Source organism: Aegilops tauschii, chromosome 3 (assembly GCF_002575655.3).
Source record: "Aegilops tauschii subsp. strangulata cultivar AL8/78 chromosome 3, Aet v6.0, whole genome shotgun sequence".
In the NCBI taxonomy this organism is placed as follows: Eukaryota; Viridiplantae; Streptophyta; class Magnoliopsida; order Poales; family Poaceae; genus Aegilops; species Aegilops tauschii.
This window is the reverse complement of record NC_053037.3, coordinates 314,539,281-314,611,369: the sequence shown is the minus strand read 5'-3', so window position 1 is coordinate 314,611,369 and position 72,089 is coordinate 314,539,281.

The following is a 72,089-nucleotide window of genomic DNA, read 5'->3' as shown; positions in this document are numbered from 1 at the left end:
TAAATACTGCGGTTCATCATAGTTAATTGCGGCCTAATCCTGTAATTACTAAACATATTGTACTGGCAATTTTATTTATGGATTCGTTGTTGAACCATTGTGCTGAGAATTTGAATTGCACGTTTCGTATTTCAAAATTTCCAATTAGAGTAATAAATTACACGCAAAAATAAAAATAGAATAGACGGTCATGGACCTTTGCAAACGCTTCTAGCAGTAAAAGCGGTTGCGATGGATAGCCCAATGCCACACAGTTTTCTACATCAAATCGTGTGTGATGTAGTTAATGAAAGCAAATAGTTAACCAAGGCAGAGCATGTGTGATAGTTACACCTTTCACACATGAGCGTATACATAAAACCGTGTGGGTTGTACATCCGAACGGAAACGTTTTCCCTGGATTGACTGTGTGGGATGTACATAAGAACGGAAACGTATTCCTTGGATGCACTGTGTGTGATATACATACGAATGGAAATGTTTTTTTGCGATTCACCGTGTGGGATGTACATACCTATGGAAATGATTTTCTCGGATTACCGTGTGGGATGTACATACCTACGGAAATGATTTGCTCGGATTACCGTGTGGGATGTACATCCCTACGGAAATGATTGTGTTTCGATGCCTCGCCCGATCGCACACGGCCCCAGGCTGGGTCCCAGGAGGGCCTATCCCCGACGATTTCTGGGTCGTGTGGGAAGGACACCCTATCACACACACTCACTTGGCAACGGTTCCAAATGCCGTCGCGGAAAGGGGTAAAAAACCGTTTGTTTAGGACCGACGCGCACCAGTGCTTAAGTCTGTCCGAATCATGTTAACAATTGCCACATTTTATGAAAACTGGCAACTGGATGTCAAAATTGCATTCCTTAATGGATTTCTTAAAAAGGAGTTGTATATGATACAACAAGAAGGTTTTGTCAACCCTAAAGGTGCTAACAAAGTGTGCAAGCTCCAGCGATCCAACTATGGACTGGTGCAAGCATCTCGGAGTTGGAATATACGCTTTGATGAGTTGATCAAAGCATATAGTTTTATACAGACTTGTGGCAAAGCCTGTATTTACAAGAAAGTGAGTGGGAGCACTACAGCATTTCTGATAAGTATATGTGAATGACATATTGTTGATCGGAAATAATGTAGAATTTTCTGGAAAGCATAAAGGAGTGTTTGAAAGTTGTTTTTTTTAAAGAAAGACCTCAGTGAAGCTGCTTACATATTGAGCATCAAGATCTATAGAGATAGATCAAGATGCTTGATAAGTTTTTTCAATGAGTACATACCTTGACAAGATTTTGAAGTAGTTCAAAATGGAACAGTCAAAGAAGGAGTTCTTGCCTGTGTTGCAAGGTGTGAAGTTGAGTAAAGACTCAAAACCCGACCACGGAAAAAAATAGAAAGAGAATGAAAGTCATTCCCTATGCCTCAGCCATAGGTTCTATAAAGTATGTTATGTTGTGTACCAAACCTATTGTGAACCTCACTATGAGTTTTGCAAAGGAGTACAATAGTGATCTAGGAGTAGATCACTGGACAACGGTCAAAATTATCCTTAGAGGACTAAGGAAATATTTCTCGGTTATGGAGGTGACAAAGAGTTCGTCGTAAGAGTTACGCTGATGCAAGATTTTACACCAATCCAGATGACTCCGTGTCTCAATCTAGATACATATTGAAAGTGGGAGCAATTAGCTAGAGTATCTCCATGCAGAGCATTGTAGACATAGAAAATTTGCAAAATACACATGGCTCTGAATGTGACAGACCCATTGACTAAGCTTCTCTCACAAAACATGATCACACCTTAGTACTCTTTGGGTGTTAATCACATAGCGATGTGAACTAGATTATTGACTCTAGTAAAACCCTTTAGGTATTAATCACATGGCGATGTGAACTAATCACATGGTGATGTGAACTATTGGTGTTAAATCACATGGCGATGTGAACTAGATTATTGACTCTAGTGCAAGTGGGAGACTGAAGGAAATATGCCTAGAGGCAATAATAAAGTTGTTATTTATATTTCCTTATATCATGATAAATGTTTATTATTCATGCTAGAATTTTATTAACCGGAAACTTAGTACATGTGTGAATACATAGACAAAACAGTGTGTCCCTAGTATGCCTCTACTTGACTAGCTCGTTAATCAAAGATGGTTATGTTTCCTGACCATAGACATGTGTTGTCATTTGATGAATGGGATCACATCATTAGAGAATGATGTGATGGACAAGACCCATCCGTTAGCTTAGCATTATGTCGTTGAGTTTTATTGCTATTGCTTTCTTCATGACTTATACATGTTCCTCTGCGTATGAGATTATGCAACTCCAAATACCGGAGGAACACCTTGTGTGCTATCAAACGTCACAACGTAACTGGGTGATTATAAAGATGCTCTACAGGTGTCTCCGAAGGTGTTTCTTGGGTTGGCATAGATCGAGATTAGGATTTGTCACTCCGTGTATCAAAGAGGTATCTCTGGGCCCTCTCGGTAATGCACATCACTATAAGCCTTGCAAGCAATGTGACTAATGAGTTAGTTGCAGGATGATGCATTACGGAACGAGTAAACAGACTTGCCGGTAACAAGATTGAACTAGGTATGATGATACCGACGATCGAATCTCGGGCAGTAACATACCGATGAAAAAGGGAACAACGTATGTTGTTATGTGGTTTGACCAATAAAGATCTTCGTAGAATATGTAGGAGCCAATATGAGCATCCAGGTTCCACTATTGGTTATTGACCGGAGATGTGTCTCGGTCATGTCTACATAGTTCTCGAACCCGTAGGGTCCGCACGCTTAACGTCCGATGACGATTCACTGGTGCGTGTCGGTCCTAAACAAACGGTTTAAAACCCCTTTCCGCGACGGCATTTGGAACCGTCGCCAAGTGAGTGTGTGCGATAGGGTGTCCTTCCCACACGACCCAGAAATCGTCGGGGATAGGCCCTCCTGGGACCCAAGCTGGGGCCGTGTGCGATCAGGCAAGGCATCGAAACCCAATCATTTCCGTAGGTATGTACATCCCACACGGTGGATCCCAGATATCATTTCCGTAGGTATGTACATCCCACACGGTGAATCCCAGAAAAACATTTCCGTTAGTATGTATATCACACACAGTCAATCCAAGGAATACGTTTCTGTTCTTATGTACATCCCACACAGTCAATCCAGGGAAAACGTTTCCGTTCGTATGTACATCCCACACGGTTTTATGTATACGCTCATGTGTGAAAGGTGTAACTATCACACACGCTCTGCCTTGGTTAACTGTTTGCTTTCATTAACTACATCACACATGATTTGATGTAGAAAAATGTGTGGCATTGGGCTATCCATCATAAGCGCTTTACTGCTAGAACCGTTTGCAAAGGTCCATGGCCGTCTATTCTATTTTTATTTTTGCGTGTAATTTATTATTCTAATTGGAAATTTTGAATACGAAGCGTGCAATTCAAATTCTCAGCACAATGGTTCAACAACGAATCCATAAATAAAATTGCCAGTACAATATGTTTAGTAATTACAGGATTAGGCAGCAATTAACTATGATGAACCGCAATATTTAAAGGCGGTAAAGGTGAAGAGACAAGTGTAAATAATTTTGACTGCCGACGGTGTTAAAGAAGCGAAATGCCCATAATGTGCCTTCCTGCATGCCATAGGCACGAACCACTTTCGTCCAACCCCTTGTGACGATCGCCCTCCCATCCTTCACCGCCTTCAGGAAGACTTCTAGAGCATTATCATGGTAGCATGAATTATATACTTTAACCTAAGTTGCCTCCACTCCGGTCATCTAGTTTGCAAGGTAATCATCAGTAAATAGCTTCGGAAACCACTGAAAAGAGAAAAATATCAGATACTGAGGTCTAATAGAGTAACTTGTTGTGGGCAGGAGGAAAAGGCAACACATTACTTACCATCCTAAAGTTCACTATTGTCTTCGACAAAGTGTAAATAAAGAGCTTAATTCCAATCACCCGTTTCTTTCTCCTAACAATCTTTCTTAGTTTCCTCACTTGACGCTTGTTCATGAATATCTCATTGCCCCATACGCAAAAGGGATCGAAGCGTGGACCAGTACCCCTCATATATGTACCTACAAGCAACCAGTAAATATTAGAAGCTAAACTGAGATTGCACAAATCATGTAAAATACAACTACCTATGTTCCGAAGTACGAGTATTTTTTTAGATTTCAATATGAACTACATACGGATGTATATTGAATTATAGATATAGTTTAGATTAGAATCTAGATTCACTCATTTTTCTCCTTATGTAGTCTATATTGGAATCTCTAAAAATACTTATATTTAGGAATAGATGGTGTATAAGATATGGGATGCAGCTAACCTCGACGACAAACAACAGCATCGCCCATTGTAGCCTTGTGTAAGTACATGGAAAGACAATGTTAACTACAACAGGGTTAACATCCACCAAAAATAGCAAATGGTAATAAAACGACAGCATCTCTAGTGATATCTTCATTTCGAAAGAGTAGCACGGTAGCAAAGGCACGGATTAAAAAATGGATACAATTGTTAATTGCAACAGGCTTAACAACATCCTAATTCATGTTTTGTAAGTTTGTAGCCACTGAAATACAACTCTTTAAAAATGGATACAACTGTTAATTGCAACAGGCTTAATGCCCATTGAAACCGGTACTGATAAAAATGCAATTGGCAGAGTTAAACATCACAGGGCAGGTGCTACCAGAGCAGATAATGGCCCAGTTGTCTATAAAAAGGTAGGGAAAATAGCTCAAACGTGTTAGGCATGTTTACTACAACATGCTTAATACATCGACAGTACAAAATATAGCCATTAATTGCAACTGGTATTGGTAAGATTGAACTGGTGGGTACATACTTGGTAAGTCCTGAGAGGTAGTTGCTGGGGCACTTCATCTTGGCCAGAGCCCGCCCAAAGTCAGTGGCGGCGGAGGCGAGCTGTTCCTCCGGGTCGAAGCGTGGATCAGTGCCACTAACATGTGTACCTACAGGCAACCAGTAAATGGTAGAAGTTAAACTGCAATTGCACAAATGATGTGAAATACTGTAAGACATGGGATGCAACTAACCTTGATGGCAAACAACAGCATCGGTCGTTATGACCATGCGTAAGTACATGGACAAGCATGTTAAGTACAACAGGGTTAGCATCCACCAAAAAAAGCAAATGGGGCAGCATCTCTAGTATATCTTCATTGCGGAGAGTAGCATGGTAGCAAATGGACAGATTAAAAAATGGATACAACTATTAATTGCAACAGGCTTAACAACATCCAAAGTCATGTTTTATAAGTTTGTAGCCATTGAAATGCAAATGTTTAAAAATGGATTCAACTGTTAATTGCAACAGGCTTAATAGACATTGAAACCGATACTGATAAAAATGCAATTGGCATAGTTAAACATCACAAGGCAGGTGCTGCTAGAGCAGAGAATGGCCCAGATGTCTATAAAAAGGTAGGGAAAGTAGCAAAAACGTGTTAGGCATGTTTACTAGAAAATGCTTAATACATCGACCGTACAGAACATAGCCATTAATTGCAACTGGTATTGGTAAGATTGAACTGGTGAGTACATACTTGGTAAGTCCTGAGAGGTAGTTGCTGGGGCACTTCATCTTGGCCAGAGCTCGCCCAAAGTCAGCGACGGTGGAGGCTAGCTGTTCTTCTGGGTCGAAGCGTGGATCAGTGCCACTGACATGTGTACCTATAGGCAACCAGTAAATGGGTAGAAGTTAAACTGCAATTGCACAAATTATGTGAAATACTATAAGACATGGGATGCGGCTCACCTCGACGGCAAACAAAAGCATCGGTCGTTATGACCCTGTGTAAGTACATGGACAGGCATGTTAAGTGCAACAGGGTTAGCATCCACTAAAACTAGCAAATGGGCAGCATCTCTAGTGATAACCTGAGTCATGTATTGTAAGTTTGTTGCTGGTTTTGGTGTAATTGAGCTGGACACGGTAATATTTGAACATCACATAGTGTGTAGTACTGAAATAAACAAGGCACGAACATGCTTAATACATCAACCATACAAATCATAGCCATTGCAAGTGGTATTGGTAAGATTTAGCTGGTCAGATCTTACCTGTTAAGTCCTGGGGGGTAGTCGTTGGGGGACTTCATCTGGGCCAGAGGCTGCACCATGTCGGCGGCGGCGGCGGAGGCGAGGTGTTCCTCCGGGTCAACACGCACAGCGGCCATCGCACCATGGACCGCCATCAGCTCCTGGCGGGGGGATTTGGAGGCATGAGGATGTTTCGCAGGCGCCATTTAAGCAATCAGGCCAGGGACGTGATAGAGATCGGTGGGTTACCTGACTGGATCTGAGCAGAACGTAGATGTGGTTGCGGCGGCGGCGGCTTGAGATGCCGGTAGGGGGAGGCGCGAGGGAGGGGGGATACTGAGGGGAAGGGGATGTGGTTGGAGGAATAAATTCTGAAATCGCGTGCCTAATGAAGATTTTGGTGCGAAATTTGAAACTTGGGCGGTGGAAACACACAACGCAGACGAAGTGCGTAAAATACTCGTGTGCGAAAAAAAAACAAAGTTGGCAGATCCCGTCTCCAAAAAATGTACACGTGTACTTGATTTTTTTTGGTCAATGGTACGCCTGGTTTATTAGGAAATATCACACAGTAACTGACTTATGGGTCATTAACGCAAAAAACGCAGACGGGTACGACATGGAAACCGTGTGTTTTGTGATCTTCTAATGATTAACAAAAAAAAACACACACGGGCACACATGCTAATCAACGCTCAAATCTCTCAAAGGATGCTCTTACCGACATTGTACGTTAATACTACAAACTTAAAGTACTACTGATAATTTGCTCTAATACTACAAACTTAAACTACTTCTCACATGCTGCCATCAGGGCATGCTGGCTAGACACCGGCGTTCTCCTTCCCGACCTTGTAGGCGGCAGCCCACCGTGCTTCGATCTCCGCCAAGCTCTCCTCACCATGGCGTGCGGCCTCTTTTTTCTTCCGGCGGCGGGACCCTCTTTTCTTGACTGCTTTCTGCCTTTTCCGCTCCTTCTGTGCGGCTTTGGCCGCCTCTAGATCCACCACCCATTCGGCCATGGCAGCCTCAAAGTTCGCCCATGTAACTGTCTGGCCGCCGGCGGCGATGAACTCGGCGCGGCGAGATGCCATCGCTTCCTTACCATGTGCGCGGTCGCGGGCGGCGAGGAACGCGGCGCGGCGGGATGCCATCGCTTCCTTACCAGTTACTATGCGCCACAGTGCCATGGACGACACCCGGAGAGAGCTCTGGGACGGAGGGGCCGGTAGCCGTACAGTGCGGTGGTATTCAAGAGCTCAACCACAAACGACAACAGAAATTTGGCTTCCCTTACAATTTTGCTCATTCATTATCGCACACGGTTCATCTCCGTCGCTTTCAGAAACAGTGTGCGCTGAGCCTATTGTGTGTTGCGTTATGATTGGCCGGAACCCCAGCCATGCGGATCGCGCGTGTGCACCGTTGGAAGCGCCGAGATCGAACGACAATCCACGTCCCTCACATCACACACGTGCACCTGCAGCTGGATTGGATTTATATGCGCTAAATGCCTAGAAAATGCACATAATCCCCTAAATATGGTAAATGAGCCCGGAAAAATGGCAAATTTGAACACGGTGATTTGCAGGGTGTATGTTCGTCGTAGAAAAAAACTCCAGGGCAAAGAACGAAGAAAATTTGGATTCCCCTTCAATCTTGAGGATTTCCCTTTCGAAAGCATGGAACTTCCTCGGTGATGGTTCAATTTATGAAGGGCGTGCATGACACCATAAGCCAAACCTTCTCAAATTTTTACCAAGGCATGGTGAGGTCATACCATGGCACCATGCCAGGCGTCATGTTTTTTAAGCATTTATTTCATTTTTTATAGTTAAAAACCCAACAAACAGACATTTGTGGTTGACTATTGCCACACATTTCATCGAAATATCTGTCCATTCCTTGTAAAAGGCATGAGAATTTACTAAATGGCACAAGCATGGTTTTCTAGGCCGTTCTTGTGGACCCTTTCATGCATCGATTGTTTGAACTTGAATTATGCGCATTAATGCCTAGGAAATGCACATAATCCCCTAAATATGGCAAATGAACCCGGAAAAGTGCCAAATTTGAACACGGTGATTTGTAGGTTGTATGTTCATCATAGAAAAAACTCGTGGACAAACGACAAAGGAAATTTGGACCCCCTTCAATCTTGGTGATTTCCCCCTTGAAACCATGAAACTTCCTCGGTGATGGTTCGATTTATGAAAGGCGCGCATCACGACATAAGGAAAACATTCTCCAATTTTTACCAGGGCATGGTGAGGCCATACCATGGCACCAAGCCAGGCGTCATGTTTTCCAACCAGGTGTTTCATTTTTTGTATAGTTGTTAACCGAGTAAACGACGCGTTTATGGTTGACTATTGCCACACATTTCCTTGAAATATCTGCCCATTCCTTGTAAAAGGCATGAGAATGTGCTAAATAACACGAGCATGGTTTTCCAGACCGTTCTTGTGCACCTTTTCATGCACCAATTGTTTGAATTTGAATTATGTCCATTAATGCCTAGAAAATGCACATAATCCCCTAAATATTGTAAATGAGCCCGGGAAAATGTCAAATTTGAACACGTTGCATTTGAGGCGGTATGTTGATCGTTGAAAAAAAACTGAATGACCAACTAGGACGGAAATTACGATTCCCCTTCAATCCTGGGGATTTTCCCTCTCGAAAGCATGGAACTTCCTCGGTGATGGTTCGATTTATGAAGGGCGTGCATGACGACATAAGCCAAACCTTCTCAAATTTTTACCAAGGCATGGTGAGGTCATACCATGGCACCATTCCAGGCGTCATGTTTTTAGGCATTTATTTGATTTTTCTGTAGTTGAAAACCCAACAAACAAACATTTGGGGTTGACTATTGCCACACATTTCATCGAAATATCTATCCATGCAAAAGGAAAAGAAAACCCTCACCCACTTCGTCCCCACTCACTCACCGCGGACTCCTCCACAACTCTGCACCCTAAGCTCGACGGCTGTTGGCGGCGGCCGTAGGTCGCGCTCCAAACGGCACCGGATTTCGCCTCCACCGCTTTCTGCCACCTATCTGCACCGACATTCTAGACTCTGGTCGACTGGGGTTTTCTGCGGGATTGGGCCGGGGAGTTTTCTCATGGAGAAGGTAATCAACTTAATTAGCAAAATATTCACTCATCTCTTATCGCAGTCCGTCCATCGCTGTTAATCAACCGGCGGGAATCTCCATGGAATCATTTTTGTTCTAGCTGATTCGTGGGTGTTCATTCATGTGTGCACAGTGCGAGCACAAATCGGGCAACTGTGGTCGTGGCCAGTCGGAAACGAAGTTCTATCTCACCATTCCGGATGACTTCAGGGAGCGCTCGGTATGTTCAATCTCAACCTACCACGGTCGGCATGGCCTAAATTTGTGAACATATACCATCTGTTGCTACATTATCTATATATTTGCATCAAATCTTTGTTACATTATCTATTTTTAATTCTATATGTTTGTACTTTGCTTGCATCTATATATGGATATGTTCTATCAGTTACTCCCATATTTGCATCTTGCTCGGTTATTTCAATATATCTAATTTACGATCTTAATTTTCATTTCAAGCAGTACATCCCTTGCTTTGCAAGAATAGGAGTAGAAGGAAATCTTGGGCTTTACTTTGTTGATGACTCCCAGGATGTCATATTGACAACGCAACATGGGTTTACAATGACGGTTAGCATAAAACTTGATAAAGATGGTCACTCCTATTTTAATGCGGACCTTTGGAGAAAAATGTCTAAGTGTTATGAACTGAAAGCGGGCAATAAAATTCTAGTGCGTGCACCATAGCCTGGTCTAATTAACATGGATGTTTACTTCCCCAACATCATCAGCCGATCAAAGTCTGATCGAGGTTAGTGTCCTTTCAACTTTCTCCATGCTGTCATATTACTATTTAAGCAACCAATTGATCACTATTTAAGCAACCAATTGTGATATCATATTCTGACTCCGTTCCTAGGCAGTAACAAATTCTGTTTACCAATTTATGCGCACTATATATTCTTCTGTCATGTTCTGAATAAATAATACCTTTCCACCTTTTAAGCAGGATATGTTGGATGCATAGTGAATGATCTGTATGTTCCTAAGCGTACCAAATTTCACTGCAAGGACTTGAAGCATGTCATAAACTTTGTTGATAATCTGACAGAGATAGCACATCGTATGAACGCTGGATTTTGGATGGGATTCATTAGACCTATGGTGCATACACTGAACAAGACCAATTGTGTGCACAAAGTGCTGGTAAAAAGTCTTATTTTAATGTTGATGCTCATAAACTATATATATCTTCAACGATATGTTACAATTGTTTTTTATTCTACATGTCAACAGAAATTGCCCCCTGTAGCCATTCCTGGATCGGTTTCCCGGCGTGGTCGAATTACACTTGTGCCTGCTAATAACGCCAAAGTGATTGCAAGGTACTGCATTTCCTGCAAAAATGGAACCATTCAAATTAACAAGTTCTCGCTTCTCGTGGCAATGCATCCATATTGGAAAATTGGAGACATTGTTCTACTCCTGCTCTACCAAGGCACAGGAGAGCTCTTCCTTTTCATTGACGAGATGCCAAGTCGCCATGATCAAGCTGCTTCCAGTGGATAGTTGTGGTTGTTGGCCCTCAGCCTCTTAAAATGTGCTAGCTGTTACTATATATGTTAAGTATGTAGATATGGACCATATGGTTGTTGGCCCTTAGCCTCCTAAAATGTGATAGTTGTTACTATGTTAAGTATGTAGATATGGACCATATGGTTGTCAAAACCGTGTTACGAAGATCCTCCTTCTGTCGAATAGTGTAACCACTATATATATGTTACTCAAATGCTATTACCCAAGTTCATAAATTTTCATGGAAAGTATTAGTATCGTACACAGTTCATTGAGTTTAAGCGTGTGCCCGATGTCCAGAAGGCATTTGCATATTAACTGTCCATATTGCAAATTCACACACATGTTCACATAAGGAAACGTATGTGTAACATACTAATCATCGCACACGAGTACTCATAGACGCATCGTGTGCGATACTCCTAGCCACCGCAAGCAACTAGATTACATTTTTCAAAGTTTTTTGTACACACAGAATCACACACGAAGTAACTGTATTGACCGTCTGTGTTGTAATTTCTCATCGCAAACAGTTCATCCGAGTCGGCTGTTTGCCACGTATCACACACATCTTGTTTACACGACTCGTTTGTGTTCTTTTGGCTCATCGCAAACAGTTCATCCATGTGAACTGCATGCTGCATATCACACACATCTTGTTAAGTTGAACCGTTTCTGTTGGGTTCCCTAATCGAAAATAGTTCGTCCGAGTTAACCTTATGATGTATATCGCACACACATTGATATGGCTGCTCGTTTCTGTTGTTCTACCTCATCGCAAACAGTTCGAATGGATTAACTGTGTGTCCTACATCGCACACACATTGTTATGGCTGCCCATTTCTGTTGTTCTGCCTCATCGCAGACAGTTTGAATGGATTAACCATATGCCCTTCATCGCACACACAACTAAAACCTGAACCGTGTTTTATGCATACATCCTCGCAAATGTTTTGCACCTTTTTTGACGGGTTTTTTACACCACCGTTTGTGATTATTGCATCGCACACAGTTTCGGCAAAGGGTCTCTGGTCGTAGTGTCGCGTTAGCAGTCTCCTGCAGTAGTGATTGGTATTATGAGTTGTGTGATTTGATGTACCGAAGTTTATTCGGAGTCCCGGATGAGATCACGGACATGACGAGGAGTCTCGAAATAGTCGAGACGTAAAGATCGATATATTGGAAGGCTATATTCGGACATCGGAAAGGTTCCGAGTGATTCGGGTATTTTTCGGAGTACCAGGGAGTTACGAGAATTCACCGGGAGAAGTAATGGGCCTTATTGGGCTTTAGTAGAGAGAGGGGAGAAGGGCCAAGAGGTGGCGCGCGCCTTCCCCTGCCCAAACCGAATTGGACAAGGGGTGGGGGTGCGGCCCCCCTTTCCTTCTCCCTCTCCCTCTCTTTCCTTCTCTCCTACTTCGAATAGGAAAGAGGAGCGGAATCCTGCTTGGACTGGGGAGTCCTAGTAGGATTCCCCACACCTGGTGCGCGCCCCTAAGGCCGGCCACCTCTTCCCTCCCCTCCTTTATATACGTGGCCAGGGGCACCCCATAGACACACAAGTTGATCTTTTAGCGTGTGCGGTGCCCCCCTCCACAGTTACACACCTCGGTCATATCGTCGTAGTGCTTAGGCGAAGCCCTACCCCGGTAACTTCATCATCACCATCACCATGCCGTCGTGCTGACGAAACTCTCTCTCGACCACAGCTGGATCTAGAGTTCGTGGGACGTCACCGAGCTGAACGTGTGCAGATCGCGGATGTGTCGTATCTTTGGTGCTAGGATCGGTTGGATCATGAAGACGTACGACTACATCAACCGCGTTGTCATAACGCTTCCGCTTACGGTCTACGAGGGTACATGGACAACACTCTCCCCTCTCGTTGCTATGCATCACCTAGATGGATCTTGCGTGTGCGTTCCCCAACAGAAAGAGGCGTAGGCCGCCTGCCTGGGATCCTCCTAAACTACTCCTGGTCGTCGGCGGCGGCCTGCATGTAGTAGTAGGCACCCACGGTGTAGTAGGAGTCATCGTTGACGGTGGCGTCTGGCTCCTGGGCTCCAGCATCTGGTTGCGACAACCGAGAAGAAAGGAAAGGGGAAAAGGGGGGAGCAAAGCAACCGTGAGTACTCATCCAAAGTACTCGCAAGAAAGGATCTACACTACATATGCATGGGTATCTGTGTAAAGGGGCAATATCGGTGGACTGAACTGCAGAATGCCAGAATAAGAGGGGGATAGCTAGTCCTGTCGAAGACTATGCTTCTGGCAGCCTCCATCTTGCAGCATGTAGAAGAGAGTAGATGGTAAGTTCACCAAGTATCATCGCATAGCATAATCCTACCCGGCGATCCTCCCCTCGTCACCCTGTGTGAGAGTGATCACCGGGTTATATCTGGCACTTGGAAGGGTGTGTTTTATTAAGTATCCGGTTCTAGTTTTCATAAGGTCAAGGTACAATTCTGGGTCGCCCTTTTACCAAGGATCAGGCTATTCGAATAGATAAACTTCCCTGCAGGGGTGCACCACATTACCCAACACGCTCGATCCCTCTGGCCGGACACACTTTCCTGGGTCATGCCCGGCCTCGGAAGATCAACACGTCGCAGCCCTACCTAGGCACAACAGAGAGGTCAGCATGTCGGTCTAAATCCTAAGCGCGTAGGGGTCAGGTCCGATCGCCCATTGCACACCTTCACATTGCATGGGCGGCCAGAAGCAGACCTAGCCCCCTTAATACAAGCGCAGGCTTACGGTCCAATTCGGCGCGCCCCGCCCAGTCGCAGACGTCAAGAAGGCTTCAGCTGATACCACGACGTCGAGTGCCCATAACTGTTCCAACGTAGTTGGTTAGTGTGTATAGGCCAGTGGCCAGACTCAGATCAAATACCAAGATCTCGTTAAGCATGTTATTTTGAAGTAACCGCGGATGCCGACCAGGGCCAGGCCCACCTCTCACCTAGGTGGTCTCAACCTGCCCTGTTGCTCCGCCAGAAAGTAATAGTCGGGGGCCGTCGGGATTCCAGGCCCACCTCTACCGGGATGGAGCCACCTGTCCTTTCAACCCCCACATCGGAATCACTTGCGGGTACTCTATGAGCCAACCCGACTTTAGTCACCACATGTATCATATAATATGTTAGGTATATACCCGTGATCACCTCCCGAGTGATCACGGCCCAGTAGTATAGCATGGCAGACGGACAAGAATGCAGGGCCACTGATGGAATACTAGCATCCTATCCTAAGCATTTAGGATTGCAGGTAAGGGTAACAACTGTAGCAACAATGACAGGCTATGCAGCAGGATAGGATTAACCGAAAGCAGTAACATGCTACACTACTCTAATGCAAGCAGTAGAGAGAAGGAATAGGCGATATCTGGTGATCAAAGGGGGGGCTTGCCTGGTTGCTCTGGCAAGGAGGGGTCGTCAACACCGTAGTCGTACTTAGTAGCAGTGGTGTCGGTCTCGGTGTCTAACGAGAGAAGAGGGGAACAAACAATAAATATAATGCAAACATATGCATGACGATGCATGACATGACAAGTAATGGCGCTAGGTGTGCCCTAACGCGGTAGTAGGTGATCCCGACGAAGGGGGGAACACCCGAGAAAGTGTATCCCCAGTGTTTCGCGTTTTCGGACAGACGGACCGGAGGGGGAAAGTTGCATGTTCGCTATGCTAGGGACATGTGGCGGACGAACGGACTACGTATTTGGATTCGTCTCGTCGTTCTGAGCAACTTTCATGTACAAAGTTTTTTCATCCGAGTTACAGATTATTTTATATTAATTTTTCAAAGTTTTAATAACATTATGGAATTTTCTGATTTAAATTAATTCGAATTTAAACAGTGGATATTCTTTCATACCTAGCAGCAGCTAGCTACTGAGTATGACAAGTGGGGTCCAGAGCCTGAGTCAGCATGCACAACCAGCAAGTCAAAGGTCAACGTTGACCAGTCAAACAGGAGGGTGGGACCCAGCTGTCATAGGATGTTTTATTAACAGCAGTTTTAATTAGCTAGTTTATCAAAAGGGGCCCACTAGTCAGTGGGATATTAGGTGGAGGGTTAGGTTAGTGCCTAATTAACTGGGCCGGGCCCACCCACTGGTTTTAACCAGCGAGCGCCGACGGTGGTGTACAGAGGCGACGGGGGCTCGCCGGACTCGCGGCTCCGGCTACCATTTGGTCAGCCGAGAGCGGCTATGGGGAGAGGGCGACGTCGCGAGTCGAGGAGAGGGGTCAGTGGCTGCGGGGTGGCCGGAGGCGGGCCTGGCCGGGCAAACGGGATGCGACCTTCGCGCTCGGGGCCGGCTTGGCTGAGTGGGGCGGCCGGCAGCAGCAGGCGTAGCAACTATAGGTGGCGCTAGCGGCGGCAAGCCACGGCGCAGGGCAGCAACAGTTGCGGTAGCAGGCGGGCAAGTCGGGCGCGCGGGCGGTTGCGCGAGGCTAGGCAGCAGCGCAGTAGAGCAAGCAGCGGCAGCGGACGGCGCGGCCGACCAAGCTAGCAGGCGCGGGCGGCTGAGCAGGGCATGGCCCCGGCGAGAAGCAGCCCTGGCGGGCGCGAGCGGAGGGGCGAGGGCACACACAAGCGGGCACAGGGTGGTCACGGCGCGGGGGTGGGGCGGATGCGAGTTGCGCTGGCGCTGGCCGTGACGGACGACGACTATGGCTATGGGTGGGAGACGCGCTCCAGCGATAGATCAAGACCGGGGCAAGAGGGAAACAGGGGAGGAGCTCATGACGATTCTGTAGAGGGGGGCAGCGGGCTCGGGGAAGACTCGTAGGCGGCGGATCGAGCGGAGAGGCGGCGACGACCGTGGCGGTGGAGATGGTGATCTTGTCGTCGTCTTGAGGCCTCCCGCTGCGAGGGGAGTAGTTGGCGAGGACGAGGGCGACACCGTAGAGATCCTGGACATGCTTGCACGGCAAGTAGAGGCCGGAGACAACAACAACGATGAGACGGCGGTGACCATGCTCTCGGATGCGAACCAATCTGAGAGGGAGAGGGGCGAGAGAGAGGGGGAGTAACGTGTTAGGGTTTCGGTGGGGTGTGGGGGTGCTCTTAAGGGGACCGGGGAGGTCGGGGATGGCCGACACGGCGTGGCCGCCGCGCCATGGACGACGCAGGGGCGTCCACGGTGCCTCCTGTGAACAGGAGGATGAGGAGGGAGGGGGAGTTGGGCTGGGCTGCAGTGTTGCGTGGCTGGGCCAAGTGCACAGTGCAGCCTGGCCTTTTCTTTTTTACTTTTCACTTTGTTTTCTTTTATTCTTTTCAAAACTTTTCTATTTATTTCTAACTTCAAATTATTTTAGTTAAAATAAAATACAAAACTAGTTTCTAAATTAGTATAATTAAATATACCTCCGCCACAAAAATTTTGGTACTCAAATAATTTAGTTTGATATTTTAGAAATTATAAAAGGCATTTATATAATCGCTTAAGCCACTGTTTTAATCATTTTTGTGCACTTAAACACTTTATAAAATTTTGGTTTCTCCACCATAATTACCTATGCATTATTTCGCACAATCCGAACGTTTTAGTTTTAATATTTGAAAACTTTTATTGTTTGCTTGATTTTGTATTTGAATTTGAATCGGTTTCAAACAAACGCGAGATTAGCAACAATAACCGAGGTGACGTGGCATCATTAGCGGAGGTTCACTGTAGCTTAATTACCCGGGCATCACAATTCTCCTCCACTACAAGAAATCTCGTCCCGAGATTTAGGAGGTAGAGAAAGGGGGAAAGATTTGGTTACGAAATTCTAATGGATCTTCTCGGTCTTGGTTGCTCTTCTCGAAGAGGTCGATCCACTACGTTGATGTCTTCATTTCTCTGCTCCAGGTCATCATGATGAAGCCGACATCCTTTTCTTCAAGATCTCCATCGTACTTACGGAAAAGATAAGGGAGGGAGACTCGGGAAGGACAGGGCTCATCACATGCTAGGTACCTGAGGGCTATCTCAGTGAACGAGGCATAGAGGCATCTCTCGAGATGAAATTCAAGAGAGTCATCGAGAGCAAGGTAAGAAGGTGCAATAAGAAATTTCAAGCGGATAGGCAATCGCTTGTTACCTGAAACAGAGTGTGAAAGGGGTTCGGAGCAATGAATAAAAATGTTGCATCCGATACCGGAATGAAATATGGCAGGGAAATTAGCTCGTGATTACATACGAAGCAAAGCATAAGGGATAACTTTGGCAACAGGGGGTGTATAAGAGAGTCAGGTTTCGATCCTATGGAACTGTGGGTTATGGGCCCACCATGTGGGTTAAAAGTAGAAGAGCGGTGACATCATGCACGATCATGATAGCAAGGCATGTCGGAGAATAGACTGTCAGTTATGTCGGCAACAACATTGGTACCAAGGGCGAGGGTCGAAGAGAACGGTTTTCCTGCTCGTTGAAACGAGGCGTCCATCGGTGGTTACCGAAATGTCATCAACATTAGTAACAGGGTCTTGCCAACAGAATTGTACACCGAGGTGTTTACATAAGCAGGAGAATATTACTGCTTAGATCATATAGATCACAAGAAAGGTTGAACCAAACAATGGAAAGGAAAATATGATTATCAGATTAAACAGAACAATGGAAGGGAAAATGTGTTTAAACACATATTTCAGGGGTATATCCTTTCCAAGGACAAGCAGAGCATGATATCAGTGAGGGGATATAAAGTAGAAAACCCTTTAGTTAAGGGGAGAGAAATTTCATGACATTACCCATACAACGGTGTTTGGATAATTGAGCAAGAAACATTTAACATTGGGATTTAAATGTTTTTGTTGAAAATCGGAGTACCACAGACATGCTTCAATATAGCATTGACATGGTCGTCAAGCAAAGATCACACTTTGGATACACGAAGGATCCATCAGGAACAACTTGTAGAATAATTCTTACAATATCCTCATGGAAGAATGGATAATCTTGCTAAAAAAGAAACTGTAACAATAGATCCTCCGACCAGGTGTGCTAGGCATGACATCACCTTATTATAACTCTAGGGAATATGTTCCAACCATCATATCTGACTGAGATTTAGATCTGATTGGTGTTAGGACACCTCAGACTCAGGATTCCTGAGAAGAAAAAGGGTGCGACACAAATTGACGAGATGGCATCGAAGATTCTCGGGGAATGAACTATGGAAGCGAGTTCTGAAACAAGAGTTCATCATTAAACCAAGGAGAGGATGAGAAGGTGACTGATGAACTTAGTGACAATTCATTGAGATTTCCAAGATCTCCACAATTAGGTGAATAAGGAGATAGCATTTGTCGGATCAAATTATATAATGAGGTATACTCAAGGAAAACATACTCAATTAAACATTGGTTGAAAGGTGCACCCGAAATATGGGCTTAGGTAGCATGAACAATGTTAGAATGGTGATTCGACAACCAATGGTTTAAGAATGAAATGTCGACCATTAACTTCAAAGCAATAGGGTTGCTAGAAGTTTTGGATTCGCACATCATAGTTCAATTGTCGGTTTTCCGGTTAGAAACAACACGAGGACCAAGGAATGAATGGAGATGTCAAGTATCACTTGTATCAAGAATTCTTAAGAGGTGGTGAAATTCTCATGACATTCTTGGCATAAAGATTGTAATACTCCAAGGTAAAGAACAAATGCTGGATAGCAAGGAACTCAAGGTATACACAAAACACGAACAAGTTTGTATTGAACGGAAGGCAATAAAGTGGTCGATGATAATACAAATCATCGAGGGCAAGGATGGTACTTCTCATCATGAATTCAATTGTTATCCTGGAAGATCTCATAATGTTGATGATGATCACGTCACATTTGTCGAGAAATTTCATGAAGATGTAATCGATCGGCGATGACATCCAGTCAAAGGAATGATGAAGCGAAAGGTTATGGGAACAATGGGTACGACACAAACTCGGAATCAAGTTTGTTGTTCAAGGAGAAATGATGTGACGAGGAAGACCAACGTAAGATTAGCTCACCATCGAAATTTGTGCTCCGGGAAGAAGAACCAGGTAGCACAGTTAAATTTAACACGATAATGATGTAGCCGATAAGGCTAGGAATGACATGATGGAATATTAAACTTCTCAACAATAAAGTACTAAGAGTATTGAATCACAGTGTTGATTCGATTCACTAATCGGTGTTCTCGGTTGACGACAACCCAGAACCCGTGGAGTGACTATGACGGGGAAAGGTACTACTTCATCAAAAATTCATAAGATGTAGTGCAATGGGTTGATATCCTCGAGATACCAGGGGGTAATACTCGAAGGTGGATCAAAATAGAAACTGAATTGGAGCGTTGACTTGCGATAGAAGATACTTTAATCTTGTCAAAATAGACGAGGCAATGGAATGGTTTCCTCTCAGATATATTGAATAACGTTAGCATGGTCGGAACCATAACTGCAAGGGATCCAATTTACGACATCGGAAGAATTATTCAAATGATTAAATATTCTTGCAAGAAGCTTTCATGATAAGTTCCACATCGTGTCCGTGGGCATGAACACAAAGGTTCAAGGTCGACACCCACTTTTGCAATGCATAACCTTTCATTCACTTCTTGTTTTCGAAGAAGTTGTAGTGTTGAAATTTTATTTGCCAAAACACTATAAGAGTATGACTCGAGAAAAACTTTCAGGTTCACACAGATTAAGGAAGGTATAGGTTCAACCCATCGGGGCATCTTAGAAACATATACCTCAAGCTTCGAGAGTAATTATCACTAGCTCGAAAGCAGAGCATGGTTGAGAAAGTAGATGATACAATTTCGCAAAGGCATTATGTATCCTAGGAAAGGCTCACAAGGTTATTGAATATGAAGGACGTCGGATAAAATCCAACAAAGGATCTGGTGGTCCACAAAGGATCTGATGTGAGTATCCGCACACAACCAGAGGAAGAAACAATTCAAAGACATTGGATTATAGAAACAACTGACTAACTCAGAGCTTAATTGCAAATGAATTATGTTCAAGGGATCAGAAGCAAACACTCTAATAAAGGATGCATAAGTTGAGTAGGCTTAGGGGTACAATCGAGGGCAATTTGATTGGTCGAGATCCAGCTCATGTTTAATATGATGTCTGAGCTGGAAGGATGAATTCTAGGATCTAATTAAGGATTGCGAGCATTCGCAACATATTGAATCAAGGGACTCGAAATGATAATGACAAGGGATGCTAATGAATATTGCTAGTCATATGGAACGCAACCATAATGCAAGCAGACAAGTATTTGCAGAGTAATAGCGGGCAGAGATTTATCAAAAGATCAGATAGTATTTCAATGTGTCTTGTGAATCATATGAACAACGGGGGAAGAGCGGATACTCAGTAAGTGCGAGGAATTATCCGTAAAGGATATTCATGTGACAAGAACTGCAAGGCAGTAGGCACAAAGTATTACCGGATCAATAGAGATAATTTCGGGGTATCTTGTAATAACAAGATCAACTCGGAACAAAAGTAAGAACAACGGGTGTATGTATTTATCCATAGGGATATTTTGGTGGTAGGGAATTGCAAAAGCAACGGGCACAAAGTCTCGAGAGAACTTCAGAGAGTATCTTCGGAATCTTCTGGTGCAGCAAGCGATCATCTGGAGTGAGGGGATCTCCGGGAGAAAGTATTTTCGAGAACCTAAAATTAGTTTTGTTTTTAGCAAAATCATTTAACCCGAATAGAAGAGAGATCAAAGTCCTAGAGTATAGACGAGGAATAAAATATCCTAATACCACCCAATGGCGATGTGGGCCCATAAGCCACACAGCCATGTTAGTAAAAGTTTTCAATGACTAGACTCGACTTCCGCATGGGTGTTTTGAAGGGGGATTCCTACAGGCAGTCGGCTCTGATACCAACTTGTGACGCCCCCGATTCAATCATACACTAATCATGCACGCAAACGTGTATGATCAAGATCAGGGACTCACGGAAAGATATCACAACACAACTCTAAAAACATAAATAAGTCATAGAAGCATCATAATACAAGCCAGGGGCCTCGAGGGCTCGAATACAAGTGCTCGATCATAGACGAGTCAGCGGAAGCAACAATATCTGAGTACAGACATAGAGTTAAACAAGGTGCCATAAGATGGCTAGCACAAACTGGGATACAGATCGAAAGAGGTGCAGGCCTCCTGCCTGGGATCCTCCTAAACTACTCCTGGTCGTTGGCGGCGGCCTGCACATAGTAGTAGGCACCCACGGTGTAGTAGGAGACGTCGTCGATGGTGGCATCTAGCTCCTGGGCTCCAGCATCTGGTTGCGACAACCGAGAAGAAAGGAAAGGGGAAAAAGGGGGAGCAAAGCAACCGTGAGTACTCATCCAAAGTACTCTCAAGCAAGGATCTACACTACATATGCATGGGTATCTGTGTAAAGGGGCAATATCGGTGGACTGAACTACAGAATGCCAGAATAAGAGGGGGGGGTAGCTAGTCCTGTCAAAGACTACGCTTCTGGCAGCCTCCATCTTGCAGCATGTAGAAGAGAGTAGATGGTATTCACCAAGTATCATCACATAGCATAATCCTACCCGGCGATCCTCCCCTCGTCGCCTTGTGTGAGAGCGATCAATGGGTTATATCTGGCACTTGGAAGGGTGTGTTTTATTAAGTATCCGGTTCTAGTTGTCATAAGGTCAAGGTACAACTCCGGGTCGTCCTTTTACCGAGGATCATGGCTATTCGAATAGATAAACTTCCCTGCAGGGGTGCACCACATTACCCAACACGCTCGATCCCTCTGGCCGGACACACTTTCCAGGGTCATGCTCGGCCTCAGAAGAACACGTCGCAGCCCTACCTAGGCACAAAAGAGAGGTCAGCACGCCGGTCTAAATACTAAGCACGCAGGGGTCTGGGCCCATCGCCCATTGCACACCTGCACGTTGCGTGGGCGGCCGGAAGAAGACCTAGCCCCCTTAATACAAGCGCAAGCTGACGGTCCAATCCGGTGCGCGTCGCTCAGTCGTTGACGTCAAAAAGGCTTTCGCTGATACCACGACGTCGAGTGCCCATAACTGTTCCCATGTAGTTGGTTAGTGCGTATAGGCCAGTGGCCAGACTCAGATCAAGTACCAAGATCTCGTTAAGCGTGTTATTTTGAAGTAACCGCGGACGCCGACCAGGGCTAGGCCCACCTCTCACCTAGGTGGTCTCGACCTACCCTGTCGCTCCGCCACAAAGTAAAAGTCGGGGCCGTCGAGAACCCAGGCCCACCTCTACCGGGATGGAGCCACCTGTCCTTTCAGCCCCCACATCGGAATCACCTGCGGGTACTCTACGAGCCAACCCGACTTTAGTCACCACATGTATCATATAATATGTATGTAAGTGTATACCCGTGATCACCTCCCGAGTGATCACGGCCCGGTAGTATAGCATGGCAGACGGACAAGAATATAGGGCCACTAATGGAATACTAGCATCCTATACTAAGCATTTAGGATTGCAGGTAAGGGTAACAACTGTAGCAACAATGACAGGCTATGTAGCAGAATAGGATTAACCGAAAGCAGTAACATGCTACACTACTCTAATGCAAGCAGTAGAGAGAAGGAATAGGCGATATCTGGTGATCAAAGGGGGGGCTTGCCTGGTTGCTCTGGCAAGGAGGGGTCGTCAACACCGTAGTCGTACTGGGTAGCAGCGGCGTCGGTCTCGGTGTCTAACGAGAGAAGAGGGGGAAGAAACAATAAATATAATGCAAACATATGCATGACGATGCATGACATGACAAGTAACAACGCTAGGTGTGCCCTAACGCGGTAGTAGGCGATACCAGCGAAGGGGGCAAACATCCGGGAAAGTGTATCCCCGGTGTTTCGCGTTTTCGGACAGACAGACCAGAGGGGGAAAGTTGCATGTTCGCTATGCTAGGGACGTGTGGCGGACGAACGCATTGCGTATTCGGATTCGTCTCGTCGTTCTGAGCAACTTTCATGTACAAAGTTTATTCATCCGAGTTACTGATTATTTTATATTAATTTTTCAAAGTTTTAATAACGATATGGAATTTTCTGATTTAAATTAATTCGAATTTAAACAGTGGATATTCTTTTATACCTAGCAGCAGCTAGCTACTGAGTATAACAGGTGGGGTCCAGAGCCTGAGTCAGCATGCACAGTCAGCAAGTCAAATGTCAATGTTGACCAGTCAAACAAGAGGGTGGGACCCAGGTGTCATAGGACATTTTATTAACAGCAGTTTTAATTAGCTAGTTTATCAAAAGGAGCCCACTAGTGAGTGGGATATTAGGTGGGAGGGTTAGGTTAGTGCCTAATTAATTGGGCCGGGCCCACCCGCTAGTTTTAACCAGCGAGCGCCGACGGTGGTTTACAGAGGCGACGGGGGCGAGAGGGAAACAGGGACGAGCTCAGGGCGATTCTGTAGAGGGGGCAGCGGGCTCGGGGAAGACTCGTAGGCGGCGGATCGAGCGGAGAGGCGGCGACGACCGTGGCGGTGGAGATGGTGATCTTGTCGTCGTCTTGAGGTCTCCCACTACGAGGGGAGTAGTTGGCAAGGACGAGGGCGACACCATAGAGCTCCTGGGCATGCTTGCACGGTGATGGGAGGCCGGAGACCACAACAACGACGAGACGGCGGGAACCATGCTCTCGGACGCGAACCAATCTGAGAGGAAGAGGGGAGAGGAACGTGCTAGGCTTTCGGTGGGGTGTGGGGTGCTCTTAAGGGGGCCGGGGAGGTCGGGGATGGCCTACACGGCACGGCCTCCGCACCATGGACGACGCAGGGGCGTCCACGGTGCCTCCTGTGAACAGGAGGATGAGGAGGGACGGGGAGTTGGGCTGGGCTGCAGTGTTGCGCGGCTGGGCCAAGTGCACAGTGCAGCCTGGCCTTTTCTTTTTACTTTTCATTTTGTTTTCTTTTATTATTTTCAAAATTTTCTATTTATTTTTAACTTCAAATTATTTTAGTTAAAATAAAATACAAAACTAGTTTCTAAATTAGTATAATTAAATATACCTCCGCCACAAATTTTTTGGTACTCAAATAATTTAGTTTGATATTTTAGAAATTATAAAAGGCATTTATATAATCGCTTAAGCCACTGTTTTAATCATTTTTGAGCACTTAAACACTTTATAAAAATTTGGTTTCTCCACCATAATTACCTATGCATTATTTGGCACAATCGGAACATTTTAGTTTTAATATTTGAAAACTTTTATTGTTTGCTTGATTTTGTATTTGAATTTGAATCGGTTTCAAACAAACGCGAGATTAGCAACAATAACTGAGGTGATGTGGCATCATTAGCAGAGGTTCACTGTAGCTTAATTACCCGGGCGTCACACTCGGGCAACTAACATACCGATGACAAAGGGAATTACGTATGTTGTCATTGCGGTACGACCGATAAAGTTCTTCATAGAATATGTAGGAACCAATATGAGCATCTAGGTTCCACTGTTGGTTATTCACCGGAGAGGTGTCTTGGTCATGTCTACATAGTTCTCGAACCCGTAGGGTCCGCACGCTTAACGTTCGATGACGATTTTGTATTATATGAGTTATGGGATTTGGTGACCGAATGTTGTTCGGAGTCCCGGATGACGAGGAGTCTCGAAATGGTTGAGAGGTAAAGATTCATATATAGGACGATAGTATTTGGACACCGGAAGTGTTCCGGGGGTGCCGGGTATGTATCGGGTCACCAGAAGGGGTTCGGGGCTACCCCCGGCAAACTATATGGGCCTATTGGGCCAGGAGGGGAAATGCAGCAGCCAACATGGGCTGCTGCGCCCCCCTTGCTGGCCGAATAGGAAGGGGAAAGGAAAAGAGGAAGAGAGAAGGAAGGTGAGGCAATTCGGCCTCCCCCTTCCTTCCTTCCCTCCTCTCTCCCCTTTCCTTCCCTCTCCGGAAAAGATGGTAAGGGGAGCGAATTGGACAAGGCCCCCGAGTAGGATTCCTCGTACTTGGGGCGCTCCATGGCTGTCCCCCTCCCCCTCCCACCTATATATATGTGGGGAGGGGGCGCCTAGAACACACAACAAACATTGTTATCCGTGTGTGGCGCCCCCTCCACAGTTTACGCCTCTGATCATAATCACGTAGTGCTTAGGCGAAGCCCTGCGCGGATCACTTCACCATCACCGTCACCACGTCGTCGTGCTAACGGAACTCTCCCTCGACACTTTGCTGGATCAAGAGTTCGAGGGACGTCATCGAGCTGAATGTGTGCAGAACTCAGAGGTGTCGTACGTTTGGTGCTTGATCGGTCGGAACAAAAAGTTCGACTACATCAACCGCGTTATCAAACGCTTCCGCTTTCGGTCTATGAGGGTACGTGGACACACTCTCCCCCTATCGTTGCTATGCATCTCGTAGATAGATCTTGCATGATCGTAGGAAATTTTATGAAATTGTATGCTACGTTCCCCAACAGTGGCATCCGAGCCAGGTCTATGCATAGATGATATGCATGAGTAAAACACAAAGAGTTGTGGGCGATCATAGTCATACTGCTTACCACCAACGTCTTATTTTGATTCGACGGTATTGTTGGATGAAGCGTCCCGTACCAACCTTACATGACCACGTTCATGAGACCGGTTCCACCGACAGACATGCAACTTGTTTTGCATAAAGGTGGTTGGCGGGTGTCTGTTTCTCCAACTTTAGTTGAATCGAATTTGACAATGGCCGAACCTTGTTGAAGGTTAAAACAGCAAACTTGACGAAACATCATTGTGGTTTTGATGTGTAGGTAAGAACAGTTCTTAATAGGAGCCCGTAGCAGCCACGTAAAACTTGCAACAACAAAGTAGAGGACATATAACTTGGTTTTGCAGGGCATGTTGTGATGTGATATGGTCAAGACATGATGTGATATACATTATTGTATGAGATGATCATGTTTTGTAAAAGTTATCGACAACTGGCAGGAGCCTTATGGTTGTCGCTTTATTGTATGAAATGCAATCACCATGTAATTGCTTTAATTTATCACTATGCGTTAGCGATAGTTGTAGAAGCAATAGTTGGCGAGACGACACTGACGCTACGATGGAGATCAAGGTGTCAAGCCGGTGATGATGGAAATTATGATGGTGCTTTGGAGATGGAGATCAAAGGCACAAGATGATGATGGCCATATCATGTCACATATTTTGATTGCATGTGATGTTTATCTTTTATGCATCTTATTTTTCTCAGTACGACAGTAGCATTATAAGATGATCCCTTACTAAAATTTCAAGGTATAAGTGTTCTCCCTGAGTATGCACCGTTGCGACAGTTCGTCGTGCTGAGACACCATGTGATGATTGGGTGTGATAGGCTCTACGTTCACATACAGTGGGTGCAAGACAGTATTGCACATGCGGAATACTCGGGTTAAACTTGACGAGCCTAGCATGTACAGATATGGCCTCGGAACACTAGAGACCGAAAGGTCGAACGTGAATCATATAGCAGATATGATCAACATAGAGATTTTCACCATTGAAGACTACTTCATCTCACGTGATGATCGGACATGGTGTAGTTGATTTGGATCATGTAATCATTTAGATGACTCAGGGGATGTCTATCTAAGTGGGAGTTCTTAAGTAATATGATTAATTGAACTTAATTTATCATGAACTTAGTCCTGATAGTATTTGCATATCTATGTTGTAGATGAATGGTGTGGCTTGAAGCTACGTCGGTATTTCCCCAAAGAGGAAGGGATGATGCAGCACAGCAGCGGTAGGTATTTCCCTCAGTGATGAGACCATGGTTATCGAACCAGTAGGAGAACCAAGCAATACAGCGTAAACATCACCTGCAGACAAATAACAAATACACGCAACTCGTCGTGTAAAAGGGGTTGTCAATCCCTTTCGGGTAGCGGCGCCTAGAGATAGGCAAACAGACGTGAGAGAGTAGTAAATATTTATAGATCGAACGCCAAATAAAATAAAGTGCAGCATGCTATTTTTGTATTTTTGGTTTAATGGATCTGAAAAGAAAAGCAAAGGAAAATAGATCGCAAAGGCAAATAATATGAGAAAGAGACCCGGGGGACGTAGGTTTCACTAGTGGCTTGTCTCGAGAAAATAGCAAACGGTGGGTGAACAAATTACTATTGGGCAATTGATAGAACTTCAAATTATCATGACGATATCCAAGCAATGATCATTACATAGGCATCACGTCCAAGATTAGTAGACCGACTCTTGCCTGCATCTACTACTATTACTCCACACATCGACCGCTATCCAGCACGCATCTAGTGTATTAAGTTCATCGAGAAACGGGGTAATGCAATAAGAATGATGACATGATGTAGACAAGGTCTATTTATGTAGAAATAGACCCCATCATTTTATCCTTAGTAGCAACGATACATACGTGTCGGTTCCCCTTCTGTCACCGGGATCAAGCACCGTAAGATCGAACCCACTACAAAGCACCTCTTCCCATTGCAAGATAAATAGATCAAGTTGGCCAAACAAAACCCAAATATCAGAGAAAAAATACGAGGCTATAAGCAATCATGCATATATGAGATCAAAGAAACTCAAATAACTTTCATGGATACAAAAAGATAGATCTGATCATAAACTCAAAGTTCATCCGATCCCAACAAACACACCGCAAAAAGAGTTACATCATATGGATCTCCAAGAGACCATTGTATTGAGAATCAAACGAGAGAGAGGAAGCCAACTAGCTACTAACTACGGACTCGAAGGTCTACAAAGAACTACTCACGCATCATCGGAGAGGCACCAATGGAACTGGTGAACCCCTCCGTGATGGTGTCTAGATTGGATCTGGTGGTTTTGGACTCTGCGGTGGCTGGAATTGATTTTTGTCGACTCCCCTAGGGTTTCTGGAATATTGGGGTATTTATAGATCAAAGAGGCGGTTCAGGGGGCACCCGAGGTGGGCACAACCCACCTGGGCGCGCCTGGCCCCCTAGGCGCGCCCTGGTGGGTTGTGCTCCCCTCGGAGCACCCCCCCCAGGTGCTTCTCCGGCCCATTTGATGTCTTCTGGTCCAAAAAAATCTCCAAAAAGTTCCGTTGCATTTGGACTCCGTTTGGTATTGATTTCCTGCGATGTAAAAAACATATAGAAAATAGCAACTAGTACTTGGCACTATGTTAATAGGTTAGTACCAAAAATGATATAAAATGACTATAAAATGATTATAAATCATCCAAGATTGATAATCTCACAACATGGAACAATACAAAATTATAGATACGTTTGAGACGTATCAATCAATAGCTCGCATATAGCTTCCCTGTTTTATTTTCGATATGTTCCTAGAGAAAAATAAGTTGAAAGATGATAGTAGCAATGATGCGGACTTGGTCCGTGATCTGAGGATTATCCTCATTGCTGCAGAGAAGAATTATGTCCTTGATGCACCACTAGGTGACGAACCTGTGGCATGAGCAGATGCAGACGTTATGAATGTTTTACAAGCTCGGTATGATGACTACTTGATAGTTTAGTGCACCATGCATTATGGCTTAGAACCAGGACTCAAAAAATGTTTTGAATGCCATGGAGCATATGGGATGTTCCAGGAAGCTAAAAATGATATTTCAGACTCATACCCATGTTAAGAGTTATGAGACCTTTGACAAGTACTTTGCCTACAAGATGGAGGAGAATAGCTCACCTAGTGAGCATGTGCTCAGAATGTCTGGGTACTACAATCGCTTCAATCAAGTGGGAGTTAATCTTCCAGATAAGATAGTGATTGACAGAGTTCTCTAGTCACTATCACGAAGCTACTAGAACGTCGTGGTGAACTATAATATGCAAGGGATGCCGAAAAAGATTCCCGAGCTCTTCGCGATGCTGAAATCGGTGAAGGTAGAAATCAAGAAAGAGAATCAAGTGTTGATGGTGGACAAGACCACTAGTTTCAAGTAAAAGGGCAAGGGAAAGAAAGGGAACTTCAAGATGAATGGCAAGCAAGTTGCCACTCCCATGAAGAAGCCCAAAGCTAGACCCAAGCCTGAAACTAAGTGCTTCTACTGCAAAGGAAATGGCCACTGGAAGCGGAACTACCCCAAATACTTGGCACATAAGAAGGATGGCAAAGTGAACAAAGATATATTTGATATACATATTATTGATGAGTACTTTACTAGTGTTCATAGTAACCCTAGGGTATTTGATACCGGTTCAGTTGCTAAGAGTAGTAACTCGAAACAGGAGTTGCAAAATAAATAGAGACTAGTTAAGGACGAGGTGACGATGTGTGTTGGAATTAATCCCAAGGTTGATACGATCACCATCGCACACTCCCTCTACCTTCAGGATTAGAATTGAACCTAAATAAATGTTATTTGGTGTTTGCATTGAGCATTAATATGATTAGATCATGTTTATTGCAATACGGTTATTCATTTAAGTCAGAGAATAAATGTTGTTCTGTTTATATGAATAAAACCTTCTATGGTCATACACCCAATGTGAATGGTTCATTGAATCTCGACCGTGGTGATACACATATTCATAATATTGATGCCAAAAGATGCAAAGTTGATAATGATAGTGCAACATATTTGTGGCACTACCGTTTAGGTCATATTGGTGTAAAGCGCATGAAGAAACTCCATGCCGATGGACTTTTGGAATCACTTGATTATGAATCATTTGATGCTCGCGAACCATGCCTCATGGGCAAGATGACTAAAACTCCATTCTCCGAAACAATGGAGCGAGCCACTGACTTATTGGAAATAATACATACCGATGTATGCGGTCCGATGAGTGTTGAGGCTCGTGACGGGTATCGTTATTTTCTGACCTTCACAGATGATTTGAGAATATATGGGTATATCTACTTAATGAAACACAAGTTTGAAACATTTGAAAAGTTCAAAGAATTTCAGAGTGAAGTGGAGAATCAACGTAACAAGAAAATAAAGTTTCTACGATCTGAACGTGGAGGCAAATATTTGAGTTACGAGTTTGGCCTTCATTTAAAACAATGTGGAATAGTTTTGCAACTCATGCCACCTGGAACACCACAGCGTAATGGTGTGTCTGAACGTCATAGCCGTACTTTATTAGATATGGTGCGATGTATGATATCTCTTACCGATTTACCACTATCGTTTTGGGGTTATGCATTAGAGACAGTTGCATTCACGTTAAATAGGGCACCATCTAAATCCGTTGAGATGACACCGTATGAACTATGGTTCCGCAAGAAACCTAAGCTATCGTTTCTTAATGTTTGGGGTTGCGAAGCTTATGTGAAAAACCTTCAGCGTGATAAGCTCGAACCCAAATCGGAGAAGTGCGTCTTCATAGGATACCCAAAAGAAACTGTTGGGTACACCTTGTATCACCGATCCGAAGGCAAGATCTTTGTTGCTAAGAATGGATCCTTTCTAGAGAAGGAGTTTTTGTCAAAAGAAGTGAGTGGGAGGAAAGTAGAACTTGATGAGGTAATTGTACCTTGTCTCGAATTGGAAAGTAGCTCATCACAGAAAACCGTTCCCGTGATGCCTACACCAACTAGAGAGGAAGCTAATGATAATGATCATGAAACTTCAAATCGAGTTACTACCAAACCTCGTAGGTCAACCAGAGCACGTTTCGCACCAGAGTGGTACGGTAATCCTGTCCTGGAAGTCATGTTACTAGACCATGACGAACCTATGAACTATGAGGAGGCGATGATGAGCCCAGATTCCCATAAATGGCTTGAGGACATGAAATCTGAGATATGATCCATATATAAGAACAAAGTGTGGACTTTGGTGGACTTGCCCGATGATCGGAAAGCCATTAAGAATAAATTGATCTTCAAGAGGAAGACGGACGCTGATAGTAGTGTTACTATCTACAAAGCTCGACTTGTCGAAAAAGGTTTTTGACAAGTTCAAGGTGTTGACTACGATGAGATTTTCTCACTCGTAGCGATGCTTAAGTCTGTCCGAATCATGTTAGCAATTGCCGCATTTTATGAAATCTGGCAAATGGATGTCAAAACTGAATTCCTTAATGGATTTATTAAAGAAGAGTTGTATATGATGCAACCAGAAGTTTTTGTCAATCCTAAAGGTGCTAACAAAGTGTGCAAGCTCCGGCGATCCATCTATGGACTGGTGCAAGCATCTCGGAGTTTGAATATATGCTTTGATGAGTTGATCAAAGCATATAGTTTTATACAGACTTATGGTGAAGCCTGTATTTACAAGAAAGTGAGTGGGAGCACTACAACCTTTCTGATAAGTATATGTGAATGACATATTCTTGATCGGAAATGATGTACAATTTTTTGGAAAGCATAAAGGAGTGTTCGAAAGGAGATTTTCAAAGAAAGACCTCGATGAAGCTGCTTACATATTGGGCATCAAGATCTATACAGATAGATCAAGACGCTTGATAAGATTTTTCAATAAGTACATACCTTGACAAGATTTTGAAGTAGTTCAAAATGGAACAGTTAAAGAAGGAGTTCTTGCCTGTATTGCAAGGTGTAAAGTTGAGTAAGACTCAAAACCCGACCACGGCAGAAAACAGAAAGAGAATGAAACCCGACCATGGCAATCCTCTCACTCGGGGGCTTAGTTGCAGTCCCGTACTCGCCTAAGTTTCAAAAAATCCCACTGAGTGAGAAGCAACCCTCTCACTCGGGGACTTGGCCACAAGTACAACGTGCGCTCCATCCTGATCCGCAAGGACGATGAGGTGCAGGTCGACTATGACCTTCTCCTCGGAGTTGTGCCACAAGTACAATGTGCGCTCCATCCTGACCCGCAAGGACGACGAGGTACAGGTCAACTTCGACCTTCTCCTCAGAGTTGCGCCACAAGTACAATGTGCACTCCATCCTGATCCGCAAGGACGACGAGGTGCAGGTCGACTGCGACCTTCTCCTCAGAGTTCGCCACAAATACAAACAGGAACAAAAGCCTGTTCCGTGTGAAGACTCAAGTTCCGCTCATAAATAAAGACAAGCATATTCAAGTTCAGATAAATCCCGCGAGGGTCCAGACCGCGGATTAAAGTACTCGGGCTTCAGGCCCGAAAGAGTTTTACGGTTACAAAACCACTCGGCATACTGAGCCAAATTTAAACGGATCATAAAAGAGTTTGTTCACTCCGCAGGAGGAGGGCTAGTAGGCTCGACGAACTTGTCCAGGTCGATTCCATCAGCAATCCGAGTTGCAGCAGCAATGAAAGTATCCACGAAGGACTGGAAGTCAAGCCTCTTGGTGTTGGCAACCTTGATTGCCGCTAGCTTCTCTTCTGTGGCTTCCTTGCAGTGAACGCGAACCAGAGACAGAGCCACGTCAGCACCACACTGAGCAGAGGACTTCTTCTATTCCTACACTCGACCGGGGATCTCATTGAGTCGAGTCATCAAAGACTCGAGATCATTCTGGAATGTCGCCCTTGGCCAGAGCGCTGAGTCGATCCGCGACACCGCAACCTTCAGTCGAGCGAGGTAGTCGACGACGCTAGCAAGACGAGATTCCAGTCGGAGCACATTCATGGCAGCTTCATCCTTGACAGGGGAGTTGATGGGGTCCAAGCTCATTTCAATTTGACAAGTTTCTGCCTCGAAGTTTTGACAGAATTCTGTGCTCACAGAGAAGCAATGAGTCGACGGTTTTACGACTAAGTCGACGAAAGCAGATCAATTAGACGAAGACAAATACCTTCTAGCATGAGGAATAACTTCTTGGCGAGTACTCCCAGATAATTCTCCAGCTCGTCTCTCTTGCGAGAGATGTCTTCCACCTTGTCAGTCAGGGCGCCCTTGTCCTTCTTCAGTCGAGTCACCTCTTTGTTGGCTTCGTCAAGGGCAGCCTTCAATTTGGTGTTCTCTTCCTCCAGCTTTCCGACTGAGGCCAGCTTCTGGTCGGCGAGTGCCATTTTGTCTTCTGCCGTTTTTCGTGCAGCCGCAAGATCAGAGTCCTTATTCTCCAAAGCTTGCCTCATTGTTTCTACAAAGAATAACATTCGAGTTAGAAAAAGGAAGGGAAATATAGCAGGAGAATCATTCGACAAGTTTTTCATACCAGCAGCATCATCCTTAGCCTTCTGCAGATTCGTCTTGGCCAACTCCAGATCAAGATTGAGCTGGATCTGCTTCTGCTCCAAGTTCACAACATTTCTGTCGACAGAAGATAGTCAGTCGACTGACAAAAATATTGGTTGCTTTTGAGCAATAAAATAACAAGTTCAAAGAGTTCTAAGACTACTACCGAATCAAACATTCAACAGTAGTCTCGGGGACTGCACCCAGCGGGTGCACGCAGCGTGCCCCCACTGGTTCAGTGAATTTTCAATTGACTTGGTCCGACTAGTCGGTAAAAAAATATGACTTGTTCTCAGACCATAGCCGACTGCTCGCAGTCGACTACGGTCTCGGGGACCACACCCAGTGGGTGCACTCAGCGTGCCCCCATTGGTTCAGTGACCACTCGACATGATCTACTCAGACCGAGTGGAAAAGTTCTGTTCAAAGACCCCCGCCGAATCAAACATTCGACAGTGATCTCGGGGACTACACCCAGTGGGTGCACTCAGCGTGCCCCACTGGTTCAAAGATTCAATCGACATAACCTAGTCGACTCAAGTGGAAAAACTATTTAGCGAAAATTGAAACACCCAGTGAGTGTACAGATGCAAAATGCAGACTGGCAAGTAGAAGCACAATAAAGGTTTTGCAGGTAGCATATCCTAACAGAACAAGCGACAAGCTAGAAGGTCAGTCGGAAATCAGCTAACCTTGACATTGGCCTGGAGTGCTGAGCTGGCATCACAAGCATCTTGACTAGCCTCGCAAACCACTTTCATCTGCTCCATCATGATGCCTGCTTGGCGTATAGCTTCCTTGGCAGCACTCACTTGGTCCTCTGGGACATGATGGGTGGTGAAAAGTGAAGACGGTGGATCAGCTGGAGCCTGTGCAGTTGACGCTGAAGGCTGTGCACTTGACAATGGAACGGGAAAAGTAACAGAAGCCCGGTTGGCGTCTCGGGACTGCTGAACCACTGGCTCCGTCACTGGCGTCGACTGAGGCGTCTTGCTAGTTGATGTTTTCCTGCTCAAAGTCCTGCTCCTCCTTCCCGTGGGCCTCAGTGGTACATCCTCGTCGTCGTCTGGAAGTTCAATAACATTGGGCGGAGCTGCAAAAGAATCAATCGCAAGAGTTCAGTCGACCATCAAAATGGCTGATAAAGTAAAGACAACATGGCAAGAGTTATACCCGCGTTGGAGGTGACTGCGTCTTCCATCTCCTCCTCATCATCATCTTTATAAACAGAAGTCCCCGAGGTAGCGGCACTGCAAATTTAAAATCCACTCGGTCAGACCTTCTGAGGTGAGTCGACCAAATATCAAGTCATGCTAAACTAAGAAGTCGAATTCAAAGATTACCCAGAAGCAATGGGGACAACCACTTTGATCTTGGGCAAGGCCTTCCGAGGTTTTGACGGCTTGATTTTGGGCTGCTTCGAAGCCTTCTCAGTCGGCACAAGAGAAGACGTCCGAGTGCGCTTTGAAGTTTGTCCAGTCTGTGCAGTCGCTTTACCATGGATACTTGTTGGGTCATGGGTATGCTTGGATCGCCTTTCGGTACGAGGAGGGGAGTCGACTTCCTCACCACCGCTTGAGTCGTCACTCTCATCGTCTTCCCCTCCATCAGAATGCTCGTCGCCACTGTCACCCCCGCTCGCCTCTTCCTCTGGCTCCTGCTCCCCGTTGGGCATTGAATACATCTCGGTATAAATCTGCAAGACACAGAGTCGACCAGGTATCACTCGGTTTCAAAAGTAAATTACACGTCAGAACAAAAAGACACTCAGAAAGAAACAGTCAGACCTTGTCTGGTTTGTTGACGTGGTCGAATGGAGGGACCCTCCTAGACCCGCTGGGGCTGTCCTTGTTGTCGGTGATGCCGTGCAACCACTGCGCCACCGTCTCCTCATTGACTTCTTCCGGATAGATCCGGGTGCTGTCTTCAATACCCGAGTACATCCACATTGGATGATTGCGGGTTTGGAGTGTCTGGATACGTCGAACGAGGAATACCTCTAGCAACTCCATGCCAGACACCCCATCGCGGACAAGTTGGACTACTCGATCAACCAGCATATTCACCTCTGCTTTTTCAGCTGGAGTCACTTTCAAGGGGGAGCATTTCTCAACTCGATCCATGGAAAAGGGGGGAAGGCCAGTCGACTGTCTAGGAGACGACTAGTCCTTGCAGTAGAACCAGGTCGACTGCCAACCCCTGACTGACTCGGGAAGAATCATAGCTGGGAAAGTGCTCTTACCCCTCATCTGGATTCCTAAACATCCACACATTTGGATCACATGTGTCCTCTCATCACTCGGATTAGCCTTTTTTACAGACTGAGAACGACAAGTGAAAATGTGCTTGAAGAGACCGCAGTGCGGTCGACACCCCAAAAAGTTCTCGCACATAGACACGAATGCAGCAAGGTATGTGATGGTGTTGGGAGAAAAGTGATGAAGTTGGGCTCCAAAGAAATTCAGAAAACCCCGGAAAAAGGATGTGGAAGCAAAGAGAATCCGCGGTCGATGTGAGTGGCGAGAAGGACACACTCACCCTTTTGCGGCCACGACTCAGTCTCATCCTCTGGAAGCTGCCAGGAGCCGTGGTGAATCAATCCCCCCTCCGCCAGATCCTCCAAGTCCTCCTGCTGGATCACTGACCGAATCCAGTCGCCCTGGATCCAGCCGGGCGGCAGGCCAGATCTCAACGACGACCCGCCCCGGCTCGTCTTCTTGCCCTTTGCCTTCGCCGTCGCCTTCTTCGCACGGTCCAGGGCCGCCGTCTTGTCCTTCGCCATCGCTGCGCGGTACGCTCAGGCTGGGCGGCGGCATCGAGGGAGGAGGCGGGCGCAGTGGAGAAGCAGAGGAGGATGAAATGGGGCGCACAGTGCATGGGTACCGGCCCAGGCGCCTTATATGGGCTTGTATGCCGGGTGACCGACTTGTGGGCCCGAGAAATCCTGTCAAATCTAGCAACAATCGCGCACGCGGTACATGGTGAAAAAGGTGGCGCGGGGATCGAGGCATCCCAGCCTAATCCACTCCGATTGCCGCGACCCTCTCCGCCCCGCACGCTTCCCCAAATTTCGAATCCCGCGAGATCCGAGAGCGCCAGAGCAGTCAATCATGCTGAAGATTTTATACCATATTAAACACTCGAAGCTTATCAACAAAAGTTCACTCGACAACTCCTGAATGGCTCAAGGCGACTGAAAATGAAGTCGAAATCCTTGCATGGTTCGCCAATCCAAGTAAAGTGCTTCCAAAGCATGAAAGTTGGGTCGGAACCACCTTCAATTCCATCTCCACTCGGACCCAGAACCATTCGGGGGCTAATGACGATGACGCATACCTAGGGTAGGGCAATAGACCTGATCTAAGCACCCTACCCAAGGACATTGCCCTACAGTCAAGGACATTCAAAGGACAGCAGATTCTATCGACTGAAATCACCACAGGACACAACCCACTCGACTGAGAGTTCACCCGGATAACCTAATTCCATTCGACCAGGATATATTCATTCGACCATACCAGGAACCACTCGGAGAACAGAAGATCTAAGGTCACTCTGAATGACAATGGTCGGGCATCACTCCGTAGTCTTAATGATCATTTATATGACTTTAATGCTGGCGTTATCAGTAATGTTCCCTCTTTATGTACATTGAACCCCTTGTAACGTGGGCTGGCTGGGGTCCTGGCAAACTCTATATAAGCCACCCCCTCCACTGGCACAAGGGTTCGCAACCCCTGTAACTTCACGCATAATCCAATCGACCGAGCCTCCGGGCACCGAGACGTAGGGCTGTTACTTCCTCCGCGAAGGGCCTGAACTCGTAAATCTTGCGTGCACAACTTCATCGTAGCGAGGATCTTGCCTCTCCATACATACCCCCTATTCTACTGTCAGACTTAGAACCACGACAGGATCTGCCAACTTTCTTTTTTCTCGCACACGAGTATTTTACGCGCTTCGTCTGTGTTGTGTGTTACCCCCGCCCAAGTTTCAAATTTCGCACCGAAATTTTCATTATGCGCGCGATTTCAGAATTTATTCCTACAACCACATCTCCTTCCCCTCAGTATCCCCCCTCCCTCGCACCTCCCCCTACTGGCATCTCAAACCGCCGCCGCCGCAACCACCGCTTCAACCACATCTACATTCTGCTCAGATCCAGTCTGGTAACCCACCGATCTCTATCACGTCCCCAGCCTGATTGCTTAAATGGCACCCGCGAAACATCCTCATGCCTCCAAATCCCCCCCCCCCCGCCAGGAGCTGATGGCAGTCCATGGCGCGATGGCCGCTGTGTGTGTTGACCCGGAGGAACACCTCTCCTCCGTCGCCGCCGCCGCCGACATGGTGCAGGCTCTGGCCCAGATGAAGTCCCCCAACGACTACCCCCTAGGACTTAACAGGTAAGATCTGACCAGCTAAATCTTACCAATACCACTTGCAATGGCTATGATTTGTACGGTTGATGTATTAAGCATGTTCATGCCTTGTTTATTTCAGTACTACACACTGTGTGATGTTCAAATATTTCTGTGTCCAGCTCAATCTCACCAATACCAGCAACAAACTTACAATACATGACTCAGGATATCACTAGAGATGCTGCCCATTTGCTAGTTTTAGTGGATGCTAACCCTGTTGCACTTAACATGCCTGTCCATGTACTTACGCAGGGCCATAACGGCCGATGCTTTTGTTTGCCGTCGAGGTGAGATGCATCCCATGTCTTATAGTATTTCACATAATTTGTGCAATTGCAGTTTAACTTCTACCCATTTACTGGTTGCTTGTAGGTACACATGTCAGTGGCACTGATCCACGCGTCGACCCGGAGGAACAGCTCGCCTCCGTCGTCGCTGACTTTGGGCGAGCTCTGGCCAAGATGAAGTGCCCCAGCAACTACCTCCCAGGACTTACCAAGTATGTACTCACCAGTTCAATCTTACCAATACCAGTTGCAATTAATGGATATGTTCTGTACGGTCGATGTATTAAGCATGTTCTAGTAAACATGCCTAACACGTTTTTGCTACTTTCCCTACCTTTTTCTAGACATCTAGGCCATTCTCTGCTCTGGCAGCACCTGCCTTGTGATGTTTAACTATGCCAATTGCATTTTTATCAGTACCGATTTCAATGTCTATTAAGCCTGTTGCAATTAATAGTTGAATCCATTTTTAAACAGCTGCATTTCAATGGCTACAAACTTACAAAACATGACTTAGGATGTTGTTAACCTGTTGCAATTAACAGTTGTATCCATTTTTTAATCTGTCCATTTGCTACCATGCTACTCTCCGCAATGAAGATATACTAGAGATGCTGCCCCATTTACTTTTTTGGTGGATGCTAACCCTGTTGTACTTAACATGCTTGTACATGTACTTACGCAGGGTCATAACGGCCGATGCTGTTGTTTGCCGTCAAGGTTAGCTGCATCCCCTGTCTTACAGTATGTCACATCATTTGTGCAATTGCAGTTTAACTTCTACCATTTACTGGTTATCTGTAGGTACACATGTCAGTGGCACTGATCCATGCTTCGACCCGGAGGAACAGCTCGCCTCCGCCGCCGCTGACTTTGGGCGGGCTCTGGACAAGATGAAGTGCCCCAGCAACTACCTCTCAGGACTTACCAAGTATGTACCCACCAGTTCAATCTTACCAATACCAATTTCAATTAATGGCTATGTTTTGTATCGTCAATGTATTAAGCATGTTGTAGTAAACATGCCTAACACATTTGAGCTATTTTCCCTACCTTTTTATAGACAACTGGGCCATTATCTTCTCTGGCAGCACCTGCCGTGTGATGTTTAACTCTGCCAATTGCATTTTTATCAGTACCGGTTTCAATGGCCATTAAGCCTGTTGCAATTAACAGTTGTATCCATTTTTAAAGAGTTGTATTTCAATGGCTACAAACTTACAAAACATGAATTAGGATGTTGTTAAGCTTGTTGCAATTAATAGTTGTATCCATTTTTTAATCCGTCCCTTTGCTACCGTGCTACTCTTTCGAAATGAAGATATCACTACAGATGCTGCCGTTTTATTACCATTTGCTATTTTTGGTGGATGTTAACCCTGTTGTAGTTAACATTGGGTTTCCATGTACTTACACAGGGCTACAATGGGCGATGCTGTTGTTTGCCATCGAGGTTAGCTGCATCCCATGTCTTATACACCATCTATTCCTAAATATAAGTATTTTTAGAGATTCCAATATAGACTAGATAAGGAGCAAAATGAGTGAATCTAGATTCCAATCTAAAATATATCTATAATTCTATATACATCCGTATGTAGTTCATATTGAAATCTCAAAAAAAAATACTTGTACTTAGGAACATAGGTAGTTGTATTTTACATCATTTGTGCAATCTTGGTTTAGCTTCTAACATTTACTGGTTGCTTGTAGGTACATATATGAGGGGTACTGGTCCACGCTTCGATCCCTTTTGCGTATGGGGCAATGAGATATTCATGAACAAGCGTCAAGTGAGGAAACTAAGAAAGTTGGTTAGGTGAAAGAAATGGGTGGTTGGAATTAAGCTCTTTATTTACACTTTGTCGAAGACAACAATGAACTTTAGGATGGTAAGTAATGTGTTGCCTTTTCCCCTGCCAACAACAAGTTACTCTATTAGACCTCAGTATCTGATATTTTTCTCTTTTCAGTGGTTTCCGAAGCTATTTACTGATGATTACCTTGCAAACTACATGACCGGAGTGGAGGCAACTAAGGTAAAAGTATATAATTCATGCTACCATGATAAGGCTCTAGAAGTCTTCCTGAAGGCGGTGAAGGATGGGCGGGCGATCATCACAAGGGGTTGGACAAAAGTGGTTCGTGCCTATGGCATGCAGGAAGGCACATTATGGGCATTCCGCTTCTTCAACACCGTCGGCGGTCAAAATGATTTACACTTGTCTCTTCACCTTTACCACCTTTAAATACTGCGGTTCATCATAGTTAATTGCTGCCTAATCCTGTAATTACTAAACATATTGTACTAGCAATTTTATTTATGGATTCGTTGTTGAACCATTGTGCTGAGAATTTGAATTGCACATTTCGTATTTCAAAATTTCCAATTAGAGTAATAAATTACACGCAAAAATAAAAATAGAATAGACGGTCATGGACTTTGCAAACGCTTCTAGCAGTAAAAGTGGTTGCGATGGATAGCCCAATGCCACACAGTTTTCTACATCAAATCGTGTGTGATGTAGTTAATGAAAGCAAATAGTTAACCAAGGCAGAGCATGTGTGATAGTTACACCTTTCACACATGAGCGTATACATAAAACCGTGTGGGTTGTACATCCGAACGGAAACGTTTTCCCTGGATTGACTGTGTGGGATGTACATAAGAACGAGAACGTATTCCTTGGATTGACTGTGTGTGATATACATACGAATGGAAATGTTTTTTTGCGATTCACCGTGTGGGATGTACATACCTATGGAAATGATTTTCTCGGATTACCGTGTGGGATGTACATACCTACGGAAATGATTTGCTCGGATTACCGTGTGGGATGTACATCCCTACGGAAATGATTGTGTTTCGATGCCTCGCCCGATCGCACACGACCCCAGGCTAGGTCCCAGGAGGGCCTATCCCCGACGATTTCTGGGTCGTGTGGGAACGACACCCTATCACACACACTCACTTGGCAACGGTTCCAAATGCCGTCGCGGAAAGGGGTAAAAAACCGTTTGTTTAGGACCGACGCGCACCAGTGCTTAAGTCTGTCCGAATCATGTTAACAATTGCCACATTTTATGAAATCTGGCAACTGGATGTCAAAATTGCATTCCTTAATGGATTTCTTAAAAAGGAGTTGTATATGATACAATAAGAAGGTTTTGTCAACCCTAAAGGTGCTAACAAAGTGTGCAAGCTCCAGCGATCCAACTATGGACTGGTGCAAGCATCTCGGAGTTGGAATATACGCTTTGATGAGTTGATCAAAGCATATAGTTTTATACAGACTTGCAGCGAAGCCTGTATTTACAAGAAAGTGAGTGGGAGCACTACAGCATTTCTGATAAGTATATGTGAATGACATATTGTTGATCGGAAATAATGTAGAATTTTTTGGAAAGCATAAAGGAGTGTTTGAAAGATGTTTTTTTAAGAAAGACCTCAGTGAAGCTGCTTACATATTGAGCATCAAGATCTATAGAGATAGATCAAGATGCTTGATAAGTTTTTTCAATGAGTACATACCTTGACAAGATTTTGAAGTAGTTCAAAATGGAACAGTCAAAGAAGGAGTTCTTGCCTGTGTTGCAAGGTGTGAAGTTGAATAAAGACTCAAAACCCGACCACGGAAAAAAATAGAAAGAGAATGAAAGTCATTCCCTATGCCTCAGCCATAGGTTCTATAAAGTATGTTATGCTGTGTACCAAACCTATTGGGAACCTCACCATGAGTTTTGCAAAGGAGTACAATAGTGATCTAGGAGTAGATCACTGGACAGCGGTCAAAATTATCCTTAGAGGACTAAGGAAATATTTCTCGGTTATGGAGGTGACAAAGAGTTCGTCGTAAGAGTTACGCTGATGCAAGATTTTACACCAATCCAGATGACTCTGTGTCTCAATCTGGATACATATTGAAAGTGGGAGCAATTAGCTAGAGTATCTCCATGCAGAGCATTGTAGACATAGAAAATTTGCAAAATACACATGGCTCTGAATGTGACAGACCCATTGACTAAGCTTCTCTCACAAAACATGATCACACCTTAGTACTCTTTGGGTGTTAATCACATAGCGATGTGAACTAGATTATTGACTCTAGTAAAACCCTTTAGGTATTAATCACATGGCGATGTGAACTAATCACATGGTGATGTGAACTATTGGTGTTAAATCACATGGCGATGTGAACTAGATTATTGACTCTAGTGCAAGTGGGAGACTGAAGGAAATATGCCCTAGAGGCAATAATAAAGTTGTTATTTATATTTCCTTATATCATGATAAATGTTTATTATTCATGCTAGAATTGTATTAACCGGAAACTTAGTACATGTGTGAATACATAGACAAAACAGTGTGTCCCTAGTATGCCTCTACTTGACTAGCTCGTTAATCAAAGATGGTTATGTTTCCTGACCATAGACATGTGTTGTCATTTGATGAATGGGATCACATCATTAGAGAATGATGTGATGGACAAGACCCATCCCTTAGCTTAGCATTATGTCGTTGAGTTTTATTGCTATTGCTTTCTTCATGACTTATACATGTTCCTCTGCGTATGAGATTATGCAACTCCAAATACCGGAGGAACACCTTGTGTGCTATCAAATGTCACAACGTAACTGGGTGATTATAAAGATGCTCTACAGGTGTCTCCGAAGGTGTTTCTTGGGTTGGCATAGATCGAGATTAGGATTTGTCACTCCGTGTATCAGAGAGGTATCTCTGGGCCCTCTCGGTAATGCACATCACTACAAGCCTTGCAAGCAATGTGACTAATGAGTTAGTTGCAGGATGATGCATTACGGAATGAGTAAACAGACTTGCCGGTAACAAGATTGAACTAGGTATGATGATACCGACGATCGAATCTCGGGCAAGTAACATACCGATGACAAAGGGAACAACGTATGTTGTTATGCGGTTTGACCAATAAAGATCTTCGTAGAATATGTAGGAGCCAATATGAGCATCCAGGTTCCACTATTGGTTATTGACCGGAGATGTGTCTCGGTCATGTCTACATAGTTCTTGAACCCGTAGGGTCCGCACGCTTAACGTTCGATGACGATTCACTGGTGCGTGTCGGTCCTAAACAAACGGTTTAAAACCCCTTTCCGCGACGGCATTTGGAACCGTCGCCAAGTGAGTGTGTACAATAGGGTGTCCTTCCCACACGACCCAGAAATCGTCGGGGATAGACCCTCCTGGGACCCAGGCTGGGGTTGTGTGCGATCAGGCAAGGCATCGAAACCCAATCATTTCCGTAGGTATGTACATCCCACACGGTGGATCCCAGATATCATTTCCGTAGGTATGTACATCCCACACGGTGAATCCCAGAAAAACATTTCCGTTAGTATGTATATCACACACAGTCAATCCAAGGAATACATTTCTGTTCTTATGTACATCCCACATAGTCAATCCAGGGAAAACGTTTCCGTTCGTATGTACATCCCACACGGTTTTATGTATACGCTCGTGTGTGAAAGGTGTAACTATCACACACGCTCTGCCTTGGTTAACTGTTTGCTTTCATTAACTACATCACACATGATTTGATGTTGAAAAATGTGTGGCATTGGGCTATCCATCGCAAGCGCTTTTACTGCTAGAACCGTTTGCAAAGGTCCATGGCCGTCTGTTCTATTTTTATTTTTGCGTGTAATTTATTATTCTAATTGGAAATTTTGAAATACGAAGCGTGCAATTCAAATTCTCAGCACAATGGTTCAACAACGAATCCATAAATAAAATTGCCAGTACAATATGTTTAGTAATTACAGGATTAGGCAGCAATTAACTATGATGAACCGCAATATTTAAAGGCGGTAAAGGTGAAGAGACAAGTGTAAATAATTTTGACTGCCGACGGTGTTGAAGAAGCGGAATGCCCATAATGTGCCTTCCTGCATGCCATAGGCACGAACCACTTTCGTCCAACCCCTTGTGACGATCGCCCTCCCATCCTTCACCGCCTTCAGGAAGACTTCTAGAGCATTATCATGGTAGCATGAATTATATACTTTAACCTTAGTTGCCTCCACTCCGGTCATCTAGTTTGCAAGGTAATCATCAGTAAATAGCTTCGGAAACCACTGAAAAGAGAAAAATATCAGATACTAAGGTCTAATAGAGTAACTTGTTGTGGGCAGGAGGAAAAGGCAACACATTACTTACCATCCTAAAGTTCACTATTGTCTTCGACAAAGTGTAAATAAAGAGCTTAATTCCAATCACCTGTTTCTTTCGCCTAACAATCTTTCTTAGTTTCCTCACTTGACGCTTGTTCATGAATATCTCATTGCCCCATACGCAAAAGGGATCAAAGCGTGGACCAGTACCCCTCATATATGTACCTACAAGCAACCAGTAAATATTAGAAGCTAAACTGAGATTGCACAAATCATGTAAAATACAACTACCTATGTTCCGAAGTACAAGTATTTTTTTAGATTTCAATATGAATTACATACGGATGTATATAGAATTATAGATATAGTTTAGATTAGAATCTAGATTCACTCATTTTTCTCCTTATGTAGTCTATATTGGAATCTCTAAAAATACTTATATTTAGGAATAGATGGTGTATAAGATATGGGACGCAGCTAACCTCGACGACAAACAACAGCATCGCCCATTGTAGCCCTGTGTAAGTACATGGAAAGCCAATGTTAACTACAACAGGGTTAACATCCACCAAAAATAGCAAATGGTAATAAAACGGCAGCATCTCTAGTGATATCTTCATTTCGAAAGAGTAGCACGGTAGCAAAGGCACGGATTAAAAAATGGATACAACTGTTAATTGCAACAGGCTTAACAACATCCTAATTCATGTTTTGTAAGTTTGTAGCCACTGAAATACAACTCTTTAAAAATGGATACAACTGTTAATTGCAACAGGCTTAATGCCCATTGAAACCGGTACTGACAAAAATGCAATTGGCAGAGTTAAAAATCAAAGGGCAGGTGCTGCCAAAGCAGATAATGGCCCAGTTGTCTATAAAAAGGTAGGGAAAATAGCTCAAACGTGTTAGGCATGTTTACTACAACATGCTTAATACATCGACAGTACAAAACATAGCCATTAATTGCAACTGGTATTGGTAAGATTGAACTGGTGGGTACATACTTGGTAAGTCCTGAGAGGTAGTTGCTGGGGCACTTCATCTTGGCCAGAGCCCGCCCAAAGTCAGCGGCGGCGGAGGCGAGCTGTTCCTCCGGGTCGAAGCGTGGATCAGTGCCACTAATATGTGTACCTACAGGCAACCAGTAAATGGTAGAAGTTAAACTGCAATTGCACAAATGATGTGAAATACTGTAAGACATGGGATGTAGCTAACCTTGATGGCAAACAACAGCATCGGTCGTTATGACCCTGCGTAAGTACATGGACAAGCATGTTAAGTACGACAGGGTTAACATCCACCAAAAAAAGCAAATGGGGTAGCATCTCTAGTATATCTTCATTGCGGAGAGTAGCATGGTAGCAAATGGACAGATTAAAAAATGGATACAACTATTAATTGCAACAGGTTTAACAACATCCAAAGTCAAGTTTTATAAGTTTGTAGCCATTGAAATGCAAATGTTTAAAAATGGATTCAACTGTTAATTGCAACAGGCTTAATAGACATTGAAACCGATACTGATAAAAATGCAATTGGCATAGTTAAACATCACAAGGCAGGTGCTGCCAGAGCAGAGAATGGCCCAGATGTCTATAAAAAGATAGGGAAAGTAGCAAAAACGTGTTAGGCATGTTTACTAGAAAATGCTTAATACATCGACCATACAGAACATAGCCATTAATTGCAACTGGTATTGGTAAGATTGAACTGGTGAGTACATACTTGGTAAGTCCTGAGAGGTAGTTGCTGGGGCACTTCATCTTGGCCAGAGCTCGCCCAAAGTCAGCGACGGTGGAGGCGAGCTGTTCTTCCGGGTCGAAGCGTGGATCAGTGCCACTGACATGTGTACCTATAGGAAACCAGTAAATGGGTAGAAGTTAAACTGCAATTGCACAAATTATGTGAAATACTGTAAGACATGGGATGCGGCTCACCTCGACGGCAAACAAAAGCATCGGCCGTTATGACCCTGTGTAAGTACATGGACATGCATGTTAAGTGCAACAGGGTTAGCATCCACTAAAACTAGCAAATGGGCAGCATCTCTAGTGATATCCTGAGTCATGTATTGTAAGTTTGTTGCTGGTTTTGGTGTAATTGAGCTGGACACGGTAATATTTGAACATCACACAGTGTGTAGTACTAAAATAAACAAGGCACGAACATGCTTAATACATCAACCATACAAATCATAGCCATTGCAAGTGGTATTGGTAAGATTTAGCTGGTCAGATCTTACCTGTTAAGTCCTGGGGGTAGTCGTTGGGGGACTTCATCTGGGCCAGAGGCTGCACCATGTCGGCGGCGGCGGAGGCGAGGTGTTCCTCCGGGTCAACACGCACATCGGCCATCGCGCCATGGACCGCCATCAGCTCCTGGCGGGGGGATTTGGAGGCATGAGGATGTTTCGCAGGCGCCATTTAAGCAATCAGGTCGGGGACGTGATAAAGATCGGTGGGTTACCTGACTGGATCTGAGCAGAACGTAGATGTGGTTGCGGCGGCGGCGGCTTGAGATGCCGGTAGGGGGAGGCGCGAGGGAGGGGGGATACTGAGGGGAAGGGGATGTGGTTGGAGGAATAAATTCTGAAATCGCGTGCCTAATGAAGATTTTGGTGCGAATTTGAAACTTGGGCGGGGGAAACACACAACACAGACGAAGCGCGTAAAATACTCGTGTGCGAAAAAAAAACAAAGTTGGCAGATCCCGTCTCCAAAAAAATGTACATGTGTACTTGATTTTTTTCGCTCAATGGTACGCCTGGTTTATTAGGAAATATCACACAGGTAACTGACTTATGGGTCATTAACGCAAAAAACGCAGGCGGGTACGACATGGAAACCGTGTGTTTTGTGATCTTCTAATGATTAACACAAAAAAACACACACGGGCACACATGCTAATCAACGCTCAAATCTCTCAAAGGATGCTCTTACCGACATTGTACGTTAATACTACAAACTTAAAGTACTACTGGTAATTTGCTCTAATACTACAAACTTAAACTACTTCTCACATGCTGCCATCAGGGCATGCTGGCTAGACACCGGCGTTCTCCTTCCCGACCTTGTAGGCGGCAGCCCACCGTGCTTCGATCTCCGCCAAGCTCTCCTCACCATGGCGTGCGGCCTCTTTTTTCTTGCGGCGGCGGGACTCTCTTTTCTTGACTGCTTTCTGCCTTTTCCGCTCCTTCTGTGCGGCTTTGGCCGCCTCTAGATCCACCACCCATTCGGCCATGGCAGCCTCAAAGTTCGCCCATGTAACTGTCTGGCCGCCGGCGGCGATGAACTCGGCGCGGCGAGATGCCATCGCTTCCTTACCATGTGCGCGGTCGCGGGCGGCGAGGAACGCGGCGCGGCGGGATGCCATCGCTTCCTTACCAGTTACTATGCGCCACAGTGCCATGGACGACACCCGGAGAGAGCTCTGGGACGGAGGGGCCGGTAGCCGTACAGTGCGGTGGTATTCAAGAGCTCAACCACAAACGACAACAGAAATTTGGCTTCCCTTACAATTTTGCTCATTCATTATCGCACACGGTTCATCTCCGTCGCTTCTGGAAATAGTGTGCGCTGAGCCTATTGTGTGTTGCGTTATGATTGGCCGGAACCCCAGCCACGCGGATCGCGCGTGTGCACCGTTGGATGCGCCGCGATCGAACGACAATCGACGTCCCTCACATCACACCCATGCACCTGCAGTTGGATTGGATTTATATGCGCTAAATGGCTAGAAAATGCACATAATCCCCTAAGTATGGTAAATGAGCCCGAAAAAATGCCAAATTTGAACACGGTGATTTGCAGGGTGTATGTTCGTCGTAGAAAAAAACTCCAGGGCAAAGAACGAAGAAAATTTGGATTCCCCTTCAATCTTGAGGATTTCCCTTTCGAAAGCATGGAACTTCCTCGGTGATGGTTCAATTTATGAAGGGCGTGCATGACACCATAAGCCAAACCTTCTCAAATTTTTACCAAGGCATGGTGAGGTCATACCATTGCACCATGCCAGGCGTCATGTTTTTTAAGCATTTATTTCATTTTTTATAGCTAAAAACCCAACAAACAGACATTTGTGGTTGACTATTGCCACACATTTCATCGAAATATCTGTCCATTCCTTGTAAAAGGCATGAGAATTTACTAAATGGCACGAGCATGGTTTTCTAGGCCGTTCTTGTGGACCCTTTCATGCATCGATTGTTTGAACTTGAATTATGCGCATTAATGCCTAGGAAATGCACATAATCCCCTAAATATGGCAAATGAACCCGGAAAAGTGCCAAATTTGAACACGGTGATTGTAGGTTGTATGTTCATCATAGAAAAAACTCGTGGACAAACGACAAAGGAAATTTGGACCCCCCCTTCAATCTTGGTGATTTCCCCCTTGAAACCATGAAACTTCCTCGGTGATGGTTCGATTTATGAAAGGCGCGCATCACGACATAAGGAAAACATTCTCCAATTTTTACCAGGGCATGGTGAGGCCATACCATGGCACCAAGCCAGGCGTCATGTTTTCCAACCAGGTGTTTCATTTTTTGTATAGTTGTTAACCGAGTAAACGACGCGTTTATGGTTGACTATTGCCACACATTTCCTTGAAATATCTGCCCATTCCTTGTAAAAGGCATGAGAATGTGCTAAATAACACGAGCATGGTTTTCTAGACCGTTCTTGTGCACCTTTTCATGCACCAATTGTTTGAATTTGAATTATGTCCATTAATGCCTAGAAAATGCACATAATCCCCTAAATATTGTAAATGTGCCCGGGAAAATGTCAAATTTGAACACGTTGCATTTGAGGCGGTATGTTGATCGTTGGAAAAAAACTGAATGACAAACTAGGACGGAAACTATGATTCCCCTTCAATCCTGGGGATTTTCCCTCTCGAAAGCATGCAACTTCCTCGGTGATGGTTCGATTTATGAAGGGCGTGCATGACGACATAAGCCAAACCTTCTCAAATTTTTACCAAGGCATGGTGAGGTCATACCATGGCACCATTCCAGGCATCATGTTTTAAGCATTTATTTGATTTTTCTGTAGTTGAAAACCCAACAAACAAACATTTGGGGTTGACTATTGCCACACATTTCATCGAAATATCTATCCATTCCTTGTAAAAGGCATGAGAATTTACTAAATGACACGAGCATGGTTTTCTAGGCCGTTCTTGTGGACCCTTTCATGCATTGATTGTTTGAACTTCAATTATGCGCATTAATGCCTGGGAAATGCACATAATCCCCTAAATATGGCAAATGAACCTGGAAAAGTGCCAAATTTCAACACGGTGATTTGCAGGTTGTATGCTCACCATAGAAAAAAACTCGTGGACAAAGGAGAAAGGAAATTTGGACCCCCCCTTCAATCTTGGTGATTTCCCCCTCGAAACCATGAAACTTCCTTGGATGATGGTTCATTTTATGAAAGGCGCGCATCACGACATAAGGAAAAAATTCTCCAATTTTTACCAGGGGCATGGTGAGGCCATACCATGGCACCACACCAGGCGTCATGTTTTCCAACCATGTGTTTCATTTTTTGTATAACACGAGCATGGTTTTCCAGACCGTTCTTGTGCACCTTTTCATGCACCGATTGTTCGAATTTGAATTATGTGCATAATTAATGCCTAGAAAATGCACACAATCCCCTAAATATGGTAAATGAGTTCGGAAAAATGTCAAATTTGAACACGTTTCATTTGAGGCGGTATGTTGATCGTTGGAAAAGAACTGGAAGACAAACTAGGACGGAAATTTGGATTCCCCTTTAATCTTGGTGATTTCCCTCTCGAAAGCATTGAACTTCTCGGTGATGGTTCGATTTATGAAGGGTGTGCATGACGACATAAATCAAACCAACTCAGCTTTTAACCAGGGCATGGTGAGGCCATACCATGGCACCATGCCATCCGTCATGTTTTTCAAGCACATATTTCATTGTTCTATAGTTGATAACCCAGTAAATGACGCATTTGTGGTTGACTCCATTGAAATCTCTTCCCATTCCTTGTAAAAGGCTTGAGAAATTACTAAATACCACGAGTATGGTTTTTCAGACCATTCTTGTGCACCCTTTAATGCACTAATTGTTTGAATTTGAATTACGTGCATTAATGCCTACAAAATGCACATAATCCCCTAAATATTTTAAATGAACCGGGAAAAGTGTCAAATTTGAACACGGTGATTAACAGGGTTTATGTTCATCAAAGAAAAAAAACTCATGGAAGAAAGACAAAGGAAATTTGGATTCCCATTCAATCTCGGTGATTTACTATCGCACATGGTTCATCTCCGTCGCCTCTGCGAACCATGTGTGTTCACTCACACATGCAAAAGGAAAAGAAAACCCTCGCCCACTTCGTCCCCACTCACTCACCGCGGACTCCTCCGCAACTCTGCACCCTAAGCTCGACGGCTGTTGGCGGCGGCCGTAGGTCGCGCTCCAAACGGCACCGGATTTCGCCTCCACCGCTTTCTGCCGCCTATCTGCACCGACATTCTAGACTCTGGTCGACTGGGGTTTTCTGCGGGATTGGGCCGGGGAGTTTTCTCATGGAGAAGGTAATCAACTTAATTAGCAAAATATTCACTCATCTCTTATCGCAGTCCGTCCATCGCTGTTAATCAACCGGCGGGAATCTCCATGGAATCATTTTTGTTCTAGCTGATTCGTGGGTGTTCATTCATGTGTGCACAGTGCGAGCACAAATCGGGCAACTGTGGTCGTGGCCAGTCGGAAACGAAGTTCTATCTCACCATTCCGGATGACTTCAGGGAGCGCTCGGTATGTTCAATCTCAACCTACCACGGTCGGCATGGCCTAAATTTGTGAACATATACCGTCTGTTGCTACATTATCTATATATTTGCATCAAATCTTTGTTACATTATCTATTTTTAATTCTATATGTTTGTACTTTGCTTGCATCTATATATGGATATGTTCTATCAGTTACTCCCATATTTGCATCTTGCTCGGTTATTTCAATATATCTAATTTACGATCTTAATTTTCATTTCAAGCAGTACATCCCTTGCTTTGCAAGAACATGAGTAGAAGTAAATCTTGGGCTTTACTTTGTTGATGACTCCCAGGATGTCATATTGACAACGCAACATGGGTTTACAATGACGGTTAGCATAAAACTTGATAAAGATGGTCACTCCTATTTTAATGCGGACCTTTGGAGAAAAATGTCTAAGTATTATGAACTGAAAGCTAGCAATAAAATTCTAGTGCGTGCACCATAGCCTGGTCTAATTAACATGGATGTTTACTTCCCCAACATCATCAGCCGATCAAAGTCTGATCGAGGTTAGTGTCCTTTCAACTTTCTCCATGCTGTCATATTACTATTTAAGCAACCAATTGATCACTATTTAAGCAACCAATTGTGATATCATATTCTGACTCCGTTCCTAGGCAGTAACAAATTCTGTTTACCAATTTATGTGCACTATATATTCTTCTGTCATGTTCTGAATAAATAATACCTTCCCACCTTTTAAGCAGGATAAGTTGGATGCATAGAGAACGATCCGTATGTTACTAAGCGTACCAAATTTCACTTCAAGGACTTGAAGCATGTCATAAACTTTGTTGATAATCTGACAGAGATAGCACAGCGTATGAACGCTGGATTTTGGATGGGATTCATTAGACCTATGGTGCATACACTGAACAAGACCAATTGTGTGCACAAAGTGCTGGTAAAAAGTCTTATTTTAATGTTGATGCTCATAAACTATATATATATCTTCAACGATATGTTACAATTGTTTTTTATTCTACATGTCAACAGAAATTGCCCCCTGTAGCCATTCCTGGATCGATTTCCCGGCGTGGTCAAATTACACTTGTGCCTGCAATAACGCCAAAGTGATTGCAAGGTACTGCATTTCCTGCAAAAATGGAACCATTCAAATTAACAAGTTCTCGCTTCTCGTGGCAATGCATCCATATTGGAAAATTGGAGACATTGTTCTACTCCTGCTCTACCAAGGCACAGGAGAGCTCTTCCTTTTCATTGGCGAGATGCCGAGTCGCCATGATCAAGCTGCTTCCAGTGGATAGTTGTGGTTGTTGGCCCTCAGCCTCTTAAAATGTGCTAGCTGTTACTATATATGTTAAGTATGTAGATATGGACCATATGGTTGTTGGCCCTTAGCCTCTTAAAATGTGATAGTTGTTACTATGTTAAGTATGTAGATATGGACCATATGGTTGTCAAAACCGTGTTACGAAGATCCTCCTTCTGTCGAATAGTGTAACCACTATATATATGTTACTCAAATGCTATTACCCAAGTTCATAAATTTTCATGGAAAGTATTAGTATCGTACACAGTTCATTGAGTTTAAGCGTGTGCCCGATGTCCAGAAGGCATTTGCATATTAACTGTCCATATTGCAAATTCACACACATGTTCACATAAGGAAACGTATGTGTAACATACTAATCATCGCACACGAGTACTCATAGACGCATCGTGTGCGATACTCCTAGCCACCGCAAGCAACTAGATTACATTTTTCAAAGTTTTTTGTACACACAGAATCACACACGAAGTAACTGTATTGACCGTCTGTGTTGTAATTTCTCATCGCAAACAGTTCATCCGAGTCGGCTGTTTGCCACGTATCACACACATCTTGTTTACACGACTCGTTTGTGTTCTTTTGGCTCATCGCAAACAGTTCATCCATGTGAACTGCATGCTGCATATCACACACATCTTCTTAAGGTGAACCGTTTCTGTTGGGTTCCCTAATCGAAAATAGTTCGTCCGAGTTAACCGTATGACGTATATCGCACACACATTGATATGGCTGCTCGTTTCTGTTGTTCTACCTCATCGCAAACAGTTCGAATGGATTAACTGTGTGTCCTGCATCGCACACACATTGTTATGGCTGCCCATTTCTGTTGTTCTACCTTATCGCAGATAGTTTGAATGGATTAACCATATGCCCTTCATCGCACACACAACTAAAACCTGAACCGTGTTTGATGCATACATCCTCGCAAATGTTTTGCACCTTTTTTGACGGGTTTTTTACACCACCGTTTGCGATTATTGCATCGCACACAGTTTCGGCAAAGGGTCTCTGATCGTAGTGTCGCGTTAGCAGTCTCCTGCAGTAGTGATTGGTATTATGAGTTGTGTGATTTGATGTACCAAAGTTTATTCGGAGTCCCGGATGAGATCACGGACATGACGAGGAGTCTCGAAATGGTCAAGACGTAAAGATCGATATATTGGAAGGCTATATTCGAACATCGGAAAGGTTCCGAGTGATTCGGGTATTTTTGGAGTACCAGGGAGTTACGAGAATTCACCGGGAGAAGTAATGGGCCTTATTGGGCTTTAGTAGAGAGAGGGGAGAAGGGCCAAGAGGTGGCGCGCGCCTCCCCCTGCCCAAACCGAATTGTACAAGGGGTGGGGGCGCGGCCCCCTTTCCTTCTCCCTCTCCCTCTCTTTCCTTCTCTCCTACTTCGAATAGGAAAGAGGAGGGGAATCCTGCTTGGACTGGGGAGTCCTAGTAGGATTCCCCACACCTGGTGCACGCCCCTAAGGCCGGCCACCTCTTCCCTCCCCTCCTTTATATACATGGCCAGGGGCACCCCATAGACACACAAGTTGATCTTTTTGCGTGTGCGGTGCCCCCCTCCACAGTTACACACCTCGGTCATATCGTCGTAGTGCTTAGGCGAAGCCCTACCCCGGTAACTTCATCATCACCATCACCATGCCGTCGTGCTGACGAAACTCTCCCTCGACCATAGCTGGATCTAGAGTTCGTGGGACGTCACCGAGCTGAACGTGTGCAGATCACGGATGTGTCATATCTTCGGTGCTAGGATCGGTTGGATCATGAAGACGTACGACTACATCAACCGTGTTGTCATAACGCTTCCGCTTACGGTCTATGAGGGTACATGGACAACACTCTCCCCTCTCGTTGCTATGCATCACCTAGATGGATCTTGCGTGTGCGTTCCCCAACAGAAAGAGGCGTAGGCCGCCTGCCTGGGATCCTCCTAAACTACTCCTGGTCGTCGGCGGCGGCCTGCATGTAGTAGTAGGCACCCACGGTGTAGTAGGAGTCATCGTTGACGGTGGCGTCTGGCTCCTGGGCTCCAGCATCTGGTTGCGACAACCGAGAAGAAAGGAAAGGGGAAAAGGGGGGAGCAAAGCAACCGTGAGTACTCATCCAAAGTACTCGCAAGCAAGGATCTACACTACATATGCATGGGTATCTGTGTAAAGGGGCAATATCGGTGGACTGAACTACAGAATGCCAGAATAAGAGGGGGATAGCTAGTCCTGTCGAAGACTACGCTTCTGGCAGCCTCCATCTTGCAGCATGTAGAAGAGAGTAGATGGTAAGTTCACCAAGTACCATCGCATAGCATAATCCTACCCGGCGATCCTCCCCTCGTCGCCCTGTGTGAGAGCGATCACCGGGTTATATCTGGCACTTGGAAGGGTGTGTTTTATTAAGTATCCGGTTCTAGTTGTCATAAGGTCAAGGTACAATTCTGGGTCGTCCTTTTACCAAGGATCACGGCTATTCGAATAGATAAACTTCCCTGCAGGGGTGCACCACATTACCCAACACGCTCGATCCCTCTGGCCGGACACACTTTCCTGGGTCATGCCCGGCCTCGGAAGATCAACACGTCGCAGCCCTACCTAGGCACAACAGAGAGGTCAGCATGCCGGTCTAAATCCTAAGCGCGTAGGGGTCAGGTCCGATCGCCCATTGCACACCTGCACATTGCGTGGGCGGCCGGAAGCAGACCTAGCCCCCTTAATACAAGCGCAGGCTTACGGTCCAATTCGGCGCGCCCTGCCCAGTCGTAGACGTCAAGAAGGCTTCGGCTGATACCACGACGTCGAGTGCCCATAACTGTTCCAATGTAGTTGGTTAGTGTGTATAGGCCACTGGCCAGACTCAGATCAAATACCAAGATCTCGTTAAGCATGTTATTTTGAAGTAACCGCGGACGCCGACCAGGGCCAGGCCCACCTCTCACCTAGGTGGTCTCAACCTGCCCTGTCGCTCCGCCAGAAAGTAATAGTCGGGGGCCGTCGGGAATCCAGGCCCACCTCTACCGGGATGGAGCCACCTGTCCTTGCAGCCCCCACATCGGAATCACTTGCGGGTACTCTACGAGCCAACCCGACTTTAGTTACCACATGTATCATATAATATGTTAAGTATATACCCGTGATCACCTCCCGAGTGATCACGGCCCGGTAGTATAGCATGGCAGTCGGACAAGAATGCAGGGCCACTGATGGAATACTAGCATCCTATCCTAAGCATTTAGGATTGCAGGTAAGGGTAACAACTGTAGCAACAATGACAGGCTATGCAGCAGAATAGGATTAACCGAAAGCAGTAACATGCTACACTACTCTAATGCAAGCAGTAGAGAGAAGGAATAGGCGATATCTGGTGATCAAAGGGGGGGCTTGCCTGGTTGCTCTGGCAAGGAGGGGTCGTCAACACCGTAGTCGTACTTAGTAGCAGTGGTGTCGGTCTCGGTGTCTAACGAGAGAAGAGGGGGAACAAACAATAAATATAATGCAAACATATGCATGACGATGCATGACATGACAAGTAATGGCGCTAGGTGTGCCCTAACGCGGTAGTAGGTGATCCCGACGAAGGGGGGAAACATCCGGGAAAGTGTATCCCCAGTGTTTCGCGTTTTTGGACAGACGGACCGGAGGGGGAAAGTTGCATGTTCGCTATGCTAGGGACATGTGGTGGACGAACGGACTACGTATTTGGATTCGTCTCGTCGTTCTGAGCAACTTTCATGTATAAAGTTTTTTCATCCGAGTTACAGATTATTTTATATTAATTTTTCAAAGTTTTAATAACAATATGGAATTTTCTGATTTAAATTAATTCGAATTTAAACAGTGGATATTCTTTTATACCTAGCAGCAGCTAGCTACTGAGTATGACAAGTGGGATCCAGAGCCTGAGTCAGCATGCACAGCCAGCAAGTCAAAGGTCAACGTTGACCAGTCAAACAGGAGGGTGGGACCCAGGTGTCATAGGATGTTTTATTAACAGCAGTTTTAATTAGCTAGTTTATCAAAAGGGGCCCACTAGTCAGTGGGATATTAGGTGGAGGGTTAGGTTAGTGCCTAATTAATTGGGCCGGGCCCACCCGCTGGTTTTAACCAGCGAGCGCCGACGGTGGTGTACAGAGGCGACGGGGGCTCGCCGGACTCGCGGCTCCGGCTACCATTTGGTCAGCCGAGAGCGGCTATGGGGAGAGGGCGACGTCGCGAGTCGAGGAGAGGGGTCAGTGGTTGCAGGGTGGCCGGAGGCGGGCCTGGCCGGGCAAACGGGATGCGACCTTCGCACTCGGGCCGGCTTGGCTGAGTGGGGCGGCCGACAGCAGCAGGCGTAGCAACTATAGGTGGCGCTAGCGGCGGCAAGCGACGGCGCAGGGCAGCAACAGTTGCGGTAGCAGGCGGGCAAGTTGGGCGCGCGGGTGGTTGCGCGAGGCTAGGCAGCAGCGCAGTAGAGCAAGCAGCGGCAGCGGACGGCGCGGCCGACCAAGCTAGCAGGCGCGGGCGGCTGAGCAGGGCATGGCCCGGGCGAGAAGCAGCCCTGGCGGGCTCGAGCGGAGGGGCGAAGCCACGCACAAGCGGGCACGGGGTGGTCACGGCGCGGGGGTGGGGCGGATGCGAGTTGCGCTGGCGCTGGCCGTGACGGACGACGACTATGGCTATGGGCGGGAGACGTGCTCCAGCGATAGATCAAGACCGGGGCAAGAGGGAAACAGGGGAGGAGTTCACGGCGATTCTGTAGAGGGGGGCAGCGGGCTCGGGGAAGACTCGTAGGCGGCGGATCGAGCGGAGAGGCGGCGACGACCGTGGCGGTGGAGATGGTGATCTTGTCGTCGTCGTGAGGCCTCCCGCTGCGAGGGGAGTAGTTGGCGAGGACGAGGGCGACACCGTAGAGATCCTGGACATGCTTGCACGGCAAGTAGAGGCCGGAGACAACAACAACGATGAGACGGCGGTGACCATGCTCTCGGATGCGAACCAATCTGAGAGGGAGAGGGGCGAGAGAGAGGGGGGAGGAACGTGTTAGGGTTTCGGTGGGGTGTGGGGGTGCTCTTAAGGGGACCGGGGAGGTTGGGGATGGCCGACACGGCGTGGCCGCCGCGCCATGGACGACGCAGGGGCGTCCACGGTGCCTCCTGTGAACTGGAGGATGAGGAGGGAGGGGGAGTTGGGCTGGGCTGCAGTGTTGCGTGGCTGGGCCAAGTGCACAGTGCAGCCTGGCCTTTTCTTTTTTACTTTTCACTTTGTTTTCTTTTATTCTTTTCAAAACTTTTCTATTTATTTCTAACTTCAAATTATTTTAGTTAAAATAAAATACAAAACTAGTTTCTAAATTAGTATAATTAAATATACCTCCGCCACAAAAATTTTGGTACTCAAATAATTTAGTTTGATATTTTAGAAATTATAAAAGGCATTTATATAATCGTTTAAGCCACTGTTTTAATCATTTTTGTGCACTTAAACACTTTATAAAAATTTGGTTTCTCCACCATAATTACCTATGCATTATTTCGCACAATCCGAACGTTTTAGTTTTAATATTTGAAAACTTTTATTGTTTGCTTGATTTTGTATTTGAATTTGAATCGGTTTCAAACAAACGCGAGATTAGCAACAATAACCGAGGTGACGTGGCATCATTAGCGGAGGTTCACTGTAGCTTAATTACCCGGGCATCACAATTCTCCTCCACTACAAGAAATCTCGTCCCGAGATTTAGGAGGTAGAGAAAGGGGGAAAGATTTGGTTACGAAATTCTAATGGATCTTCTCGGTCTTGGTTGCTCTTCTCGAAGAGGTCGATCCACTACGTTGATGTCTTCATTTCTCTGCTCCAGGTCATCATGATGAAGCCGACATCCTTTTCTTCAATATCTCCATCGTACTTACGGAAAAGATAAGGGAGGGAGACTCGGGAAGGACAGAGCTCATCACATGCTAGGTACCTGGGGGCTATCTCAGTGAACGAGGCATAGAGGCATCTCTCGAGATGAAATTCAAGAGAGTCATCGAGAGCAAGGTAAGGCAATAAGAAATTTCAAGCGGATAGGCAATCGTTTGTTACCTGAAACAGAGTGTGAAAGGGGTTCGGAGCAATGAATAAAAATGTTGCATCTGATACCGGAATGAAATATGGCAGGGAAATTAGCTCGTGATTACATACGAAGCAAAGCATAAGGGATAACTTTGGCAACAGGGGGTGTATAAGAGAGTCAGGTTTCGATCCTATGGAACTGTGGGTTATGGGCCCACCATGTGGGTTAAAAGTAGAAGAGTGGTGACATCTTGCACGATCATGATAGCAAGGCATGTCGGAGAATAGACTGTCAGTTATGTCGGCAACAACATTGGTACCAAGGGCGAGGGTCGAAGAGAACGGTTTTCCTGCTCGTTGAAACGAGGCGTCCATCGGTGGTTACCGAAATGTCATCAACATTAGTAACAGGGTCTTGCCAACAGAATTGTACACCGAGGTGTTTACATAAGCAGGAGAATATTACTGCTTAGATCATATAGATCACAAGAAAGGTTGAACCAAACAATGGAAAGGAAAATATGATTATCAGATTAAACAGAACAATGGAAGGGAAAATGTGTTTAAACACATATTTCAGGGGTATATCCTTTCCAAGGACAAGCAGAGCATGATATCAGTGAGGGGATATAAAGTAGAAAACCCTTTAGTTAAGGGGAGAGAAATTTCATGACATTACCCATACAGCAGTGTTTGGATAATTGAGCAAGAAACATTTAACATTGGGCTTTAAATGTTCTTGTTGAAAATCGGAGTACCACAGACATGCTTCAAGATAGCATTGACATGGTCGTCAAGCAAAGATCACACTTTGGATACACGAAGGATCCATCAGGAACAACTTGTAGAATAATTCTTACAATATCCTCATGGAAGAATGGATAATCTTGCTAAAAAAGAAACTGTAACAATAGATCCTCCGACCAGGTGTGCTAGGCATGACATCACCTTATTATAACTCTGGGGAATATGTTCCAACCATCATATCTAACCGAGATTTAGATCTGATTGGTGTTAGGACACCTCAGACTCAGGATGCTTGAGAAGAAAAAGGGTGTGACACAAATTGACGAGATGACATCGAAGATTCTCGGGAAATGAACTATGGAAGCGAGTTCTGAAACAAGAGTTCATCATTAAACCAAGGAGAGGAAGAGAAGGTGACTGATGAACTTAGTGACAATTCATTGAGATTTCCAAGATCTCCACAATTAGGTGAATAAGGAGATAACATTTGTCGGATCAAATTATATAATGAGGTATACTCAAGGAAAACATACTCAATTAAACATTGGTTGAAAGGTGCACCCGAAATATGGGCTTAGGTAGCATGAACAATGTTAGAATGGTGATTCGACAACCAATGGTTTAAGAATGAAATGCCGACCATTAACTTCAAAGCAATAGGGTTGCTAGAAGTTTTGGATTCGCACATCATAGTTCAATTGTTGGTTTTCCGGTTAGAAACAACACAGGGACCAAGGAATGAACGGAGATGTCAAGTATCACTTGTATCAAGAATTCTTAAGAGGTGGTGAAATTCTCACGACATTCTTGGCATAAAGATTGTAATACTCCAAGGTAAAGAACAAATGCTGGATAGCAAGGAACTCAAGGTATACACAAAACACGAACAAGTTTGTATTGAACGAAAGGCAATAAAGTGGTCGATGATAATACAAATCATCGAGGGCAAGGATGGTACTTCTCATCATGAATTCAATTGTTATCCTGGAAGATCTGATAATGTTGATGATGATCACGTCACATTTGTCGAGAAATTTCATGAAGATGTAATCGATCGGCGATGACATCCAGTCAAAGGAATGATGAAGCGAAAGGTTATGGGAACAATGGGTACGACACAAACTCGGAATCAAGTTTGTTTTTAAGGAGAAATGATGTGACGAGGAAGACCGACGTAAGATTAGCTCACCGTCGAAATTTGTGCTCCGGGAAGAAGAACCAGGTAGCACAGTTAAATTTAACACGATAATGATGTAGCCGATAAGGCTAGGAATGACATGATCGAATATTAAACTTCTCAACAATAAAGTACTAAGAGTATTGAATCACAGTGTTGATTCGATTCACTAATCGGTGTTCTCGGTTGACGACAACCCAGAACCCGTGGAGTGACTATGACGGGGAAAGGTACTACTTCATCAAAAATTCATAAGATGTAGTGCAATGGGTTGATATCCTCGAGATACCAGGGGGTAATACTCGAAGGTAGATCAAAATAGAAACTGAATTGGAGCGTTGACTTGCGATAGCAGATACTTTAATCTTGTCAAAATAGACGAGGCAATGGAATGGTTTACTCTCAGATATATTGAATAACATTAGCATGGTCGGAACCATAACTGCAAGGGATCCAATTTACGACACCGGAAGAATTATTCAAATGATTAAATATTCTTGCAAGAAGCTTTCATGATAAGTTCCACATCGTGTCCGTGGGCATGAACACAAAGGTTCAAGGTCGACACCCACTTTTGCAATGCATAACCTTTCATTCACTTCTCGTTTTCGAAGAAGTTGTAGTGTTGAAATTTTATTTGCCAAAACACTGTAAGAGTATGACTCGAGAAAAACTTTCAGGTTCACACAGATTAAGGAAGGTATAGGTTCAACCCATCGGGGCATCTTAGAAACATATACCTCAAGCTTCGAGAGTAATTATCACTAGCTCGAAAGCAGAAGATGGTTGAGAAAGTAGATGATACAATTTCGCAAAGGCATTATGTATCCTAGGAAAGGCTCACAAGGTTATTGAATATGAAGGACGTCGGATAAAATCCAACAAAGGATCTGGTGGTCCACAAAGGATCTGATGTGAGTATCCGCACACAACCAGAGGAAGAAACAATGCAAAGACATTGGATTATAGAAACAACTGACTAACTCAGAGCTTAATTGCAAATGAATTATGTTCAAGGGATCAGAAGCAAACACTCTAATCAAGGATGGATAAGTTGAGTAGGCTTAGGGGTACAATCGAGGGCAATTTGATTGGTCGAGATCCAGCTCATGTTTAATATGACGTCTGAGCTGGAAGGATGAATTCTAGGATCTAATTTAGGATTGCGAGCATTCGCAACATATTGAATCAAGGGACTCGAAATGATAATGACAAGGGATGCTAATGAATATTGCTAGTCATATGGAACGCAACCATAATGCAAGCAGACAAGTATTTGCAGAGTAATAGCGGGCAGAGATTTATCAAAAGATCAGATAGTATTTCAATGTGTCTTGTGTATCATATGAACAACGGGGGAAGAGCGGATACTCAGTAAGTGCGAGGAATTATCCGTAAAGGATATTCATGTGGCAAGAAGTGCAAGGCAGTAGGCACAAAGTATTATCGGATCAATAGAGATAATTTCAGGGTATCTTGTAATAACAAGATCAACTCGGAACAAAAGTAAGAACAACGGGTGTATGTATTTATCCATAGGGATATTTTGGTGGTAGGGAATTGCAAAAGCAACGGGCACAAAGTCTCGAGAGAACTTCAGAGAGTATCTTCGGAATCTTCTGGTGCAGCAAGCGATCATCTGGAGTGAGGGGATCTCCGGGAGAAAGTATTTTCGAGAACCTAAAATTAGTTTTGCTTTTAGCAAAATCATTTAACCCAAATAGAAGAGAGATCAAAGTCCCAGAGTATAGACGAGGAATAAAAGATCCTAATACCACCCAATGGTGATGTGGGCCCGTAAGCCACACAGCCATGTTAGTAGAAGTTTTCAATGACTAGACTCGACTTCCGCATGGGTGTTTTGAAGGGGGATTCCTACAGGCAGTCGGCTCTGATACCAACTTGTGACGCCCCCGATTCAATCGTACACCAATCATGCACGCAAACGTGTATGATCAAGATCAGGGACTCACGGAAAGATATCACAACACAACTCTAAAAACATAAATAAGTCATACAAGCATCATAATACAAGCCAGCGGCCTCGAGGGCTCGAATACAAGTGCTCGATCATAGACGAGTCAGCGGAAGCAACAATATCTGAGTACAGACATAAAGTTAAACAAGGTGCCATAAGATGGCTAGCACAAACTGGGATACAGATCGAAAGAGGTGCAGGCCTCCTGCCTGGGATCCTCCTAAACTACTCCTGGTCGTTGGCGGCGGCCTGCACATAGTAGTAGGCACTCACGGTGTAGTAGGAGACGTCGTCGAAGGTGGCATCTGGCTCCTGGGCTCCAGCATCTGGTTGCGACAACCGAGAAGAAAGGAAAGGGGAAAAAGAGGGAGCAAAGCAACCGTGAGTACTCATCCAAAGTACTCTCAAGCAAGGATCTACACTACATATGCATGGGTATCTGTGTAAAGGGGCAATATCGGTGGACTGAACTGCAGAATGCCAGAATAAGAGGGGGGGTAGCTAGTCCTGTCAAAGACTACGCTTCTGGCAGCCTCCATCTTGCAGCATGTCGAAGAGAGTAGATGGTTTTCACCAAGTATCATCACATAGCATAATCCTACCCGGCGATCCTCCCCTCGTCGCCCTGTGTGAGAGCGATCAATGGGTTATATCTGGCACTTGGAAGGGTGTGTTTTATTAAGTATCCGGTTCTAGTTGTCATAAGGTCAAGGTACAACTCCGGGTCGTCCTTTTACCGAGGATCATGGCTATTCGAATAGATAAACTTCCCTGCAGGGGTGCACCACATTACCCAACAAGCTCGATCCCTTTGGCCGGACACACTTTCCAGGGTCATGCTCGGCCTCAGAAGAACACGTCGCAGCCCTACCTAGGCACAAAAGAGAGGTCAGCACGCCGGTCTAAATACTAAGCGCGCAGGGGTCTGGGCCCATCGCCCATTGCACACCTGCACGTTGCGTGGGCGGCCGGAAGAAGACCTAGCCCCCTTAATACAAGCGCAGGCTGACGGTCCAATCCGGTGCGCGCCGCTCAGTCGTTGACGTCAAAAAGGCTTTCGCTGATACCACGACGTCGAGTGCCCATAACTGTTCCCATGTAGTTGGTTAGTGCGTATAGGCCAGTGGCCAGACTAAGATCAAATACCAAGATCTCGTTAAGCGTGTTATTTTGAAGTAACCGCGAACGCCGACCAGGGCTAGACCCACCTCTCACCTAGGTGGTCTCGACCTACCCTGTCGCTCCGCCACAAAGTAAAAGTCGGGGCCGTCGAGAAACCAGGCCCACCTCTACCGGGATGGAGCCACCTGTCCTTTCAGCCCCCACATCGGAATCACCTGCGGGTACTCTACGAGCCGACCCGACTTTAGTCACCACATGTATCATATAATATGTATGTAAGTATATACCCGTGATCACCTCACCTCCCGAGTGATCACGGCCCGGTAGTATAGCATGGCAGACGGACAAGAATGTAGGGCCACTGATGGAATACTAGCATCCTATACTAAGCATTTAGGATTGCAGGTAAGGGTAACAACTGTAGCAACAATGACAGGCTATGCAGCAGAATAGGATTAACCGAAAGCGGTAACATGCTACACTACTCTAATGCAAGCAGTAGAGAGAAGGAATAGGCGATATCTGGTGATCAAAGGGGGGCTTGCCTGGTTGCTCTGGCAAGGAGGGGTCGTCAACACCGTAGTCGTACTGGGTAGCAGCGGCGTCGGTCTCGGTGTCTAACGAGAGAAGAGGGGGAAGAAACAATAAATATAATGCAAACATATGCATGACGATGCATGACATGACAAGTAACAACGCTAGGTGTGCCCTAACGCGGTAGTAGGCGATACCAGCGAAGGGGGCAAACATCAGGGAAAGTGTATCCCCGGTGTTTCGTGTTTTCGGACAGACGGACCAGAGGGGGAAAGTTGCATGTTCGCTATGCTAGGGACGTGTGGCGGAAGAACGCACTGCGTATTCGGATTCGTCTCGTCGTTCTGAGCAACTTTCATGTACAAAGTTTATTCATCCGAGTTACTGATTATTTTATATTAATTTTTCAAAGTTTTAATAACGATATGGAATTTTCTGATTTAAATTAATTCGAATTTAAACAGTGGATATTCTTTTATACCTAGCAGCAGCTAGCTACTGAGTATAACAGGTGGGGTCCAGAGCCTGAGTCAGCATGCACAGTCAGCAAGTCAAATGTCAACGTTGACTAGTCAAACAAGAGGGTGGGACCCAGGTGTCATAGGACATTTTATTAACAACAGTTTTAATTAGCTAGTTTATCAAAAGGAGCCCACTAGTTAGTGGGATATTAGGCGGGAGGGTTAGGTTAGTGCCTAATTAATTGGGCCGGGCCCACCCGCTAGTTTTAACCAGCGAGCGCCGACGGTGGTTTACAGAGGCGAGAGGGGCGAGAGGGAAACAGGGGACGAGCTCAGGGCGATTCTGTAGAGGGGGCAGCGGGCTCGGGGAAGACTCGTAGGCGGCGGATCGAGCAGGGAGGCGGCGACGACCGTGGCGGTGGAGATGGTGATCTTGTCGTCGTCTTGAGGTCTCCCGCTGCGAGGGGAGTAGTTGGCAAGGACGAGGGCGACACCATAGAGCTCCTGGGCATGCTTGCACAGTGATGGGAGGCCGGAGACCACAACAACGACGAGACGGCGGGAACCATGCTCTCGGACGCGAACCAATCTGAGAGGAAGAGGGGAGAGGAACGTGCTAGGCTTTCGGTGGGGTGTGGGGTGCTCTTAAGGGGGCCGGGGAGGTCGGGGATGGCCTACACGGCACGGCCTCCGCACCATGGACGACGCAGGGGCGTCCACGGTGCCTCCTGTGAACAGGAGGATGAGGAGGGACGGGGAGTTGGGCTGGGCTGCAGTGTTGCGCGGCTGGGCCAAGTGCACAGTGCAGCCTGGCCTTTTCTTTTTACTTTTCATTTTGTTTTCTTTTATTATTTTCAAAACTTTTCTATTTATTTTTAACTTCAAATTATTTTAGTTAAAATAAAATACAAAACTAGTTTCTAAATTAGTATAATTAAATATACCTCCGCCACAAAAATTTTGGTACTCAAATAATTTAGTTTGATATTTTAGAAATTATAAAAGGCATTTATCTAATCGCTTAACCCACTGTTTTAATCATTTTTGAGCACTTAAACACTTTGTAAAAAATTTGGTTTCTCCACCATAATTACCCATGCATTATTTGGCACAATCGGAACATTTGAGTTTTAATATTTGAAAACTTTTATTGTTTGCTTGATTTTGTATTTGAATTTGAATCGGTTTCAAACAAACGCGAGATTAGCAACAATAACTGAGGTGATGTGGCATCATTAGCAGAGGTTCACTGTAGCTTAATTACCCGGGCGTCACACTCGGGCAACTAACATACCGATGACAAAGGGAATTACGTATGTTGTCATTGCGGTACGACCGATAAAGTTCTTCATAGAATATGTAGGAACCAATATGAGCATCTAGGTTCCACTGTTGGTTATTCACCGGAGAGGTGTCTCGGTCATGTCTACATAGTTCTCGAACCCGTAGGGTCCGCACGCTTAACGTTCGATGACGATTTTGTATTATATGAGTTATGTGACTTGGTGACCGAATGTTGTTTGGAGTCCCGGATGACGAGGAGTCTCGAAATGGTTGAGAGGTAAAGATTCATATATAGGACGATAGTATTTGGACACCGGAAGTGTTCCGGGGGTGCCGGGTACGTATCGGGTCACCAGAAGGGGTTCGGGGCTACCCCCGGCAAACTATATGGGCCTATTGGGCCAGGAGGGGAAATGCAGTAGCCAACATGGGCTGCTGCGCCCCCCTTGCTGGCCGAATAGGAAGGGGAAAGGAAAAGAGGAAGAGAGAAGGAAGGGGAGGCAATTCGGACTCCCCCTTCCTTCCCTCCTCTCTCCCCTTTCCTTCCCTCTCCGGAAAAGATGGTAAGGGGAGCGAATTGGACAAGGCCCCCGAGTAGGATTCCTCGTACTTGGGGCGCCCCATGGCTGTCCCCCTCCCCCTCCCACCTATATATATGTGGGGAGGGGGCGCCTAGAACACACAACAAACATTGTTAGCCGTGTGTGGCGCCCCCTCCACAGTTTACGCCTCTGATCATAATCACGTAGTGCTTAGGCGAAGCCCTGCGTGGATCACTTCACCATCACCATCACCACGTCGTCGTGCTAACGGAACTCTCCCTCGACACTTTGCTGGATCAAGAGTTCGAGGGACGTCATCGAGCTGAACGTGTGCAGAACTCAGAGGTGGCGTACGTTTGGTGATTGATCGGTCGGAACGAAAAGTTCGACTACATCAACCGCGTTATCAAACGCTTCCGCTTTCGGTCTATGAGGGTACGTGGACACACTCTCCCCCTCTCGTTGCTATGCATCTCGTAGATAGATCTTGCATGATCGTAGGAAATTTTATGAAATTGTATGCTACGTTCCCCAGCAGTGGCATCCGAGCTAGGTCTATGCATAGATGATATGCATGAGTAAAACACAAAGAGTTGTGGGCGATCATAGTCATACTGCTTACCACCAACGTCTTATTTTGATTCGACGGTATTGTTGGATGAAGCGTCCCGTACCAACCTTACATGACCACGTTCATGAGACCGGTTCCACCGACAGACATGCAACTTGTTTTGCATAAAGGTGGTTGGCGGGTGTCTGTTTCTCCAACTTTAGTTGAATCGAATTTGACAATGGCCGAACCTTGTTGAAGGTTAAAACAGCAAACTTGACGAAACATCATTGTGGTTTTGATGCGTAGGTAAGAACGGTTCTTAATAGGAGCCCGTAGCAGCCACGTAAAACTTGCAACAACAAAGTAGAGGACATATAACTTGGTTTTGCAGGGCATGTGTGATGTGATATAGTCAAGACATGATGTGATATACATTATTGTATGAGATGATCATGTTTTGTAAAAGTTATCGACAACTGGCAGGAGCCTTATGGTTGTCGCTTTATTGTATGAAATGCAATCACCATGTAATTGCTTTAATTTATCACTATGCGTTAGCGATAGTAATAGAAGCAATATTTGGCGAGACGACACTGACGCTACGATGGAGATCAAGGTGTCAAGCCGGTGATGATGGAAATTATGATGGTGCTTTGGAGATGGAGATCAAAGGCACAAGATGATGATGGCCATATCATGTCACATATTTTGATTGCATGTGATGTTTATCTTTTATGCATCTTATTTTTCTCAGTACGGCGGTAGCATTATAAGATGATCCCTTACTAAAATTTCAAGGTATAAGTGTTCTCCCTGAGTATGCACCGTTGCGACAGTTCGTCGTGCTGAGACACCATGTGATGATCGGGTGTGATAGGCTCTACGTTCACATACAGTGGGTGCAAGACAGTATTGCACATGCGGAATACTCGGGTTAAACTTGACGAGCCTAGCATGTACAGATATGGCCTCGGAACACTAGAGACCGAAAGGTCGAACGTGAATCCTATAGCAGATATGATCAACATAGAGATGTTCACCATTGAAGACTACTTCATCTCACGTGATGATCGGACATGGTGTAGTTGATTTGGATCATGTAATCATTTAGATGACTCAAGGGATGTCTATCTAAGTGGGAGTTCTTAAGTAATATGATTAATTGAACTTAATTTATCATGAACTTAGTCCTGATAGTATTTGCATATCTACGTTGTAGATGAATGGTGTGGCTTGAAGCTACGTCGGTATTTCCCCAAAGAGGAAGGGATGATGCAGCACAGCAGCGGTAGGTATTTCCCTCAGTGATGAGACCATGGTTATCGAACCAGTAGGAGAACCAAGCAATACAGCGTAAACATCACCTGCAGACAAATAACAAATACACACAACCCGACGTGTAAAAGGGGTTGTCAATCCCTTTCGGGTAGCGGCGCCTAGAGATAGGCAAACAGACGTGAGAGAGTAGTAAATATTTATAGATCGAACGCCAAATAAAATAAAGTGCAGCATGCTATTTTTGTATTTTTGGTTTAATGGATCTGAAAATAAAAGCAAAGGAAAATAGATCGCAAAGGCAAATAATATGAGAAAGAGACCCGGGGGACGTAGGTTTCACTAGTGGCTTGTCTCGAGAAAATAGCAAACGGTGGGTGAACAAATTACTGTTGGGCAATTGATAGAACTTCAAATTATCATGACGATATCCAAGCAATGATCATTACATAGGCATCACGTCCAAGATTAGTAGACCGACTCCTGCCTGCATCTACTACTATTACTCCACACATCGACCGCTATCCAACACGCATCTAGTGTATTAAGTTCATCGAGAAACGGGGTAATGCAATAAGAATTATGACATGATGTAGACAAGGTCTATTTATGTAGAAATAGACCCCATCGTTTTATCCTTAGTAGCAACGATACATACGTGTCGGTTCCCCTTCTGTCACCGGGATCAAGCACTGTAAGATCGAACCCACTACAAAGCACCTCTTCCCATTGCAAGATAAATAGATCAAGTTGGCCAAACAAAACCCAAATATCGGAGAAAAATACGAGGCTATAAGCAATCATGCATATATGAGATCAAAGAAACTCAAATAACTTTCATCGATACAAAAAGATAGATCTGATCATAAACTCAAAGTTCATCTGATCCCAACAAACACACCGCAAAAAGAGTTACATCATATGGATCTCCAAGAGACCATTGTATTGAGAATCAAACGAGAGAGAGGAAGCCAACTAGCTACTAACTACGGACCCGAAGGTCTACAAAGAACTACTCACGCATCATCGGAGAGGCACCAATGGAACTGGTGAACCCCTCCGTGATGGTGTCTAGATTGGATCTGGTGGTTTTGGACTCTGCGATGGCTGGAATTGATTTTTGTCGACTCCCCTAGGGTTTCTGGAATATTGGGGTATTTATAGATCAAAGAGGCGGTTCAGGGGGCACCCGAGGTGGGCACAACCCACCTGGGCGCGCCTGGGCCCCTAGGCGCGCCCTGGTGGGTTGTGCTCCACTCGGAGCACCCCCCAGGTGCTTCTCCGGCCCATTTGATGTCTTCTGGTCCAAAAAAATCTCCAAAAAGTTCCGTTGCATTTGGACTCCGTTTGGTATTGATTTCCTACGATGTAAAAAACATATAGAAAATAGCAACTAGCACTTGGCACTATGTTAATAAGTTAGTACCAAAATGATATAAAATGACTATAAAATGATTATAAATCATCCGAGATTGATAATCTAACAACATGGAACAATAAAAAATTATAGATACGTTTGAGACGTATCAATCAATAGCTCGCGTATAGCTTCCCTGTTTTATTTTCGATATGTTCCTAGAGAAAAATAAGTTGAAAGATGATAGTAGCAATGATGCGGACTTGGTCCGTGATCTGAGGATTATCCTCATTGTTGCAGAGAAGAATTATGTCCTTGATGCACCACTAGGTGACAAACCTGTTGCAGGAGCAGATGCAGACGTTATGAACGTTTTACAAGCTCGGTATGATGACTACTTGATAGTTTAGTGCACCATGCATTATGGCTTAGAACCAGGACTCAAAAAATGTTTTGAATGCCATGGAGCATATGGGATGTTCCAAGAAGCTAAAAATGATATTTCAGACTCATACCCATGTTAAGAGGTATGAGACCTTTGACAAGTACCTTGCCTACAAGATGGAGGAGAATAGCTCACCTAGTGAGCATGTGCTCAGAATATCTGGGTACTACAATCGCTTGAATCAAGTGGGAGTTAATCTTCCAGATAAGATAGTGATTGACAGAGTTCTCTAGTCACTATCACCAAGCTACTAGAACTTCGTGGTGAACTATAATATGCAAGGGATGACGAAAAAGATTCCCGAGCTCTTCGTGATGCTGAAATCGGCGAAGGTAGAAATCAAGAAAGAGAATCAAGTGTTGATGGTGGACAAGACCACTAGTTTCAAGTAAAAGGGCAAGGGAAAGAAAGGGAACTTCAAGATGAATGGCAAGCAAGTTGCCACTCCCATGAAGAAGCCCAAAGCTAGACCCAAGCCTGAAACTAAGTGCTTCTACTGCAAAGGAAATGGCCACTGGAAGCGGAACTACCCCAAATACTTGGCAGATAAGAAGGATGGCAAAGTGAACAAAGATATATTTGATATACATATTATTGATGAGTACTTTACTAGTGTTCATAGTAACCCTAGGGTATTTGATACCGGTTCAGTTGCTAAGAGTAGTAACTCGAAACAGGAGTTGCAAAATAAATAGAGACTAGTTAAGGACGAGGTGACGATGTGTGTTGGAATTAATTCCAAGGTTGATATGATCACCATCGCACACTCCCTCTACCTTCAGGATTAGAATTGAACCTAAATAAATGTTATTTGTTGTTTGCATTGAGCATTAATATGATTAGATCATGTTTATTGCAATACGGTTATTCATTTAAGTCAGAGAATAAATGTTGTTCTGTTTATATGAATAAAACCTTCTATGGTCATACACCCAATGTGAATGGTTCGTTGAATCTCGACCGTAGTGATACACATATTCATAATATTGATGCCAAAAGATGCAAAGTTGATAATGATAGTGCAACATATTTGTGGCACTACCGTTTAGGTCATATTGGTGTAAAGCGCATGAAGAAACTCCATGCCGATGGACTTTTGGAATCACTTGATTATGAATCATTTGATGCTCGCGAACCATGCCTCATGGGCAAGATGACTAAAACTCCATTCTCCGAAACAATGGAGCGAGCCACTGACTTATTGGAAATAATACATACCGATGTATGCGGTCCGATGAGTGTTGAGGCTCGTGACGGGTATCGTTATTTTCTGACCTTCACAGATGATTTGAGAATATATGGGTATATCTACTTATTGAAACACAAGTTTGAAACATTTGAAAAGTTCAAAGAATTTCAGAGTGAAGTGGAGAATCAACGTAACAAGAAAATAAAGTTTCTACGATCTGAACGTGGAGGCAAATATTTGAGTTACGAGTTTGGCCTTCATTTAAAACAATGTGGAATAGTTTCGCAACTCATGCCACCTGGAACACCACAGCGTAATGGTGTGTCCGAACGTCATAGCCGTACTTTATTAGATATGGTGCGATGTATGATATCTCTTACCGATTTACCACTATCGTTTTGGGGTTATGCATTAGAGACAGTTGCATTCACGTTAAATAGGGCACCATCTAAATCCGTTGAGATGACACCGTATGAACTATGGTTCTGCAAGAAACCTAAGCTATCGTTTCTTAAAGTTTGGGGTTGCGAAGCTTATGTGAAAAAGCTTCAGCGTGATAAGCTCGAACCCAAATCAGAGAAGTGCGTCTTCATAGGATACCCAAAAGAAACTGTTGGGTACACCTTCTATCACCGATCCGAAGGCAAGATCTTTGTTGCTAAGAATGGATCCTTTCTAGAGAAGGAGTTTTTGTCAAAAGAAGTGAGTGGGAGGAAAGTAGAACTTGATGAGGTAATTGTACCTTGTCTCGAATTGGAAAGTAGCTCATCACAGAAAACCGTTCCCGTGATGCCTACACCAACTAGAGAGGAAGCTAATGATAATGATCATGAAACTTCAGATCAAGTTACTACCAAACCTCGTAGGTCAACCAGAGCACGTTTCGCACCAGAGTGGTACGGTAATCCTGTCCTGGAAGTCATGTTACTAGACCATGACGAACCTATGAACTATGAGGAAGCGATGATGAGCCCAGATTCCCATAAATGGCTTGAGGACATGAAATCTGAGATATGATCCATATATAAGAACAAATTGTGGACTTTGGTGGACTTGCCCGATGATCGGCAAGCCATTGAGAATAAATTGATCTTCAAGAGGAAGACGAACGCTGATAGTAGTGTTACTATCTACAAAGCTCGACTTGTCGAAAAAGGTTTTTGACAAGTTCAAGGTGTTGACTACGATGAGATTTTCTCACTCGTAGCGATGCTTAAGTCTGTCCGAATCATGTTAGCAATTGCCGCATTTTATGAAATCTGGCAAATGGATGTCAAAACTGAATTCCTTAATGGATTTATTGAAGAAGAGTTGTATATGATGCAACCAGAAGTTTTTGTCAATCCTAAAGGTGCTAACAAAGTGTGCAAGCTCCGGCGATCCATCTATGGACTGGTGCAAGCATCTCGGAGTTTGAATATATGCTTTGATGAGTTGATCAAAGCATATAGTTTTATACAGACTTACGGTGAAGCCTGTATTTACAAGAAAGTGAGTGGGAGCACTACAGCCTTTCTGATAAGTATATGTGAATGACATATTCTTGATCGGAAAT